Raw genomic sequence first — 65,000 nt, forward strand, 5'->3', positions numbered from 1 at the left:
TGGGTTGAAGGGCATGAAACTGACTTAACAGGGTAACGTACTCATCTATGACAATCTTTATTTTCATAAAATACGGTATACAGTTGATTTAGAAATAACTGACTCTTATGAAAAGCCCCTAGTTTAGCAAAGCATTTCGCGCAGATTCATTATTATTATATATTCATGGGGAAACTAAGCCTGTAGGGGATCATATAGTGCGTGAAGAATGGGCGGTAATCAGATTTAATGCAAGGATGGGGAGGGTAGCTCATGTTCCTTAATACAGGAGCCTTTCATCAGTATCTAGGCACATCTTGAGGGATGCATTCATGTTTATTTGCTGAGTATTCTCCCTGCGTTAGAAGTCTTCATTTCCTCTTTCAACTCAGTTTCCATATTAAAAAAAATCATACCACGGGTGGGGTTTGAACCCGCGGTCAGAGAGTCTCAAAACTCCAGTTCGCGGGTTCAGACCCCACCCGTTATATGGTTTGCAATCGTGTCACTGCGATTTCGTGAGTCATGTTCCATATCATGCCAGTCACTCCTGTCATCTAGACCACTGTGCCTCATCTACTGTCTTCACGAATTACATTACCCATTCAATACTGTTTCATTTGTTTTACTTTAAAACACACAGACTGTAGGAAGACCCAGTCCATGAGATGAAATAGCAACAACCTAGTGAAAGAGAAGGAAGTTGCAAAACAAGCTTTTATTGGGACAACTTTCGCTGTAAAGCTTAAGTCATGTCATGAGCTCATAAAACTCTAGGCAAAGTGAATCGTTGGCCTGATAAATGCTTTTTCCGCTACGTGTCTCCTTCAGTATTGTTAGCAGTACGCCACTTGGATCTAGCATCAGCTTAAGGGTATGGTTACCCAACTGATAAATGATCTTAGGTGTGGTGCTACTCCTGTTTACTGTTGAACCTAACTATTTAAAAAGAATTGATAAAAAATTATGTTAGAAGAATGATCATTATCCATTACGTTAAATCACAATAAAAAAAATATCATTAACGATTTATTAGATAAATTTTGTTATAGATTCATTGCACATTATTCCCATTTACACTGAAGTGGACTATCATGAATCATTTCTAATTTTTATTTACGTGTTAAAGAAACACCTGTATGTAAGCCTAGCTAGTAATACAAGTCTCTAAACCTATTTAGCTAGTAACCCATTCTGACCTAGGTCTGAGTGTGATTCGACGCTTCAGTAAACCAGCTTAGGTAACACTATCAAACCCAGAAGTGGAAGGAGAGACGGAAAGACATTGCATCAATGAGATATAACTCAGACTTGATCATCTAGACCACACTGGCAGGGCCGCCTGTGTGTTTATGGCCCGTAGGAAGATACTGCATACAGTAGCCCCATCCTCAATACCTTTTGTGCAAAGTTTTCTATCTTTCATTTATCTCCTGTAGCTTGAGCCAATATTCTATTATTTTATTTAAGGCCACTGTAAGCGAATTTTGGAGTAAAACAAATGTATCGTTGATGTTTAATTTAGATGACGCTTTCTTATGTACAGAATATGTTTGTAGAAGACTGATGCAGAGATACTGCCTAGCTCTGACGAAGGTGAATTAGCTTGTATAAGAACGGTATTCACCTTGCCATTACTGGGGAGTAATAACTGCTAAGTGGAATCCTCTGTAAATTTACAAATGCTTAATGATTGTGTTTTACCCGATAATGTTCAGGTTTAGTTCCCTGAAACACTAACATGATTATATTCACTATGGCTTAATGTATGTCCGAAAAAATAATACGCAGAGCTCAACAAGACAGAGTAATCAGCATACCTTTCTAAAGAGTACTAAATGATATTTTCTGCGTGTACACTCTTACTTAATCATTTAAAAAAAATTGTAAATATTGCTGTGGCTCCACGATGTAAAATGTGAATGTTGTGAATGTACTTAGATATCTTGTGTGTGGCGTCAGAATGGACGTATTAAAGCGTCAAAAACGCGTATTTCAAAAGTGCTCCCTCAGCGGTTGTCAGGGCAACGAGTCTCGTATTTCCTCGTGTTATCGTCCACGATTCATAAGCATTCTCGTCGTCGCCTTTTGCTAATAATATCTGTCTTTCCTCTTCCCTTGAGCTACGATGTGTCTCTGAACATGTTTCCCCACCGCCTCTCTCACCCCTTGCTGCACACGCCAAGTAATGAAAGTTGAGTATCAAGGCTTTAGATTACAAAGTTACTGCTAATGACTTGTAATAGATTCTAGGAGGATTACATTTAGGTATATATTATAGATTTTCTTATTAAATCAGACAATCATTTTGTACGCGACATCTGTAAAGGCTGGAAGGTCAGATGCATAGTTTTTTGAAGTGATATAAGGTATGAAGAGCATAAACTCTGTTATTCAAAGCCTTACTGAGCCAAGAGCTAGTCATATATTGCCTTGTTCAGCAGATCCTCAGCCTCAGATACCAAGGCTTTTTGTAACCATTCTAAACCTGTGACTCATGCCACTAGCTTTCTCGACATTTTTTAAAACGACTCTGGTTTAAATACTAATTCACACGAGGCTTCTGAGAAAAAAAATGACACTGGTATCTCTTGTATATATCAGAACTATGATAAACACAGGTAACTGATTTCGTACGAAACTGAGGGGAAATATTTCATACCAATGGAACAGTTTCACTTTATTTTTTCCAGAATTTGAAGTAGGTGTTTAATAAACTTTGGGGCACTTGTTAAAAAAATAGCAAATTTTCTTGTATATTGGCATTCATACATATTGCTGTGCATCTGATAATTATAAACGTTACAGATCCACCATCTACTGTACATAAAAATATTTACGAGAAGTCTACTTCATGTACATTAACAAGATCACACTTTGTATATGGCTTTACCTTTGCTCGTGCTGAGCTTAACATGTGTGACTTTTTTGTTATAATAAAAGGCGGTATGGAAATATGTTAGGATATATTTTAAAAAATATACATATATATATACACACTATATTGATGCGATATATTCTATTACAGTAAAAATGATGGTTTTTGTAGTGGTAGAGTAGACGCTGCCTGATTTGCGGTAGTTTGGCTAAGAAATATTTGCCAACCGCACCTGTAAAGTAGCTCTCTGAACATTAGTTAACCATCATCTACCCCACCCATTTTCTACCTCTAGTATATTTCATGTTTGTACCACCCCTGCCACATTTGCATTACTGTATATAAGGGTTTTTTATCGGTAACGACTTATTTCCATACAAAAAGGCAGATAGTGATGAAAGTTCATGACTATAATATTGCTTTTATATAGACGCGTAGGAATACGTCAGAATTAGTGATTAGCATGATACGTGGGAAAACGCACGTTTGCTAACATTAAGACATTTGTTGAGAACACATTTCGCCCACCAGGGACCTCTTGAGTCCACTGGATGGAAGCAGCCCCTCGTGTTTTTCCCACATCAGTTGGAATAAACAAAATACAATTGGAATATTTTATCTAGTTCAAAGCTTGTCGACTACGCAATGATCATTGAGGCTGCTTATCACCCATTCACCAGAAGCCAAGATAACCTATTCTAGAGCTCGCGAGGTTCTGATGTAAATTCTTAGATAGGTTATGTAAATTAAGCTGTTTTGTATTACATAAATTTTTAGCAAGGTTAGGTTAGGTTAGATACAAAATTAAGAAGTGGCGCAAATATGAACAATTTTAGTTTTCAAAAAAAATGTTGAAGCTAAGTTTTGGATTGTCCGTGATTCATGAGCCTTGCTATATTTATTGCAAAGAGCTAAACCCGCAAGGGTCATTCAGTGCCTGGAGAACGGAAGGTAATCAGGTTTGGTCCGAGGAAGGATTGGGAAGCTCCAAGTCCTGGGATCAAAGGCCTTCACCAGAGCATCTAAGCACTCCCCTCTTCTGTTGGGAGTGCAGACCGCAGATGCAATTATTCTGGTACATATTTTGTATCATTTGGAACGCCATTATGAAGGATCTTTCGTATGTTTTACTTCAAGATAAGTTTTAGCCTTAGTGAAGATTAAACCAAGCACATACAGTAAAAGGCCTTTATTATTACGTTACTTAATGAGGTTATCAAGCACCTGATTAAGCTCCATACAAGAGAAATGTTTAATAAATGCCTCATTTTGCTGTATGTCTACGCTATACTTCAACAACAATAATTTCAAATATTACATTATTAGGTAAGTTTATTTAGTTGTTAGAGTTACGAAGCCTGATATTCTGCAGCTTGACCACGTCCTGTGATAGTATTGCTGATCCCGGCGACGCTTGGAGGGGAGAGGTAACTCGGAGGGGAGTAAGGCGCCTGGCGGTGCAAGGAATATAGTAACTAATGTGCCGATTCGTGAGAAAATGCGGTGATGATTCTGGCCGTAATTGATTAAGCATTCGAAGCTAGGTTTAACACCCCATTTAAAAATATAGATTGTCAAAATAATTTTTTTTATAGATACACAAATTATATATATAACTAAATAAGCCAGACTTGCTGAATAGGTCGAACTCCCTTAAAAATTAAACTTTTCCTTCTCTTTGTCAATGCCAATGATATAGAGATTTTTATTTTTGGACCAGAACTAACATTGAAACCTGACGCATTTTTTCTTTAGACTAAATTCCGCTATATACAGCAAGTCCTCACTTAACGTTATTTTTCGCTCAACGTCGTTTCGGTGAGAAAAAGAAAATTCCCGGCCAGCAATGGAAAATATTATAAGAAATACATGGATGGAGGATATGCATCTTCGTAACTCCATGTTCGCTAATGGCCATACAAATGAAAGCTTTAAGTTACTTCACGATCTAAAGAAAAAAACAGGGTTCTATTGATGAAAGTAAAACCTTCGTGGCAAGTCGTGGTTGGCTTGAACGTTTTTAGAAATGTTTAAAACCGCACAACATAGAGATATAAATAAGGTCCTGAGGGCATCCCTCCAAGAGAACCCATAATAATGGATTCAAATTGGATAAGGTCAGATTTAAAAAGGATATAGGTAAGTATTGATTTGGAAATAGGGTAATTGATGAGTGAAATAATCTGTCTAGTAGGGTTATTGAAGATAAAACCTTGGGTAGCTTCAAATTTTGGCTGGATAAATACATGAGTGAGAGGGGTTATATACAAGTTAAAAGGGTTATCAAAGCCTATTGCTTGGGTGGCACTGAAAATTGGTTGGGTAAATATTTTTGCTAGTGGATTGGATTTTACATGGACCTGCCAAGTATTGGCCAATAGGCCTGTCGCAGTGTTCCTCCTTTCTTATGTTCTTAATAACGGGTAAGGCTGCAAGTTACACTTGCAGACTTACCCATCTTTACTATGTCAATTTCCTCCCTTATTGCTGTTTGTATTCGGTTTTTATTATATTTAGCGTGTTTCGTACACGCTAATTATGTCATACCTAAAATAATAGAGTAAATATATGACTCATAGAGCCCTAGAGCGACATACTCCGTAGTCATGGCGTGTGCAGGAGTACTGCCCTCCCTCGCCGTAGGAACTTAACACTTTATTTCAATTAGCCTATGTAAAATTGGTTTCGTTATACGTCGTTTCGCTTAGTCTCAGTTTGCAAGAACCTCTTGATAATGTTAAGTGAGGACTTCCTGTATATCACAAGTTATTTTAAATTTATTTACTATTACTTAAAATCATTGATATATAATTTTTTTCGTAATTCTCAGATTGATTTCCACTGATTTATGACAAAAACAAATTTTAATTCGGCTTATTAGGCCAAACTGGACGATTTAGCTTATTAGGCACGACATTATACACACACACACACACACACACACACACACACACACACACACACACACACACACACACACACACACACACATATTTACGTGTCATTGAGCCTCTAAAAGCACCACTTTGTTTATTTTTACTTTTAACAGTAAACCCTGAAAATGTGCTTCATAGACAGACTTCATACATATAGCAATGAGTTGCCACAAATCTCCAATGTTATACCATTACGAACATATTCACGGGGGAAGGACGAGAGCTGTAGTGACAACACAGTCCCTGGGGAATGTAAGTGATGGATCAAGAGACGTCCATCGGCACTTAGGAACACTCCCCATACTGTTGAAAAGTTGAAGGATCTCATAAAGTTTCTTCCCTGTACGTGTGGCTAGCAACGCCACCCGTCTTCCACTGACCCTCTACACACAAAATAGCTGTATCGTAATTTTCAATTGCATTAGTTTATACCATAGAGTTTGTAAATATAGTTAAATTTAGAAAAAAAGTGGCGCAGTATACATTCATGGCGATATCCGCTGGTCATGGGGAGAGGGATGAGTTAGAGGATACACAAATATATGTTGATATATTGAGGTATTAATGATTTATTAGACTTTTTTTTTTCAGAATATAAATAGTGATATCTGCTGAGTTTTGTAGCACATAGATAACTTGGTACGTTAAATGTACAGACAACCTTAACATATTTTGTAATATTTGGTAAATTTTGAATGGAATAAAATATTTTTCTCTAGTGGTAGTTATTAATACATTGAGAACAAAAAAGAGCGCTGAATCCTAATGGGTCGTAGAGATAGTTAACTTACCTGTAGAGATAATCTAGTGTTGGCGGCTATCAGCAAGACGAATCTACACTAACTAGGCTGAGATAGAACCATACCTTGTATATCTTCTCGGGGTTATCATGACTGATAGTTACGGGGAAGCACTAAACTCTTAAGAGCCATACAGCACCTTGGGAATGGGAGGTAATCAGGCTTGATCCAATGGAGGGAATTTTTTGTTTTAAATTTCTTGCATCAAGAGACTTTCAATAGCATCAAGACCACCACCTTGATGGAATACTGACAGTCACGACCTTCAACATGCAACAGCAACAGATGTGACCGCTACACCTCTAACATCCCTAGAACAATCACATACTCAAACAGGAAGAATATATAGTCGCAGTACAGTGATTGGAACAATTTAGACCTAAGCCACACTTTGGATTGGAAACTTTAGAATGTTTCGGAGTTACACGTGTAACTAAATAAGGATCTAGAATGGACTTAAACGTTGTCTATATATAGGTTCCACTCAGAAATACGAGTTTTGCTACTAACAAACAGAACGACCTGTAATAATTTGTGTACAGTATTGAAAGGTTAATTTAAGAATGTTACAGTTTAAGTTGATTCTCAAGCGATGTGTCTAGTATCACCTCAATTTTCACTGTAAGCTATAACAGTGGTGGTCATGGCAAAATATTACCAATGTAATCTGACGGTAAAAAATAGTGAATCTCCTCACTGTTGTAAATCCTCTGTTATATTCTTCACCTACATCCTTCCTAATCAACGTTGTAAAATACAATTAAATTCATACATGCGAAGCTTTCATTCATGAAGGTATTTTATACACATGTGCTTTTCACTGGGTTATAAGAAAATAATTACATTAAAATGTAATGGATGATAATGGGTGAATCGTTTACAAGTTTCCATCACACTCTTAGCACCAAACATTTCAGTATAATCAAAGTGATGTACTTCAAGCTGAGAGGTGTAACAATTATTATTATGTTCATGGGGATTATGCAGCGCCTTGGGAATGTGAGGCAATTAATATTGATCAAAGGGAAGGTAGCTCCATTGCCCTGGATCAAGAGTCCTTCAGCATTAAGATACCTCTTTTAAAATGCTGATGGGTGTAAGAGCTAAGCTCCAACGGAAGGTTATGTTTGCCTATTTGTGTTACTCTAAGCATTGTTTCCTTGTATAGTAAATTCGTTGCCTACCGATGCCAAGTTTCTCATTATCCTAAATGGTCCTCTGTAAGCCCGAGTGTGTGTGTACTCACCTATTTGTGGTTGCAGGGGTCGAGTCCTAGCTCCTGGCCCCGCCTCTTCACCGGTTGCTGTGTGTGTGTGTGTACGTACTCACCGAGTTTGTGTGTGTGGGGAGGGGGTCGAGTCTCGGCTCCTGACCCCGCCTCAAACTAAAATCGAAGTCATAATTGATTCCGGGTCTCTTAGACCCTACCTATCAAACGATTGAAACTGCAGTGTTGTCTTTCACCACTTTATCTAACTCATTGCGTTCATTTATGTCAGACAAAGCATTGCCCTAAACCTCTGTGGCTCATCTATGTCTTCAATTTCCATTTATGAGCCCACAAAAAAAAAATCTATTATAAATATATATTTTCAACACGTCAGCCGTCTCCCACCGAGGCAGGGTGACTCAGAGAGGAAAAACACTTTCACCATCATTCACACAATCACTGTCTTTGCAGAGACGCTCAGATACGACAATTTAGATGTCGCTTCAAACATCCAATATCCCAACCCCCCTAATTTAAAGTGCAGGCATTGTACTTCCCACTTCCAGGACTCAAGTCCAGCAAGCCAGTTTCCTTGTATCCCTTCACGAAATATTAACCTGTTCACTCTCCAACAGCTCGTCAGTTCCCAAAAACCATTCGTCTCCATACGCTTATACAGGTGCGTCTCCAGACCTTCAATACTTGGGTGATTTATGGGTGCCTAAGAGGGGCGAAGGAGGCTTAGGGGGCTTCATCCACCCTGAACTTTTCATTGACGCCGCCACTGTACTTCTGGGAGTTAGGGGATGGGTTGGTTCATTATTATCCCGAGAAACTATTACCAGACCTGCATCATTTTCATAAACCTCCCAAAATGTTGACCCTGCTGACTACCATACATTTGTTGATGTCCATAATATGTCTGTTGTGGTCTGGACTGTGCTCCCTGGTTGTAACTCATCTGTGGCTGTCTCATAACTTGTCTATACATCTGTGGCTGTCTCATAACTTGTCTGTACATCTGTGGCTGTCTCATAACTTGCCTATACATCTGTGGTTTCTTTGAAACTCTCTGACGACTGTAGCTCCGCGGCTGCTGAACAGAAAACATCTGTTGAAACTTCTTAAATTTCCCACGGCTTCTTTGCTGCATTTGTGGGTAAGACATCATCCTCCGTCCTCCTCGCTTTCGGCTGGATCGACGCTTACCCATAGATCTGGAGTTACTACGTCTCCGACTCTGAAATTTTGATTATATTTTTTAAGTACTTTATATATATATATATATATATATATATATATATATATATATATATATATATATATATATATATGTCGTGCCGAATAGGCAGAACTTGCGATCTTGGCTTAAATAGCAACGTTCATCTTGTCATATAGGACAAGCGAAAATTTGTGTATGCAATAATTTCTCCAAAATCATTCTGAACCTAACGAAAAAAATATATATTTCACTGTGTTTAGCGCTTCCCCCTTGATTATAATAATAATAATTCACTGTGTTTGTTTAGTACTAATTTATTGTAAACAAATCTAAAATATATTTAGTTGGGTTAGGCTAAAATAAATTGTTCTTGTTATAATAAGGTTAGGTAAGTTTTCTAAGATTCTTTTGGTGCAAAATTAAAATTTTTTACATTAACATTAATGAAAAAAAATGTCTTTAAACATATAATAGCCCTTGTGGCTTAGCGCTTCTTTTTGATTATAATAATAATAATAATTTAAACATATAAGAGAAAATTTTAGAAAAGACTTAATTTTAAATGAGTTCTTGCTAATTAACCAGTTTTACATATTCGGCACGACATATATATAATGTCGTGCCGAATATGTAAAACTGGTCAATTAGCAAGAACTCATTTAAAATTAAGTCATTTCTAAAATTTTCTCTTATACGTTTAAAGATATACTTTTTTCATTAATGTTGATGTAAAAATTTATAATTTTGCACCAAAAGGAACTTAGAAAACTTGCCTAACCTTATTATAACAAGCACAATTTATTTTAGCCTAACCCAACTAAATATATTTTTTATTTGTTTACAATAATTTAATACTAAACAAACACAGTGAAATATATTTTTTTTCGTTAGGTTCAGAATGATTTTGGCGAAATTATTGCATACACAAATTTTCGTTTGTCCTATATGGCAAGATGAGCGTTGCTATTTAAGCCAAGATAGCAAGTTCTGCCTGATAGCCTGAGCTTGCTACCATCTGCAGCTCATAAGACTGCCATCCCCACGAGCCCTTTTAGGGCGGGGCAGATGGCAGACCAGAGGCCTAGCTTCTCCCTACGAGCCCCGTGAGGGCGGGGAATGTGGCTAGGCCTGGGGACAGTTGGTCCCAAAGATGAGGGGGTACTTGTACCTCCTCCCATGGGAGACTTAAGTCTCTAGACACTCCCCAGATAGGGAGCCAAGGCCGGGTCACCACTACTTGGAAAAGACCCGGGCCGGGAGAGTACCGGCGAATAAAAAAAATAAAAAAAAAAAAAAAAAAGTTCTGCCTATTCGGCACGAGATATATATATATATATATATATATATATATATATATATATATATATATATATATATATATATATATATATATAAATTATGAGGCGCCCAGGTACATGGGAGTACATAGGAAAGACAGCGGAAAACTTAGCAGTCTGCTTCTAAGATATCTACTGAGAAAAAATATTTCTCCTTTGATTAAGGATTATCATATATCATCTACGTTTAAGAGTCAATGACGTGAAAGCAAAAGGTTCTCTTCTCATCCTTCCTTCCTCCTCTCCCCACCCTCTACTATTTCTGGTGAATGTGAAATGCTCAGGATTCAAGGAATTAATAGTTGCCCTTCCCCCCTCCTTGGACCAAACATTACTTCCCATTCTCCAGAATGACCCATAATTAGTTTAGCTGTTCTCTATGAATACATAATATATAAGTCTATCAACGTCATCTTATCCTTCTCACTATCTTTATAGTACATGTTAGGTAAAAGGACATGTATACTACTGTTACATTTTATTGTGGCAATGTTTAGCTCTCCAATAGAACGACAAGTTGGCACAATAAAATGTCACATTAGTTGTACATATGTCCTTTTTCATAACGGCGTCGATAATTCTACCATTATTATTTATTACATATCTTGAGTCACCTCACCTGTCGTCTCCCACCTGAGGACTTTTTAATTGTTCTCTTTGACCTTCGATGGTGAGGTTCACTGCTGCTGCGAGTTAGTCCATCAGACTCTTCAAGGCTCAGCTCTCTGGAGTTTTTGTCGTTTGGCTCTAAATTGCTTCCGTAACTAAGTTCTGCTGATTGTGTTACTGTGACACCAAGGTGTGGAGAATGCGCCAGTCGGATTTCCTCCTCATTTTCTGTCTTCAGCTTCACGTCAAAGACCTGGGACGTAGTTTCACTTGTCAAGTCTCTACTACAGTCCCACTCTCCCGTGTCAACAATTCCCTCTATGAGCTCAAGGCCCTGAGAGACTGACGATCCTGTAAACGAACGTATGACTAGGATTAACAGCCAGTCTACTGATCCATGCTAGGCAGGATCCGAGTAAGCTACAGGTGCACAATCTGGATGTCTTTTTCTCGAAATGTTTCACCTGCACTCAACTGAAGAAAACTGAGCAGACGAAACATTTCAACAAAGATGACAAACTGTTAAACTTACCTTTCTCATCTACTTCTCGGAATTGTAAACACTACTACAATGACTAGCAGGTTCTACTGACATTTTATCATCCCTATTAATGTGATGCAATCAGTTTTGATCCAAGGAGGATCAAAAGCTATTTGTTCGCTAGCATCAAGACTCGATTGTTTGTTGAATAGGTAAAAACCAGGTTCACGAGGGCAAGAAGTTATAAGACACAAGAGAGTCACAGGGATGTTAGGAATGATCTCTTCAGCCTTAGAGTAGTTAGGAAGTGAATCGACCTGGTCAATGTAAAAATATTTGTTTTGTATACATAAAAAAGGACTAAGCTGGAATGGGATTATAATGTAAAACCCCTTTTACTGTTTTGACTTTACGACATTTCTGTCATTCCAAAACCATTATCAAAACGGGAATAAGATGAAACACAAAAACGTATTGATGACTAATGAATAAATACATTCACGAGGAAGAGCTAAGCCCGTAGGTGTTATAAAGCTCCTGGGAAATGGGAGAGTGCTTTTCTTTTTGAGGAACATGAAGGAAGCTGGGATTCGAAAGGCGTTTTGTATGAGCTCTTGGTGCACTGACTGAGACAAATAAGACATACAATGATTGTTCCAGCATTTTATTGTGAAGACGTCCCGTGTATAAGGGACTTTATCAAGGTGAACTGATAAAAGCCCCTGCTGGACAAAACGTCACCATTAAATGCCATTATCGGCATTGTGTGTCGTATTTACACACCTGTATACTCTACCAGTGTATCACCTGGTGGAGACTGATAAATTGACAGCAGTTGGAAAGAAAAAATATAGCACTGGAGCAGTTAAGTCCTTTATTTATATAACGTTTCGCCAACACTGGGCTTTTCCATAAACTTGATGTTGGGTGAAACGTTGTGTAGATAAAGGATTCCATTGCTTTATTGCAATTTTTTACGACTGATGCATATGAATGATAGTTAACAATGGTTTCTCTGAATAAAAATGCATAGCTTTGGCAGCAGCATCTGGGTAAAAGAAGACTTCACTGCTCCTTGTATTGAAGGCAGAGCTGGACAATACTTCCGACAAAATGGGTAATGCCAAGATAGAGCAGAGCAACCTTTACTCATTTCACTCAAGGATACCTTTATTATATCAGAGCTTAATGAGAGCGATATCAAGATTTGTTATATACTGCTCACCGTTCCTCGAGGAATTAGACAACTCATCGGTTCTGTACACCATTAATGTTATGATACTCACCATCCCTCACAGTCAAAGCGTCAGCGCCGAAGTTAGCAATACTGCCACCTTTCCAGCTCTCCAGGGCAAGGACGCAACACACAGCACACCATCTGAAGAATGTTGTCCCGCTCCTCATTCTAAGAGAACAAAATGATCATTCTTCACTGAAAATAGTGTAAGTAGTAATGAGCTGTGATACTAATTAAGCACTTTAACCGTGTACTTCACTGAAAAAAAACAAGAATTGAACAAATACTATCATATCACCTTATAATAAGCATCAGCGTCAGTTAAAAGTCCCATCAACAATAATATAAAAATAAATCATTAGCCATTACGGGTCATACAGTACTGCTAAATCGCTAACATACAGTGCAGAAAAGAGAGAGCACTAAAACAATTATTATAACCTCAGTTTTCCCTTGTATAGGTATATTGAAAACCATCAACTAGAACACCAGGACTAAACGAGTTACCTCAGCTCAAGAAGAGGGATTAAAAGGCAAAATCCTCTTTCGGTAAATTGTTATAAACAAATGACAGATTTAAGGAGACAGGCAAATAAGGATGGGCATATTGCATATTCCTTGACTATATTAAGGTCTTTGACACGTTACTGCGCAGAAAAATAAAGAAACTAAAATTCGAGGCTAGATAAGAAGGGTAAAATAATAGATTAAGATATACCTAAATAAGCTAACAACCAGTTCTGGTACCTCACATTCTTTACGATAAGTTAACATCCTCATGGGCTTAGAAACGTGCATGTCAGTGTTTGCAGGTTGCTTAACTTAAAACATTAAGAAGCTGGCTCAGAAGAGCCTCAAACGGAAGAAAGTACAACAATTTAGTATATTAAAAACTATCGACTGTATATACGTCATTAAAGCTACGTATCACCCCTACATTGACACCAAGAATATCTAAAGCAGGCATTAATCAGAACTCTCACAGTAAATACAGAGATACCCACTCGTGTAATAAGAGGCATATTCCTCTTATTACACACCGTGAGATACACAGCTCTTGGTGTATATAAAATAACAGATACACACCTCTAGGTGTACATACAACGTAATAAATCTTTTACCTATACCTGAATGTGTGTGTGGAAGGCAAGTGAAGATCCGTTACTGTGAGCAGACTGCTACCCGACACCCAGACTCACGGCTTTTGTAGCGTCGCCGACCATTTAACTCTTGACCTTGTACAAGTTAACCTATGACCTGTCTCAGTACCAACAACGAGTAGCCTTGTACGGAGCACAGGATGTACACACAGTGAGGTTAGTTACCATTTTGCCCTAGGTACATGTCGATTAGACACTAGGCCTGTTGTATGTGCGTGTGTATGTCTCTCAGTGTACATGCGGAGAATTTCACTTTAATCATTACTTTAGGCATTAAAGTATTCTTGAATGGTGATGAATAGGCGACATACAGCCTTAACGATCCGAGTTTAGTAGCTAGGATTCAAACTCCTTTAACAAAAAAAAAAAAAAAAAAAAAACAAAAAAACAAAAAAAAAAAAAAAAAAACAAAAAAAAAAACGAGATGCTCATGCATGTTATTGTCTTTGTTTACGCTTATCAATATATTATTACATGTAATCTGCACATGGTATACCATACAAAGAAATAAACATTTGAATTTAAGTTTGAATCCGCCATGTCTACCCTTCGAAAGGGAAGGGTTTAATGGCGGTGTAGGACAATTCCTCCTTTCTCGGTTTGCTTCATAAATAATTAGTATTAATTAGTAACTAATGATGATACAATAAGTACAGATTTATAAAATAAAATATTAAAGAAATATAACTATCCCCCGGTATGCAACAAAGACCAGTCAACTTTCACCAAGGTATCTATTTATTAGGATATTTGATTCTAATGGTTATAATCATAACTATGATTTTTAAAGAGGTGGACCGGTAAGCCAGCTGAAGTCCTCGATCAAATGACCAAAAGCTCCAGCTGTGGGTCATCATATAACTAAGATTCGCGTTAGGAAACACTTGTCCTGCTTGCTGACAAACATACTTATTTATGAGGTTACTGTTAATGAACCGTTCAAATGCAGACTTGTTGATCAACTTCTAACTGATGGTTTCAAACGCTAGTTTAATATCTGCCATTGTTAGTTATGGGGTTTAAGACCTATCAACTTCACAAGGGTTATTAACGCTGCATATAACATGTTCACCACCGGTCAACAATACTTTAATCCTAAAACAGGAACATGTGTATAAACACAGACACGAACACATCTTGGTGTATTTATTCTGTATCTGCCTTACCTGGAGTTTACCTGGAGAGGGTTTCCCAAAATTTACAGAAAATAAATTTCATGAAATTCTGCAACAGCCGACAGAATGACTTGTTACCACTGTTAGCTGATTCACAAATAATTCACATTTTCGAGAGGAAATTCCAATTGGCGTTTAGGCTAGTCATGGACCATTATCAAAGCCAAGTTATTTGATAATGGTTCAGGATGGACCGAAACATCATTTAAAGTTTTGTATCCAAAGTGTGAGTTAGTTGTGAATTGTTCCAGCAACAGTATTGTAACTTTTATTCTCATTAATTTCAGTTGGCTTCCCACGTTGAGAGTTGAACAATAGTTGAATACGGGGAGAAAACTATTAGAGAAAAAGTTGTTTCCCTTGTTTGTTATTTGTGGGGAAAAAGAACGTGCGTTATAACCTTGTCCTCGACCTGTAGGTACGACCTTCTCACCAGTAGGTACGACCTCCTTATCTTGTCCCACGTCCCTCATACGCCCATAGGATACGCGCTACTTGTCGAAATCTGTGTTCTCACGACAATAAAGGTTTCACTTGGATTGCTATTGTTGGTGCTGGTATTGCTGACTTGGCAGAACAAGGTTCAGTAGATGGATTACAATGACAATTAGATATAGTGGATATCTTTATTAACCTCCATTAATGCCATATGGGACAGAGTCAGATGAATCCATTGTTTGTTAATGGCCCGGTGGCCTGGTGGCTAAAGCTCCCGCTTCACACACGGAGGGCCCGGGTTCGATTCCCGGCGGGTGGAAACATTTCGACACGTTTCCTTACACCTGTTGTCCTGTTCACCTAGCAGCAAATAGGTACCTGGGTGTTAGTCGACTGGTGTGAGTCGCATCCTGGGGGACAAGATTAAGGACCCCAATGGAAATAAGTTAGACAGTCCTCGATGACGCACTGACTTTCTTGGGTTATCCTGGGTGGCTAACCCTCCGGGGTTAAAAATCCGAACGAAATCTTATCTTATCTTATCTTAAGAATAGAAATCATTGATTACAAGGAAAGGCTACAAATGAATTTTGATAAACTGCAAGATTGGTCGGATGAGTTTCGCCCACTGTGGAGGCGAATTGTAGGTAATGTAGGTATTCACTGTATCTGAGCATTATTTACGCCTTCTCCGTATTTACATACCATTATATTGCCATTATCCTGTAAGGGCGAAATGCCTTAGGGCCCAAAAATGTTAGAACACAAACGCAAATTATGAAACAATATTAATCTGGAAATCATTTCCTTACATGTAGAGCGAAACGTTGGCTGAGTTTTTAAATGCGTGTTCCGCAGCTTGCATCTTTATATTCAGGTCCAACTAAGATGACAGTTTAATATGATGGCTTGTGCTCATTACACCAAGAAGTGTATGACTGTCAGTGCATATACGAGAGGCGCATATACACAGCGATATACATTTCAGCTGTTTATATATCTAGAGATAAGATAAGATATAAGATTTCGTTCGGATTTTTAACCCCGGAGGGTTAGCCACCCAGGATAACCCAAGAAAGTCAGTGCGTCATCGAGGACTGTCTAACTTATTTCCATTAGGGTCCTTAATCTTGTCCCCCAGGATGCGACCCACACCAGTCGACTAACACCCAGGTACCTATTTGCTGCTAGGTGAACAGGACAATAGGTGTAAGGAAACGTGTCGGAATTTCCACCCGCCGGGAATCGAACCCGGGCCCTCCGTGTAGAGGTATGCGAATATCGATGAATATACACTCAGTTACATTCCTCTGGATAAATACTGTGAGAGATACCCACATATACCCAGACAAACACACATTTGAGTGTATATTGCCAGTGACATGAGCATCCAACAGTTCAGTGGTTCCCACTACAACAACGGAATAATTCCGTGTTTTTTTAATCGTCTGTTTACGCATTGTAACCACTAACAACGGTGAGACTGAACTTTTAAGTAACTTAAGGGAAAAAAGTTGTAGCCTTGAATAAAACTAATCGTGATGTCTCCTTGATTTTTTAAAACTTCCTTGGAAACCCCGGGTTAGAATCCCATAGTTTCAGGTGCCCTACGAAAAGCATTCTCTCCAAGGAAGGGGAAGAGGGTAACTTGATGCTGCTGAAAGGCTATTAATTATAGAAACTGGACCAATCCTATGCTACTACTTATTAAAACTGATCAACTTCCTTGCTTTTACAGTGGCCCGTGGCCTAGTGGCGAAAGCTCTGGCTTCACACGGTGAGTGTCCGGGTTCGATTCCGGGCGAGGGTTGAAACATTGGGCGTGTTTACTTACACAGGTTGTCTATGTTCCTCATTAGTCAAATTGGTACCTGGGTGTTAGTCGACTGGTGTGGGTCGCATCCTGGGACAAAACTAACAATTTTCCCGACTAACAATTTTCCCGACTAACAATTTTCCCGGCACAGTACTCGCTCCCATCTTGTTTCTCATCCTCATATCTGACATAGACAAGGATGTCAGCCACAGCACCGTGTCTTCCTTTGCAGATGACACCCGAATCTGCATGACAGTGTCTTCCATTGCAGACACTGCAAGGCTCCAGGCGGACATCAACCAAATCTTTCAGTGGGCTGCAGAAAACAATATGAAGTTCAACGATAAGAAATTTAAATTACTCAGATATGGTAAACATGAGGAAATTAAAACTTCATCAGAGTACAAAACAAATTCCTTCCACAAAATAGAGCTAAAAACCAACGTCAAAGACCTGGGAGTGATCATGTCGGAGGATCTCACCTTCAAGGACCATAACATTGTATCAATCGCATCTGCTAGAAAAATGACAGGATGGATAATGAGAACCTTCAAAACTAGGGACACCAAGCCCATGATGACACTCTTCAGGTCGCTTGTTCTATCTAGGCTGGAATATTGCTGCACACTAACAGCACCTTTCAAGGCAGGTGAAATTGCTGACCTAGAAAATGTACAGAGAACCTTCACGGCGCGCATAACGGAGATAAAACACCTCAATTGCTGGGAGCGCTTGAAGTTCCTGAACCTGTACTCCCTGGAACGCAGGCGGGAGAGATACATGATTATATACACCTGGAAAATCCTAGAGGGACTAGTACCGAACTTGCACACGAAAATCACTCACAACGAAAGCAAAAGACTCGGCAGACGATGCAACATCCCCCCAATGAAAAGCACGGGTATCACTAGCACGTTAAGAGACAATACAATAAGTGTCAGGGGCCCGAGACTGTTCAACTGCCTCCCAGCATACGTAAGGGGGATTACCAATAGACCCCTGGCTGTCTTCAAGCAGGCACTGGACAAGCACCTAAAGTCGGTACCTGACCAGCCGGGCTGTGGCTCGTACGTTGGATTGCGTGCAGCCAGCAGTAACAGCCTGGTTGATCAGGCTCTGATCCACCAGGAGGCCTGGTCACAAATCGGGCCGAGGGGCGTTGACCCCCGGAACTCTCTCCAGGTAAACTCCAGGTATGCTCCGCATAACAAGCGGCTTTGTGTATAGTAGTATGTCATTAATATCAGGTAGGCCTTTACACCTTGTACATGTACTTGTACAAATAATTATAATATCAATTATTGTAAGGTCGTCCCAGCAACGGCGGGGTTATGTTTCGAGGTGGTCAGTCTCACGTCCCGGAGAGGAGTTCTCCAAGTCTGGAACAATGTGAAGCTGAGGTATCAGAACGGAGACATATTCTGTCGAAGGTGAGATGTAGAAAATCTTGAGAAAAGAGGCGGGGTCCACTCGTGAAGCAAAACAACTTGGTAAGTCCCTCTCAAATCCAACCTTTCTTACTTGAAACTAGTGGTCAGGCAGTAAAGTTGTCGAAGATGTCCTCTGTACCAAGATAATACTGTGTTGTAGTGTCTGACCAAGATAACACTGTGTTGCAATGTCTGATAGTGGGTAAACGATAATCGAAGATCATAACGGAAGCCAGATTTATTAGTTTTCCTGGGTTATCCTGTTTTACAACACATCTGGTTAAAATCAAGTCAATGATATCTCCATTTTAATGCTAAGGATCTGCATAAGGAAAAGGAGTTTCACGTTTGTAGGAGGTAATTGTTGCCGAAAATCCCGAAAACAAAAATTTAGATGAGTGTCTGATGAAAAAGATTATATGTTAGTGAGAGAAAACGAATACCACTGATAGTTTGAAGGGTAACTAAGCTACGTTTTTAGTAACACACGAGATAAGATAAGATTTCGTTCGGATTTTTAACCCCGGAGGGTTAGCCACCCAGGATAACCCAAGAAAGTCAGTGCGTCATCGAGGACTGTCTAACTTATTTCCATTGGGGTCCTTAATCTTGTCCCCCAGGATGCGACCCACACCAGTCGACTAACACCCAGGTACCTATTTGCTGCTAGGTGAACAGGACAACAGGTGTAAGGAAACGTGTCGAAATGTTTCCACCCGCCGGGAATCGAACCCTGGCCCTCCGTGTGTGAAGCGGGAGCTTTAGCCACCAGGCCACCGGGCCGCTAAGTCTTATTTCTTAATTTGCTGTTTATTTCGCATTGAATACCTTATAGGTGGGTGCCTTTATACTTGAAAAGAGTTCTTGATGTGAGAAATTTTGACTAACCTCCATTTCGTCAAATTATCATTACTCTCCCACTAAACCTATCTCCCATGCATTGCACGATTCATAAAGAGATAACGTTTCCCTGTTATAATATGAAACGAGCATCATACCATCATTGTCCTACTTTTTTGTCTGTTATCTGTCAGTGATTCCTGGGATCGCCACATCTGCCGTCCGGTTTTAATCAAGGCCTCCTTAATTAACAGAGAAGGAAATATTGCATGATTAAGGTTTATTTCTAAGAAATACCGGAAAATGAAGTGAATACCGAATTTAAGGATTTTTAACAAACCAATTTTGCAAACTAAGAGCTATTATTCTGCCTCAGGTATTTTCAAAGCCCAGCCCTGTCTGAGGTATATAACCCCTGGACCAATTATGTACCTCTGTAATCTTCTGACTACCGCCCACAGGATGGGTATGGGGTGCATAATAAACATATTAAACTAACTAACTAAAACACCACCATAGGGTGGGTATATATACTTACGTTTGTCGTGTCTAATAAGTCGAATCGACCAGTTTGGCTGAAATTAGACGAATGAAAATTTGTTTTTTCCATAAATCAGCGGAAATCGATCTGAGCATGAAGACAGAATTGTATATCATTGATTTAATGAAATATTAAATATATTTAAATTGACCAATGATATATATCGCAGAATTTAGCTTAAAAAAACTATTAATTTTACGGAGGTTAGGAGAGGTTTTGGTATAAAAATAAAAGTCCTTTTTTTTTGTAAAAAAAAAATTTTTTGAAAAGTTTAAATTTTAAGAGAGTCTGGCCTACACAATGAAATATATATTTCTTCGTTAGGTTCAGAATGATTTTTGCAAAATTATTACATACAAAATTTTTCGCTAGCTTTATTCGGCAATAAGAGCGTTGCTATTTAAGCCAGAATCGCAAGTTTTACCTATTCGGCACAACATATATATATATATATATATATATATATATATATATATATATATATATATATATATATATATATATATATATATATATATATATATATATATATATATAGCATATGAGAAGTTTTTACAAAGTAGAAGTGATGCAAGGAGGGAAGAGTATATGGAGAAAAAGAGAGAAGTTAAGAGAGTGGTGAAGCAATGTAAAAAGAGAGCAAATGAGAGAGTGGGTGAGATGTTATCAACAAATTTTGTTGAAAATAAGAAAAAGTTTTGGAGTGAGATTAACAAGTTAAGAAAGCCTAGAGAACAAATGGATTTGTCAGTTAAAAATAGGAGAGGAGAGTTATTAAATGGAGAGTTAGAGGTATTGGGAAGATGGAAGGAATATTTTGAGGAATTGTTAAATGTTGATGAAGATAGGGAAGCTGTGATTTCGTGTATAGGGCAAGGAGGAATAACATCTTGTAGGAGTGAGGAAGAGCCAGTTGTGAGTGTGGGGGAAGTTCGTGAGGCAGTAGGTAAAATGAAAGGGGGTAAGGCAGCCGGGATTGATGGGATAAAGATAGAAATGTTAAAAGCAGGTGGGGATATAGTTTTGGAGTGGTTGGTGCAATTATTTAATAAATGTATGGAAGAGGGTAAGGTACCTAGGGATTGGCAGAGAGCATGCATAGTTCCTTTGTATAAAGGCAAAGGGGATAAAAGAGAGTGCAAAAATTATAGGGGGATAAGTCTGTTGAGTGTACCTGGTAAAGTGTATGGTAGAGTTATAATTGAAAGAATTAAGAGTAAGACGGAGAATAGGATAGCAGATGAACAAGGAGGCTTTAGGAAAGGTAGGGGGTGTGTGGACCAGGTGTTTACAGTGAAACATATAAGTGAACAGTATTTAGATAAGGCTAAAGAGGTCTTTGTGGCATTTATGGAGTTGGAAAAGGCGTATGACAGGGTGGATAGGGGGGCAATGTGGCAGATGTTGCAAGTGTATGGTGTAGGAGGTAGGTTACTGAAAGCAGTGAAGAGTTTTTACGAGGATAGTGAGGCTCAAATTAGAGTATGTAGGAAAGAGGGAAATTTTTTCCCAGTAAAAGTAGGCCTTAGACAAGGATGTGTGATGTCACCGTGGTTGTTTAATATATTTATAGATGGGGTTGTAAGAGAAGTAAATGCGAGGGTCTTGGCAAGAGGCGTGGAGTTAAAAGATAAAGAATCACACACAAAGTGGGAGTTGTCACAGCTGCTCTTTGCTGATGACACTGTGCTCTTGGGAGATTCTGAAGAGAAGTTGCAGAGATTGGTGGATGAATTTGGTAGGGTGTGCAAAAGAAGAAAATTAAAGGTGAATACAGGAAAGAGTAAGGTTATGAGGATAACAAAAAGATTAGGTGATGAAAGATTGAATATCAGATTGGAGGGAGAGAGTATGGAGGAGGTGAACATATTCAGATATTTGGGAGTGGACGTGTCAGCGGATGGGTCTATGAAAGATGAGGTGAATCATAGAATTGATGAGGGAAAAAGAGTGAGTGGTGCACTTAGGAGTCTGTGGAGACAAAGAACTTTGTCCTTGGAGGCAAAGAGGGGAATGTATGAGAGTATAGTTTTACCAACGCTCTTATATGGGTGTGAAGCGTGGGTGATGAATGTTGCAGCGAGGAGGAGGCTGGAGGCAGTGGAGATGTCATGTCTGAGGGCAATGTGTGGTGTGAATATAATGCAGAGAATTCGTAGTTTGGAAGTTAGGAGGAGGTGTGGGATTACCAAAACTGTTGTTCAGAGGGCTGAGGAAGGGTTGTTGAGGTGGTTCGGACATGTAGAGAGAATGGAGCGAAACAGAATGACTTCAAGAGTGTATCAGTCTGTAGTGGAAGGAAGGCGGGGTAGGGGTCGGCCTAGGAAGGGTTGGAGGGAGGGGGTAAAGGAGGTTTTGTGTGCGAGGGGCTTGGACTTCCAGCAGGCATGCGTGAGCGTGTTTGATAGGAGTGAATGGAGACAAATGGTTTTTGATACTTGACGTGCTGTTGGAGTGTGAGCAAAGTAACATTTATGAAGGGATTCAGGGAAACCGGCAGGCCGGACTTGAGTCCTGGAGATGGGAAGTACAGTGCCTGCACTCTGAAGGAGGGGTGTTAATGTTGCAGTTTAAAAACTGTAGTGTAAAGCACCCTTCTGGCAAGACAGTGATGGAGTGAATGATGGTGAAAGTTTTTCTTTTTCGGGCCACCCTGCCTTGGTGGGAATCGGCCGCTGTGATAATAAAAAAAAAAAATATATATATATAGATATATATATACATATATATATAGATTATATATATATATATATATATATATATATATGTTTGAACAAGAGTCCTTCACTAGCATCAAGACATCAATCTCCAAGAGAGCACATTTTATTTTTTTTAAAGAAGGTACCTGGAGTTTACCTAGAGAGGATTTTCGGGGGTCAACGCCCCCTCGACTCAGTCTGAGACCAGGCCTCGTGATGGATCAAGGTCTGATCAACCAGGCTGTTACTGCTGGCCGCATGCAAACTGACGTAGGAACGACAGCCCGGTTGGTCAGGTACGGTAATCACTAGTGCTGAAAGAACTGTGGAATTTGTGTCGAGGAAGTGATATTGATGAATAAAACTGCATGGTTTTCCTGTGTCCTTGTCCTGCGGAGGTTGATGAGTGTTGTTTTACCATCCTGGAGTCGTGATTTTCTTCGTGGTGAATAAGCGACTTGCTGCCTCAATAAGAGTTGTGTATCTCAAGGCTTTAAGCTCGGTTAGCCAACCAGTCCAACTGGTCGACAAGAGTTACAACACATGGGGGAATGTATATGTATAATATTAAATTGTAAAAATTATTGAGGGAGTCAAACATTTTTTTCAGTTCATACGACGTATGATTCAGAACGTTTATTTCAGCATCTTATGAACGCTGAATGCTGACCAGTAGCTCATCCAGTGTATGAGGGTGATTTGAATAACTTCTTTAATATGAACACCATTCTTGTAATTGGTGATCACTGAAGCAAAAAGACAATGGAGAAGAAAACCGCAAATATTTTCCACAGGTAGCTCGATGGCTAACTCACTCGGCTAACACATTGAGGTCCAGGGATCGATTCCCCCGGTACGGCTGGAAAACATCAGGACGTGTTTCCATAAGACACCTTCTGTCCCTGTTTACCGATTGCTAAAATGGGTACCTGGGTATTAGTCGACTGGTGTGGGTCACATCCTGGGACAATTGACCTAATTTGCCCGAAATGCTCTGCATAACAAGGGGCTTTCTATATAGTAGTATGTCACTGATGTCAGCTAGGCCTATATACCTTCTACATGTACTTGTAGAAGTAAGGATATATTTATATAGATATAATAATCAATCTAGTTTTAGGATTGACTCGCCATGCGCTCGTATCTTATTTATCCGCTTCTCTATAATGTGGGGGAGGGGGTTCCCTTAGCGTGCGATGGGGCTATTGCTCGAAGGAATTAGAGGGTTTGTCCCCTTCCTTGAATCGAATGTAATACACCAACCTCCCCAACCCCTTGCATTTGTCCTTCTTATTGGGGAAATTTCCCCCCTTAGTAAATTTCAGTTCTTAGGTACAGAAAGTAAAGGGAATCGTTATTCACCCTTGTTCCAGTGTGGACCTTGGTGGTAGTGCTGTCATCTGGGGACGTGGTGGGCGGCCCTCTGGTAACCAAGGACGGCCGCGCGTGTTCCTGGTTGACGGAAGCACTGAGGAATTGAACACACATGCAGTTTCTGGGTATCTCTCGTTTGTAGACATTTCGTGATACATGATTACTAAAACATATAGATCAACATGAATTTCGAGCATTTTAAAAAACGTTATTGCTAACAGCACATTTATGAAGGTAAAGAAAGTCGCTTGTCATACCTCCATGCCGATAGAGATGCTGGTATAATGATACCATATAAATTGGATATTCAATATGAATGATATCTTTGCTGTATAGAAGCGGTTACAGTCATTGAGACACCTCTTCCCAGCATCTCATCTGGTATCCTATCTTAGCTCACTGGATAAGAGAAGTTATTAAGTGTCAAATTCAAATTCAAATTCAAAGTTTATTCTCCATAAGGATTACAATGCTGAGTTTACAGAATTTGGTTATTGTGTGGTTTACATGTAGTAAAATAATGATTACAGAGTGTACCACTAGAACACCTAGCATGGCTAGGCATTTCGGGCAGACTTAGTTTAATTCGTAATTTTAAAATATTACAAATTATGAGGTAAGTTGGTATTATGGCTAAGTGACTAAATACTAGTTTGTGAGTTTAGCAATGTGAATGCTTTTGTTTTGGCACAGTACATAGTTTCAGTATTGGAGTATCACAGGATTCATTATTTTAAGATTGAGATTAATATTTCTGTTTATGGTCAAATGGGTGAGTGAGTGTAGTTAGTTGACGGGGTGTATCAGGGAGATAAGATGTTTTCTAATGGTAGTTTTGAAGGTGATGAATGTGTCTGCAGTTCTAGAGTTCTCAGGTAGGGTGTTCCAGATTTTAGGGCCTTTGACATACATTGAATTTTTGTAAAGGTTTAGTCGGACACGGGGAATGTCATAGAGATGTTTGTGTCTGGTGTTATGCCTGTGGGTTCTGTCACAACTATCAAGAAAGCGTTTTAGATCAAGGTTGATATTGGAGTTTAAGGTCCTGTAGATGTAGATTGCACAGTAGTAGGTGTGGATGTACTGAATAGGGAGTAAGTTTAGATCTGTGAAGAGTGGGGGGGTGTGTTGCCAGGGATGGGATTTAGAGATTATTCTTACTGCAGCTTTTTGTTGGGTTATTATTGGCTTTAGGTGTGTTGCTGCAGTTGATCCCCAAGCACAAATAGCATAGGTGAGGTATGGATAAATAAGTGAGTGATATAGTGTGAGAAGGGCATTTTGCGGCACGTAGTATCGTATCTTGGAGAGGATCCCAACTGTTTTGGATACTTTTTTGGTTATGTGTTGGATATGGGTGCTGAAATTCAAGTTGTTGTCAAGGTATAGGCCTAGGAATTTGCCCTCATTATGTCTGGTAATTAGAGTGTTGTCGATCTTTATGTTAATTTGTGCATCTCCTGCTCTGCTACCAAACATAATATAGTAGGTTTTGTCAGTGTTAAGCGTAAGTTTATTGGCTGTCATCCAAGTCGATATTTTGATCAGCTCCTCGTTAACAATGGTGTTGAGGGTGCTGTAGCTCGGTTGACAGCGCACTCAGCTTATGCATTGAGGCCCGTGGTTCGATCCTCAGTATTGGTGGAAACATCCGGGCGTGTTTCCAAAATACTTGTTGTCCCTGTTCACCTAGCAGTAAATAGGTACCTTGGTGTTAGCTGACTGGTGTGAGTCGCATCCTGGGCACAAAAATAATTAATTTTCCCGAAATGCTCTACATAACAATGGACTTTCTATATATAAGTAGTATGTATAAGGTATGTATAGGCCTATACAAGTTGTATTATGTAGATTATTATCAGTTCATTTACATCCTTAAGAGCTGTTATTTTACCTTATCCAGTGTGTTGTAACATTCCGCAAGATGCCAACCACAACAGTCGACTAATAACCAGGTACCTAATTGCTACTAAATGAACAGAGGACGCAAGTATAGAGAAACTTGCCTATACATCAGGGATCGACAATTATCTAGACTGGCAGACATCACTAGCACAGCAGGCTAAGATAAGCTTCGTGGCCCTCACACTCTCGTCAATGAAAAAATATAAATTGTTTAATACTAGCTGATGTTCATGTCTTCAATCATTTTGACAATTTGTAATCAACAATTACATCCGGTATTTAAATCTAGTATTAATAAATTACTCTCAAATTGCTCTTAAAATGCTGCAATCTTCAGAATACCGGTGACTTAACCTGATTCTATTTTCCTCTTCTCCTCTCTTCCCCTTTCCTCTTTACTCTTTCTCCTTTCGGTTTTCTTTCTTCTGCCTTGGATATTTGTTCTTCATTATTTTTCCCCCTTCTGTGTTCTTGCTCCTACCCTCTGCGGGCCCCTAGCTCCCTTGTGGGCCCCTAGCTCCCTTGCAGTGCTCCTCTTTCTTAGTATTTGACTGATTCCACTACTACCTCTCTTGTCCCGTCCATGTCTACTGGTCTATATATACTCCTGTGACTTTGTAAATGGTTCAAGTTGGACCGAAACGTCGTCGTAAGCTCCTCGCTTCTATGTACCGGTTATTTGTGTATATTCTTAAGAGGGTTTTCGTTACGAACAGTAATCTGTAGCAAACTTAAAAAGTGACTTAACCGATTGTTTTCCTCCTGACGAGACAAAATATATTTTGTCATAAATGTCATGGTACTGAGATCCAGGGGTTGATCCCTGGTATGGGTAGAAACATTAGGGCGCATTTCCGTAAGACACCTGCTGTCCATGTTCACCCATCAGTAAAATAGGTACTTGGGTGTGGGCCGCATCCTGGGGACAAAACTGACCAAATTTGCCCTAAATCCTTTGTATAATAAGGGGTTTTCTATATAGTAGTATGTCACTGATGTCTGCTAGGGGCCACCAGGCGGATATATGAAAATACAAACTCTGGAACACAGATGGCGCTGACATGCCCTGAAATTCTATAAGTAATTCAATCGTTGGCAAGTCTTACTGCTCATTACTCGCTCCTGATTATCCTGATTATTAAATAATAAAATCAAAATGAATTATCTCTTTACATTGGAAACAGTCTATTTTTTTTTAATTCTAGACACACTTCCTGAAATTCTATAAGTAATTCAATCGTTGGCAAGTCTTACTGCTCATTACTCGCTCCTGATTATCCTGATTATTAAATAATAAAATCAAAATGAATTATCTCTTTACATTGGAAACAGTCTATTTTTTTTTTAATTCTAGACACACTTCCTGGCTAGATACGTCTTAAAAGTCAAATTTTGTCCCTTTGATTTTTCAGTCGAATTCACCACCAGTAAACTAATAACTAAGAGCTAAATTAACAAGGGTCGTACAAGATGGTAACTATAAATGTTATTTTCCAATAATCTTCTCCTTGTTAATAATAACAATAATAATAATAATATTTTATTATTATTATTATTATTATTATTAATGCTGATAATTATTATAATCAAGGGGAAAGCACTAAACCCATAGGATTATACAGTGCTTGGGGGAGGGATGGAAGGTATTCAGGTTTAACTCAGGGAACTGGAGCACAGATCCAGTTCCCTAGATCAAGAGCCTCTCACCAGCATCAAGGAACCTTCCTTGAGGGGATTAATGCTGATAAATTAAAACTGTACATTTTTTTTCCCACGAAGTGTAGTATTCTGATTATTTCTTTGGAGTTAATTTGAATCGAACCCAGGAGCTGTATGACCCTTACGGGTTTGGAGATTCCCAATGTTAATTCCTGAATTTCATTCAGGACTAGCATTATTGCTGTTATATTTACCGGGAAGCGCTAAAGCCGTAGAGGTCACAGTGCGCTCGTAGAATGGAAAGGCAGTGATGTTCCATCCAAGGAGAGGACAGCTCCGATTCCTTGGATCATGAGCCTTTCATGGGAATCAAGGGTTTGGATAATAAAGCGAAACACTTTTATATTTTATTGCTAATTTTCATAACATTACAAAGACAATAAAAATATTGAAAATAACGATAAAACATATTTACATTTTATTAACGGTTTTATTACCCCAAAAAATAATAAATAAAACCATGAGAAAATTAATAATATTACTAATATAAAAATAATTATAACAATATTGATACTAATGTGTTTACTATCGTTTATAATAATATTTTCACTAATAATAATAAAAATAATAATAATAATGATTCATTAAGAAGAGAATATCGATATTATTATATTCATGGGGAAACGCTTAACCCGCAGGGGTCACATAGCACCTTGGGGACAGGAAGTGATAAGATTCGGTATAAAAAATGGAAAAGGCAGATCCAAATCCCAGAACCAAAAGCCTCTCATAAGAGTCCAATATATTGACCTATCTGAAGTAGTCGTAGAAGTAGACAGGTCCCGGGTTGGATCTTCTGTGGTAGTCAGCTGTAAGTTGCTGGTGTGTCGGGTAGTGTCCGGCTCCCAGAGACTCCAGTAAATATACACCCCTTGGACCGTGGGCCTTGGCGAACTCCAATTGATTCCTGCAGGTATATACAATTATACATATATATTGTGCAGGACAAGCCACGGGGGGGGGGGGGGAAGCTTTAGCTCAAGTACTTTCACACTTCTCAGTGCGTCATCAGGAGCTGTGCAATGTTGCAAGGGAGCAACCAAAGCAGGGAGAGAGGTCTCAGAGTAGCGTAGGTGTCACTGTCTACTGTTACCCTTAGACTGGGCTTCTGAGATGTCAAGTATGAAAATTGACATCTCAGAAACCCTCCTACCCCACATGGGGAGTAGGGGATGATGGTAGGGTGGTGTTGGCACCGACCACTAACCCAGTCAAAGGGTAACCGTGGCCGGTCACACCTACGCTACTCTGAGACCTTTCTCCCTGCCTTGGGTGCTCCCTTGCAACATTGCACAGCTCCTGATGGCGCACTGAGAAGTATGAAAGTACTTGAGCTAAAGATTCCCCCCCCCCAGTGGCTTGCTCTGCATAGTTAAGATCGCCCGTCTGCGATTTATATATATATATATATATATAGATATATATATATATATATATATAGATATATATATATATATGCAATAAGATCACTGTAAACAGGTGATATCTCAAAAAGCAGAATAAACAATGTGGAAAAATAGTGAAATTCAGCGAGCTTTCGTGATTTCTCACATTATCAGGGAACTGATAGTGAAAAATCACGAGAGCGTTTGTTATTTCACAATTGTTTCATAGGGGTTGCTCTGCATATATATATATATATATATATATATATATATATATATATATATATATATATATATATATATATATATATATATATATATATAAAACATTATAAAGGTGACGTGTCCACACCTGTAAGGTGCAACAGGGTCCACCTCGAAGCGTTGAGGCACGATGAGATAAACACTGCCTAGCTGACTGATTGTAGCTTCCAACACCTTCACCAACGCCAACGCTAGTAACACCAACGCCACCTGTTGGAGGGAACACAAATAATAACTTGCTCGACATCGATAGCAAAATTATTATAGCCAGGCACTCCTGGCGTACCCAGTATTCTTAAATATATATATATATATATATATATATATATATATATATATATATATATATATATATATATATATATATATATATATATGTATATATATTCTCACACGAGAAGTTCAGACGTCGCAGCTTTACAGGTTTCACGATATCTTCAGAGTTCAGTCGGCGCTACAGGAATATATTAAGCTACTGTTGTCTATATATATATATATATATATATATATATATATATATATATATATATATATATATATATATATATTGTGTGTGTGTGTAAGATAAAATGTGAACGTGTTAGATTGGAGTGAGTGCAGATAAGTGTTTTTAGGATTTGACGTGCTGTTAGAGTGTGAGCAAGGCAACTCAGCGGAAACCAGTTTTCTATGCATGAGTCCTGGAATTAGAAAATACAGGACGGGTGAGGATGTTGCAGTTCAGAGGGCCATTTATACTCTTATATGAGCGCACTTCTGGCAATACAGTTATTGAATGAATGATGGTAAATGTATTCTTTGCTGTCACTTTACCTTGGTGACTGCGGGTGTGGTGAAAAATAAAAATTCCATTCTCCCTCTTCATCAGTACACACAAGGGAATTTCCGCAGCAGGATCAAGGAGTCTTGGGATTTCCAGACCCTGAAGACAACAGACTCGCTCCAGACCTCTTACGACTCTCTTCCCTAATTCATGGATCCTGAACCAGCTACCACCACAAACATATATACACCTAGCGATGTGTATTTCTCAGTGCATATATACTGAGAGGTGAGTATCTTTCAGTGTACATACAGCGAGAAGTGTGTATATCATATGTTTACAAGAGATTACCTTAAACATAATTAGTGAGAAAACTATTCTTGACTGGTATCATATGATATATACCCTTAATGACCCTCGTGTAGTTGATAGGTTTGAAACCCAATGAACAGTCCAATCAACTATTATACCTATTACTTAAATTCTTCACAAAACTTTCACTGAGAGTTTTCTAACTGTTGAATTGTCTCCTCTTGCCTTGCTACATCATGTCCTCGTTTATTTATAAATCTCTAAATAAAAATGAGGTTCTGAATGTGTATAATGAACGCACATTTAGTCACTGTGGACATTATCAGTCACATTGATTAATGAACTCCCGTGTGGTAAGAGCGTCTTCTAACAAAATGAGTTAAAAGTTTCCACACTTGTCTATATTTACCACACTCTGCTAAGTAAAGATAGTGAGGCAATTTTTAGAGGTTAGAAAAAATATGAATGGGTATAACTGGGCGCAAACTGGAGGATGGTAAATTAAGACATCCAAAGAAGAGCAAACCTTTACTAATGCAACTTATCGCTTGAGAGCTATACCATGAGCGAAACGTTTTATCAAGAGAAACTGACTCTGCTCCATCCATACTGCTGAGAACATTCAAAGGGACCTAAATAATAAAATATACACTCAATATCGACTACGTTTCGCCCAGTGTACCACATTATAGCATGAGCGTGTGGACACAACGTTCTCAAAAAAAAGGCATTTAATATAAATTCATTTGCCTAACATCACGTCGTTATCTAATATAATAATTTATCTACCTCAAGTATAGGTCAGTTCTCCTTTGCATTTTTAAAATGGGACTGAAGAAAAAAATATACTAAGACTAGGAAGCCATTGTCTACATAGGCTTGCTAGCTTCAGAACTCGTTTACACTGGGTAAAAAAAAAAACCACCCACTATCTGACTTGAACAACGGAGAAAGCAGGCAAATATTGACTGGACACCACTTTAGGTAACGAAAATCCTATATTTAACGAATTTTCGGGCTCACTGGGGCCATCAGTTACCTAGTTAAGCCCCACTCTAGGTAATAAAGCCCCACTGCAGAAAATAAAGCCCCACTGTAGACAACAAAGTCCCATTATGGGTTAAACTGTGCAAAATGTATTGTTTGGTGCGTAAGGTGAATCAGAATTCCTTGCCAAACAGACTTCCGCTGGGAGAGTTACTTATCCCAAGGTTAACTTATGCTCCGGGAACTCCAAATGTTGCCATCACTTGTTTCACTTTCATCCTGTTATAGAGCATCTGTATCTACATTCTGTGCATGCATATGCAATTAGGTCACGGTAAACAATAAATCACTATTTGTCCATTTATATATAACACTGCGACTAGCCGAGAATTCGAACCCATGTCGTTTTGGCCCACCTCATGGTGAGCGAAAATCACACATGATGCTCTAACCCATGGGAGCTGCTTTGTAGGATTGCGTGGTTCCGTGGGTTAGAGCGCCATGTATGATTTTCGCTCACATTGAGCTGGGCCAAAACGATATGGGTTCAAATCCTCGGCTAGTCGCAGTGTTATTGATTAATGCCAAATTTAGTCATCTCCTCCTCCGAATCGATCGTGAAATAAATTCATAACCCATTGATGACTGAATACAAAAAATTATAAACCTGTAAAAGAAAACTGAAAATATTGTATTTAACCTCCCACAGCAGGGATGAAAATACAGTGGAAAACTTAGACTTATAATTATCTTGGCAGAAAATTAGAAAACTTACAGGAATCTTACTAAGAGTCTAAGAAATAGAGGGACAACTTTCTTGCTGTCTTGAAGAATGAAAAGAAAAAACTTACTGGAAATTTACTCAAGCTGCCTTGAAGTTTTTAGTTAGTTTAATATGTTTATTATGCACCCCATACCCATCCTGTGGGCGGTAGTCAAAAGATTACAGAGGTACATAATTGGTCCAGGGACTGGACTCCAAAGTTTTGATAGCTGAGCAAGTTACAGAGGTAATGAACTCACAATTTACAAATGTAATGAACTCACAATTTACAAAGGTAATGAACTCACAATTTACAAAGGTAATGAACTCCAGGTAAGTCTGGTCACAATCATGACAAGTTACAAAGGTATTTACAGATTACAGAGGTACGTAATACTGGGCCCCCAAAGTCTGAACTAGGTACGATATTTATTAGTACCATCATTCTTTTGAAGAAATACATCATCGATGTGATTTTTGTTCTTCGTAGTAGATTCAGATTCTTTATAATCTGTACGACGCAGATTCTTACTTATTTTTAGACGATTTAGCTTCTCTTTTAAATTACACGGATTTCTTTCTATTATGGGAGTTATATTTTGGGGGGTTCTAGATGATAGATTATTTTCCAACGGAAATTATTAATATTCTTGATTTTAAATTATTCAGGCCTTTTGCTATTTTAAATAGATTCTGAACTGGTTGATCGTACGGGCTAATACACAACTATTACTCATGTGTGTCAAGTTCAACACATGATGATCTGAGTAATATTTCTCGTCACGCACTTCTGGAATCACTCATTTAAAACACCGTCCTCACACGAGAAGTTCAGACGTCGCAGCTTTACAGGTTTCACGATATCTTCAGAGTTCAGTCGGCGCTACAGGAATATATTAAGCTACTGTTGTCTACTAACAATTTGCATCCAAATGGAATACTGTCAACAATGGAGTAAATAAAAAGAGACATGTTAGACACGTTAATTGGGAACACGTTTCACTCTGTGTAGAGCTTCAAAGACTTGATAAAGCTCTACACAGAAAGATATTTTGTCCCATTGAAAGATTGCTCTAAAACTTGCTTTTTTAATACATATTATTAGCATTACTTTGTATTCCAGCGCATAATGCTCATATATATATATATATATATATATATATATATATATATATATATATATATATATATATATATATATATATATATATATATATATATATATATATATTGTATGTTTATACTGAGAAAATATGGGAAAAGACGCTTAATAACAGTTCAGGACATTTATTAAAGGAAACACTTTTCTTCTAGTGGCATTTTCTTTCTCAATTACAACTAAAGAAGACACGCTCGTGGAAAAACGGTCCCTTTAATAAATGCATTGAACTGTACATAAGTTTCTTTTTCTCCACAAATGCTTAAGGAATGAGTGCACACACTCTTGCTAGGTCCTATCGGAGAAACAACAAGGTACTCTCTCTCCACGCGTCCAGCGCACACTTCGACCACACCAACACTGAGTTGCAGGCGAGTAGAACATCAGCCAAGCACCGGGTGGGAGTGGCTCATCTCTGGGAAGGTGAAGGGGGATGCTGGGACTGCGGGGGGAATGAAAGCTTGGTAGAGGTATGAAGACAATCTTGGGGAGTGTGTGTGTATGTGTGTGGGTAGGAAGAGTGGGTCGTGCAGGATGGGAGGGGTTCTACGAGCCATGAATGCAAATGATTGCAAATGAATATCTTGTGATCTATTTTTGCCACTGTTAGGTATTTTATATGCTCTGTAGATGTACGCATGAAATCGGACGTCATTATTGCAATCTAGGAAAATAGGTAATAAAACAGGAACACACACACACACAGAGAGAGAGAGAGAGAGAGAGAGAGAGAGAGAGAGAGAGAGAGAGAAACAGAGAGAAACAGAAAGAAACTGATAAATATAGTTCAACTAGTAACAAGGGCAGCTCTATTATCTGCACGTGCAACTTTCGGTGTAGGTGCTCACGAAATGTGACCGCTGAAGATGTCTCGCAAGTGTTCTTGTGACATCAAAAGCAGCAACTTCCAAGTCATGACCCAAACATGGTTTCTGCTCCGTAATTTTCGCTCACTGCAGAGCCCTGTTCTATGTCACCCCAATTTGGCCTAAAACAAACGTTACTTTCATTATTTAAATAATAATGTTAATGATAATAATGATAATTATAATAATTATAATACAATAATTATAATAATACCGGACCATGGTTAGCGGACGGAAAATAGAGCCTTCACCTCTACTTGCACCAATGGATCGACACAGATGCAATGCGATATGTAGCTCAATAGAAGATTGTTCAGCTGACAAGTCGCATGTCCAGGTTCGATTCCTGGTTATTCGAGATGTATAGACAAGTCTCTTTACACCCGTTACCCGTTTTCTCCTGACAGTAAATATGTACCTACCTGTCTGTTGGCTCCTGTTGTCACATTATGGGGAAAAAGTCTTGGCCATCCATAGTTATTAACTCTCTGGGGTAAATAACCCGAAGAAAATACGACTACTACTACTGCGACCATGACTACCACTACTACTGCTGCTGCTACTACGACTGTGACTACTACTACTACTGCTGCTGCTACGACTATCACTACTACTACTGCTACTCCTGCTTGTTGCTATTGTTATTGTTGTTCGTCTTCTTCCTCTTCTTCAAGGAACATCGGCCACTCGCTGACAGACACACAGTATTACATCTTAGGAAGAAGGTCATCTCAGTAATGTATGCCGTCTTTCCACGAGACCTCATTGTTACGTTAGTCTCATAATTGTCTTGTCATCCCAGATTTCAGTCTAGCTAATTTTCTGTGTCTCACCGCCATTATCACTCTGTTGTGAGTGGGACTTTTCTGTCACTGACAAAAGTCATTATTAACAAGGAAAGAGAATGAACGACATTTGCTCTATACGTCATTCCTGTAAGAAGTAAGGAAAGAGGCTGTCATGTGCTGTCTATATAATACTCGTTAGGTGAGGAAAGAGATTCTCTTCGTTGTGCTTAACTATTGGAATAATCAAATGGTTATTATTTTTTTTTTTTTTTTTATTATCACACCGGCCGATTCCCACCAAGGCAGGGTGGCCCGAAAAAGAAAAACTTTCACCATCATTCACTCCATCACTGTCTTGCCAGAAGGGTGCTTTACACTACAGTTTTTAAACTGCAACATTAACACCCATCCTTCAGAGTGCAGGCACTGTACTTCCCATCTCCAGGACTCAAGTCCGGCCTGCCGGTTTCCCTGAATCCCTTCATAAATGTTACTTTGCTCACACTCCAACAGCACGTCAAGTATTAAAAACCATTTGTCTCCATTCACTCCTATCAAACACGCTCACGCATGCCTGCTGGAAGTCCAAGCCCCTCGCACACAAAACCTCCTTTACCCCCTCCCTCCAACCCTTCCTAGGCCGACCCCTACCCCGCCTTCCTTCCACTACAGACTGATACACTCTTGAAGTCATTCTGTTTCGCTCCATTCTCTCTACATGTCCGAACCACCTCAACAACCCTTCCTCAGCCCTCTGGACAACAGTTTTGGTAATCCCGCACCTCCTCCTAACTTCCAAACTACGAATTCTCTGCATTATATTCACACCACACATTGCCCTCAGACATGACATCTCCACTGCCTCCAGCCTTCTCCTCGCTGCAACATTCATCACCCACGCTTCACACCCATATAAGAGCGTTGGTAAAACTATACTCTCATACATTCCCCTCTTTGCCTCCAAGGACAAAGTTCTTTGTCTCCACAGACTCCTAAGTGCACCACTCACTCTTTTTCCCTCATCAATTCTATGATTCACCTCATCTTTCATAGACCCATCCGCTGACACGTCCACTCCCAAATATCTGAATACGTTCACCTCCTCCATACTCTCTCCCTCCAATCTGATATTCAATCTTTCATCACCTAATCTTTTTGTTATCCTCATAACCTTACTCTTTCCTGTATTCACCTTTAATTTTCTTCTTTTGCACACCCTACCAAATTCATCCACCAATCTCTGCAACTTCTCTTCAGAATCTCCCAAGAGCACAGTGTCATCAGCAAAGAGCAGCTGTGACAACTCCCACTTTGTGTGTGATTCTTTATCTTTTAACTCCACGCCTCTTGCCAAGACCCTCGCATTTACTTCTCTTACAACCCCATCTATAAATATATTAAACAACCACGGTGACATCACACATCCTTGTCTAAGGCCTACTTTTACTGGGAAAAAAATTTCCCTCTTTCCTACATACTCTAACTTGAGCCTCACTATCCTCGTAAAAACTCTTCACTGCTTTCAGTAACCTACCTCCTACACCATACACTTGCAACATCTGCCACATTGCCCCCCTATCCACCCTGTCATACGCCTTTTCCAAATCCATAAATGCCACAAAGACCTCTTTAGCCTTATCTAAATACTGTTCACTTATATGTTTCACTGTAAACACCTGGTCCACACACCCCCTACCTTTCCTAAAGCCTCCTTGTTCATCTGCTATCCTATTCTCCGTCTTACTCTTAATTCTTTCAATTATAACTCTACCATACACTTTACCAGGTACACTCAACAGACTTATCCCCCTATAATTTTTGCACTCTCTTTTATCCCCTTTGCCTTTATACAAAGGAACTATGCATGCTCTCTGCCAATCCCTAGGTACCTTACCCTCTTCCATACATTTATTAAATAATTGCACCAACCACTCCAAAACTATATCCCCACCTGCTTTTAACATTTCTATCTTTATCCCATCAATCCCGGCTGCCTTACCCCCTTTCATTTTACCTACTGCCTCACGAACTTCCCCCACACTCACAACTGGCTCTTCCTCACTCCTACAAGATGTTATTCCTCCTTGCCCTATACACGAAATCACAGCTTCCCTATCTTCATCAACATTTAACAATTCCTCAAAATATTCCTTCCATCTTCCCAATACCTCTAACTCTCCATTTAATAACTCTCCTCTCCTATTTTTAACTGACAAATCCATTTGTTCTCTAGGCTTTCTTAACTTGTTAATCTCACTCCAAAACTTTTTCTTATTTTCAACAAAATTTGTTGATAACATCTCACCCACTCTCTCATTTGCTCTCTTTTTACATTGCTTCACCACTCTCTTAACTTCTCTCTTTTTCTCCATATACTCTTCCCTCCTTGCATCACTTCTACTTTGTAAAAACTTCTCATATGCTAACTTTTTCTCCCTTACTACTCTCTTTACATCATCATTCCACCAATCGCTCCTCTTCCCTCCTGCACCCACTTTCCTGTAACCACAAACTTCTGCTGAACACTCTAACACTACATTTTTAAACCTACCCCATACCTCTTCGACCCCATTGCCTATGCTCTCATTAGCCCATCTATCCTCCAATAGCTGTTTATATCTTACCCTAACTGCCTCCTCTTTTAGTTTATAAACCTTTACCTCTCTCTTCCCTGATGCTTCTATTCTCCTTGTATCCCATCTACCTTTTACTCTCAGTGTAGCTACAACTAGAAAGTGATCTGATATATCTGTGGCCCCTCTATAAACATGTACATCCTGAAGTCTACTCAACAGTCTTTTATCTACCAATACATAATCCAACAAACTACTGTCATTTCGCCCTACATCATATCGTGTATACTTATTTATCTTCTTTTTCTTAAAATATGTATTACCTATAACTAAACCCCTTTCTATACAAAGTTCAATCAAAGAGCTCCCATTATCATTTACACCTGGCACCCCAAACTTACCTACCACACCCTCTCTAAAAGTTTCTCCTACTTTAGCATTCAAGTCCCCTACCACAATTACTCTCTCACTTGGTTCAAAGGCTCCTATACATTCACTTAACATCTCCCAAAATCTCTCTCTCTCCTCTGCATTCCTCTCTTCTCCAGGTGCATACACGCTTATTATGACCCACTTCTCGCATCCAACCTTTACTTTAATCCACATAATTCTTGAATTTACACATTCATATTCTCTTTTCTCCTTCCATAACTGATCATTTAACATTACTGCTACCCCTTCCTTTGCTCTAACTCTCTCAGATACTCCAGATTTAATCCCATTTATTTCCCCCCACTGAAACTCTCCTACCCCCTTCAGCTTTGTTTCGCTTAGGGCCAGGACATCCAACTTCTTTTCATTCATAACATCAGCAATCATCTGTTTCTTGTCAAATGGTATAAAAGCAAAACTAGGAATTAGAGTGGAGAACAAAAATCTAGATATTTTTCTTGTATAAAAACCACCATCAGCAAGATGTATAACTGCCTTCAAATACCTGAAAATCCAGCACTAAATATATATTCGTATAATCTATATATCACTCCTCCAAGGTTAAGAAAAAAAAAGGCTGACTTGCTATGCATATAACACTCAGGTTAGAAACGAAATTAACATTAACATAATTCTCAGACAATAGTGGTCTCTGTACCCTGGATATGATACCTTCCAATAAATAATTTCTTCAGAAGTGAATGCAAGTCTTATGAAGTTATCTACATGCCAGCATACATTAAACTATGCTGGCACGTATCACTGAAATAAGGAAACATATGCTATCTAAAACTAGATGTAGCATAAAAAATGAAACAAACATACTTTTTGCATATCACTCGTCAGAAGCTGGAAACCACTCTGACAAATTCTATGTAAACCAATGTCTCTTCAGTGTAAGCTGATGTTCACACCACAGGGATGAGTGGCGACTGCTGCAGGGTTGCACTGGTCTTACTGTTAAGTAATACCTGGTGTCAACAGTGTAATGCGTGAAGTAACGCTACTTCGCTCGTGGTGTTGACCTCCCGATATAAACATTGCTTTAACACTCGTGTTATTTAGAAGTTCACAGAGTGAAAACTGTACACAGGAACGTTACGACACATCAAGTTTTAATTGCACACTCATACACAGCACATGCACACACACTGCTACATATGTCTTTCCCTTCACAGCCTAGAATGAGGTTACTTTACGTAGTGTTGCGTGTTTAGGTTAGTTTAGGTTAGGATGATTTAGCTTAGGATTGGTTAGGTTATGCTATATTAGGTAAGGTTAGCTTGAATTACGTTGAGTTATATAACGTTAGATTAATGAAAGCCAAAATTTGGAAATAATAACCAATAATAACAACATACAACACCAGAGAGAATATTAATTTGACATAACATCGACCGGGTGAACCTAAACGCTGGAGTGATCAACGTCGGGAAAATCAACGATTTCTTCACTGGCACTGATGAACATAGCTTTAATGCACGGTATATACCTCTTCTAGATCTTTGAAGGATGGGCTGCCTAGGCCCACATGCGAGCCACCATAAGCTTGAGAGCATTTCTATGTTATTAAGAGGCGCTAGCCTGTAAGGGTTATACAGCGCCTTGGGAATGGAAGGTAAACAAATTTGATCCGATAAAAAAGGATGGAATCTCAGTTTCCTCTAGAATAAGAGCCCTTCACCAGCAACAATGTAAGTTTGAGGTCAGCATGTAAGAAATACTGCAACTCAGCACCATCACCCTTGCACCACAATGGTTGTTACAAGCCTTCTGTACGTTCTATATTTATTCGAAGTGCATAAAACCAACCACAAGTCCTGCAGTCATCTTTACTAGCTGTAAGCACAGCTAATCAGCACTATTAGTGGTTGTATACATCCTTAGATGATCTGGTGATTGTTAGGGTGCCCTGGCACGTCTGACTTGTCAGAGTGGGTTGGATAACTGGCTCGATTACATCGATTATTGTAATTATTTAAGCCAGACTCATTCTTGCTCGTAGCTGGATCATATCTCAGTGCTACTGTTAATCATTATTCTGTAATATGTCTACATTCTTGTACATTTGTAAATACTGTCTATAGTAAGTTGGTGAAACGTAAATATATGTAAATCGCACAATCCAGTTTTGAGTCTTCCTTGCTGGGCAATTTTTATGGTGGCCTGTAAGTAACGATCAATAAGATCGTTACTTACAGGCCACCACAATACCGCAGATCAGCAACAGAAGTGCTGGAGATGGTGAAATTTATCCTCTTCACCACAGATAGTTTCCTGAGGACACTGTGGGTGCCTTTATGCTGTTGAAGATCACTTCACAAATAATAATATCTTTATTTACAAGTATATGAATAAGGTATACAGTCCTAGCTGACATCAGTGACAGTACTATGTAGAAAGCTGCTTGTTATGCAGAGCATTTCGGGCAAATTAGGTCAGTTACGTCCCAGGATGCGACCCACACCAGTCGACTAACACCCAGGTACCCATTTTAATGATGATGAGCATAGACAACCGATGTAAGGAAACACGCCCAATGTTTTCACCCTCGCCGGCAATCGAACCCAGACGCTCGCCGTGTGAAGCGAGAGCTTTAGCCACCAGGCCACGGTGGTCGATTTTCCCTCATTGCCCCTTTACAGATATCAAGGCGCCTCGCTCTCGAAGGAAACAGAACAAGAACTATTAAATTAAAATAAATATTTAGACCAAGCAGAGTTGAGATGCAGCAGAATATAGGTCCTGGAATGATACTGCGTCAGACCATAACTTTCGTGGCTTATACATGTGCTGTTACGTGATTACACACTCCGTATTTCACACTGTTACGTATGGCGATATGACATATTTATGCGACGTGCTAAACCCATGTGAGTTATTCGGCACAAGGAGTAATGTGGCTCGATCCTCCGTTCGCTCCACGAAACTGCAAAGACCTTGAAGGCATTTTCAAGTCGACAGACTGTATTTCGTCATAAGGTATTGTTACTGCGTGGGCGTGTGATGCAAGATGGCGCAACGCTGACACCTGGCAACCCCGTGTGGTAGTAATAGTGGTGGGGATTCTGTTGGCGGTAGTAGTGGGGATAGTGGTTTTTGTAGTAGTAGTAGAGATGGTTGTGGTAGCGGTGGGGATGGTGGTGGATAGTGGTGGTGGTAGTGGCAGGGATTGTGGTAGATAGTTATGGTGGTACTGGTACTGGCGTTGGTGGTGATAATGCCGACTTTATTTCCAAAGCTTCCATCTTCTTTTGAGTTCACCTTGACTTAGTTTCTACTATATTTTCTTAGCCTGAGCTTGCTACCATCTGCAGCTCATAAGACTGCCATCCCCACGAGCCCCTTTGAGGCGGGGTAGATGGCAGACCAGAGGCCTAGCTTCTCCCTACGAGCCCCGTGAGGGCGGGGAATGTGGCTAGGCCTGGGGACACTTGGTCCCAAAGATGAGGAGGTACTTGTACCTCCTCCCATGGGAGACTTAAGTCTCGAGACACTCCCCAGATAGGGAGCCAAGGCCGGGTCACCACTACTTGGAAAAGATCCGGGCCGGGAGAATACCGGCGAATAAAAAAAAAAAAAACTATATTTTCTGGTATTCTACTCGTTACCTTGACTATCTGTCCCTTCTACTTCCTTGGCCTTGATTTATCTCTCGCGGTCAATAAAAAAAAAATCAATCTTCTATATTATACTTCCTCCAGCGCATTTTCTTTTACTTATATAAATATATTCTCTTATTTTTATACTTCTTCCTATGCGTTTCTTCCCTCGATTTCCCCGAAGTCCAGATATTAATTTGAATGGTCTTTGTCACCAAAGTGGCTAGATTGTGTACCCAGTGCCTACCCTGTGGACAGTAGTAGCTAGCGTATTGTGTACTTCATGTCCATCCTGTTGACGGTAGTGGCTAGCGAATTGTGTATTTCATGTCCATTCTGTGAAAGGTTATGGCTAGCGTATTGTGTATCTCACGTCCATCCTGAGGATGGCAGTGGCTAGTGAATTGTGTACCTCATGTCCATTCTGTGAATAGTAGAGGCTAATGTATATTGTTTTTCATGTCCGTCCTGTAGACGGTAGTGGCTAGTGTTCTGTGTACCTCATGTCCATCTTGTCAGATGATGTCTTACTCAATGATAAAACAACTTCCGATGTACCAGTACTGGATATCAGTATTAAACAACCACTGGTGAACAAGTGCTGAACAATCATAAATTTAAAATCCACTGACTTAGCAGTACCAGATTTTCCACTTTAAAAAAATAGTTTTTTTTTATTATTACCCTTGACATAGTAGCTGTTAAGTCATAAGGATTACTGGAGGTAATATCTGCACTACACATTTATATATATATATATATATATATATATATATATATATATATATATATATATATATATATATATATATATATATATATATATATATATATATATATATATATATATATATATATATATAACTTGTAAAGGATTTGTATTAACTCTCTCTCTCTCCCTCACATACACACACACACACACACACACACACACACACACACACACACACACACACACACACACACACAGAGAGCCTTCACATTATATGCTTTCACTCGAGTCCTTCATCTCCGCCTAAACACTAAGTTGATCCATAAAATCCTCTATTTCCTTTCACTTAAGTTTTTTTTTTTTATATTATTCACTTGACAATAAAGCAATTACTGTGAATATGAACCGAAATTTTACGTTCTAGTGAACGCAGCAATATGACGAAGAAAGAGTCATAGGGGATCGAACCTTGAACCCTCTGACCAGCTTGAATACATTCGAATGCACTCGTTCAGGGAAGTGCCTTGATGCTGGTAAAAGGCTCTTGATGCAAGGAGTTGGAGCTTCCCTTCCTGGGGTCAAACACGATTACTTCCTGTTCCCAACGTGTTGTTTGATCTCCACAGGTTTAACGCTTCTCCATGAATATAATAATAACAATACTAATTTAATAATAACAGTACCAATAAAAATAATAATAATAATAATAAAATTATGAGTCACCTGAGAATCTGAAATGATCCACTAATCACTGAGAGATCATTCCTCGCCCAGCTGCCGGTGAGGGTGGACGTTTTGCTACTCCTCTCTGACAGGCGCAAGTGCTAGCCAGGCTGTCACAATGGTGGTTGGGGTGAGACGCAGAATTAACACTGTCGGCATAGAATTACTGAGAGGTACAATCAATCAAGATTCGGCGTTGACGTTGTTGCCTCTGATTATTCGAGAGACATATGGGATTGAGGATTGCGACCTTTACGGTGTAGCCTTAAATGGAAACTACCGAATGTTCGTGAAACTGCTGTCATCACACGTGTATGAGGATCTACTTGCTCAATATCAGGATGTTGCTATCGAGGTTAACGAGGGCATCCTGGTAAAGATGGTCGATGTTTCGAGTCAATTTACGTATGTAAAGTTACGTAATGTGCCTTTCGAGGCAAATGAAGCTGACCTACGTAGTGTGTTCGGGAAGTTTGGAACTGTACACGTAGCTCAACAAGGCAAGTGGACGGCAGGGGCTTATGTGGGTTATCCGGAAGGTAGTTTTAACCTAAAGATGACTCTGAGGCAACCTATACCTTCGTATGTGTTCTTAGATGAATTTAGGACACAAATACTCGTAACTTACGCTGGCCAACGTAGAACTTGTAGACTGTGTGATGGTTATGATCACATAGCGGCTGAATGTGTGCGGCGGAGGACTGGCCAGGGAATACCAAGAAGTGACATTCCGAGGCGAGGACCTACAGTGACAGATCAGAACCGCCAGGATGGACGTAGGCGTGGTCGGTTGTGGAGTGAGGAAGTGGAGGAAATGCAACGTGAGGTGGAGCATGAGGGTGCAGTGCAGCAATTGAGTGCGTCTGCTGAGGATGTGATCCACGAGGCGGAAAAGGACGTACCAAATGACGTAGAAATTGACGTCGTGCTTGAGACAGTTTTGCAGGAGATGTTCCCTAAATCGGAGGAAGCCTTGACAGAGGTAACGACGGGAGACCAGGTACAGGGACAAGGGGAAGCATGCGGGTCTGAAGAAAGGAATGTAATGTCGGCTTGGCCAAGTAGTGAGAAGGGGAATGAGGTGATAGAGGTGGAGGTGCACAATGAGGAAGGTCAGGAGACTAGCATGGCGGAAGAGGAAGTGTCGAGGAAGCGGGCAGCTGTCACGTCTGACTCGGATGACGTCCTCACTCCAGCACAAAGACCAGGGAAAAAGGCGGGGATTGAAGGTGTGTGTAGAGGCACAGAGAAAAAGAAACGCCAGCAAGGGGTTAGGAGTGGAGGGGATGGGGTGAGTGTCAAGGACGGTGTGTATGAGGTTACTGGACAGCGGAAAAATGTGGTGGGGAAAGGTGGGTGGAAAACGTAAGCAGGCCTAAGGTGTATGACAATTAATGTTAATGGTTTATGTAAAAGTGGTAAGTGTGTATGGTTGCGAGGACTGCTGTATCGTTACAAGGTAGATGTTGCCTTTATACAAGAGCATAACTTGAAAATAGGAAAATTGCTGGAGGTGGATGGATATAGGGCTTTTGTAACTCCAACGACACGTTTAAAAGGTGGAGCAGGTGTTTTAATTCGTGAGGCAAGCCCGTTTGTTTTGCAAAGGTTTGAGGGGGGGGGGGTGAGGGAAGAATAATGAGAGTGGACGGGTGGTGGATGCGTGAACGCGTGTCCTTTGTTGGAGTGTATGCTCCGGCGGAGAACGATGCGAGGGTAAAATCGGCATTTGTAAGGGATGATCTGGTGTATTTCTTGAGAGCACTGCCCAGGGTTGCATTGATTGGGGGAGATTGGAATTGTATAATACGGAGATTTGATGTGATGCCAGCGGGGGCGGGATATTTTTCAAACGTGTTGCGAGACCTGTGTAGAGATATTGGGGTACGAGATGCATTTTGGGGTGGAATAGGTGAAGTGCAACATACGTATGTAAGGAGGGAATACGCAGCTAGACTGGATAGGATCTATATAACGCAAGGGGTTTCGGTGGAGTCTTTTAACACTATAGAAGCAATTTATTCAGATCACAGGGCAGTGGTGGTGGGGGGTAGCATGGGACTCGTTAGTGAAACGGTTTGAAAGCTACTGGAAATTAAACACGCGACTCCTTGAGGATGAGGAAGTGGAGGAGGGGTTTGCTTCGCTGTGGAGGAAGCTAAGTGAGGAGGCAAAAAGGGTTGATAATGTTGTACGTTGGTGGGACAGTGTGGCCAAGGAGAGGATTCGTAGGTTTTACGTGGGTGAGGGGAAGCGGATAAATCGACTGAAGTATGGATTAACAAATTATTTGGAAAGTAGAATAGGATACTATCATGAACAAGGAGTAGTGGGAGGGGTATTCCAAACAGAGGCAATAGATGATCTGAAGAGCAGGATAAGAGAAGTGCAGGAGGAGAGATTTCATGCGGTGCGGGTGCAGGCGGGTGTGGAGGAAGTGCTTTGGGGGGACAAGCCATCGGCATGTGTGTTGAGGAGACAACAGCAGAGGAGAACAGCGACCACAATAGCAGATTTGGAAGTGCACACTGAGGTGCAAGGGTTTAGGGAGGGGCAGGTGTTAAAAACAACGGAGGTGATGAGTATGTTCGCGGATGCGTGGTATGGGCATTATTGGAAAAGTAAAGGAGTTAATAGGGAGGATCTTGATGGGGTGTGTGCTGTTGAGCCCGTAGCTCTGGGGAGTAAGGACAGGGAAGCTTTGGGTGGTGAGATTGAAGAGGGGGAGATATGGAGAGCGCTTGTAGACATGTGCAGAGGCAAAGCACCAGGTATTGATGGACTACCAAGTGAATTTTACTTAAAACATTGGGATCTGTTAAGGGGTTTTTTAGTAACGCTGTTCAATAGAATGAAAGATGGGGGAGAATTGGGCGAGAAGCAAAGTACAGGGGTCGTAGTGCTTGTGCCCAAGGGTAAGGGGCAGAGTACAATTAAGGATTACAGGGCGATTACTCTCATGTGTGCGGACTATAAATTGTTCGCGAAGATTTTGGGGAATAGGTTAAAATGTGTAGTGGGACGTGTAGTTTCAAAAGGTCAACTAGGGTTGCCAGGACGGTCGATGGTCATGGGGCACGGAATTCTAAAGGGGTTTGTTGAGAGTTTTGAGGGGACGCAGGAAGGAGGGGGTATGGTGGCGATTGATTGGCAGGGTGCTTATGATCAGGTGGAAAGGGAGGGTTTAAGACAGATCCTTAACAAACAAGGTTTTGGGGATGAGATTGTGGGGTGGGTTGAAACGTTGTATAAAGGGGCAAAAGCGAGAATTCAGATCAATGGACGTGTGGGAGGTGTGGTGAACATGGATAGGGGCTTGAGGCAGGGTTGCCCGCTATCGCAGTTATTATTTGCATGTGTGCAAGATCCATTTTATAGGTTGGTTGAGACCAGAGTGTGTGGTGGGGAGGGGTCGAGGGAGGGCTTGATTAGGCATCATGTGGTAGGTTACGTGGATGACACGACACTCCTAGTCCGGAAGGGAACAAGATTGGGAGAGTTGGGAGGGGTGGTTGGCATGTTTGGAGGGGCGACAGGCATGACGGTAAACGTTGAGAAAACAAAGATCATGGGGCTAGGGGAGTGGAGAGACAGAGTTGATTGGGACTGTGATGTGGTGAGAAGGCAGGAAGGGCAGTTATTAATATGTGGCATTTTGTATGGAGCGACCATACGGGAGGCTAGGGGGGCGAATTCGTTGAGAATGGTGGAACGCGTGGAACATCGGTTGGGGATGTTGCGGCCTTATCACTTGACATTGTTGCAACGGGCGATTGTTATTAACGTATTGCTGTACAGTAAGGTATGGTATGTAGCAGCAGTTTTTCCATTGCTGAGGGCTGAGATTACTCGTATCCTTAGAAGTGTTTTTAGGTTCTTATGGGGCTCAGGATGTGAATGGATGAAGAGGGAGGTGGTGACTTTGCCGGTGAGGAAGGGAGGTTTAGGTCTGTTGGACCTGGGAAGGAGGGCGAAATGCATTTTTGTCAGGTGGGAGTGGAAAAGATTAGGGGGACAGAGGGGGGCTTGCATGCAAAGGTTACATGATATTTTGAGGGGAATGTATGTGGGTGGGGAATGGAGGGAGTGTGAGATTTTGTTGAGGGCACTTTTGTGGGCGCGCGAGCCAGACAAATTAAAGGTGAGGGATTTATATCGAATATTGAGGGTAGAGGAGACGGCCCCAGTTGAGGGGCTGTTCCCGATGTATGCATGGGGAGCTATATGGAGTCTGTTCGGTAAACTAAAGTTAGGGCCCAGGGTGCGAGAGATCATGTTCAAATTTTTACATGGGATTCTGCCTACTGGATCAGTCCTCAGAAACAGACGTGTGGTAGAGGAGGGTTGGTGTGGGTTATGTGGGGAGTTGGAAACAGCCTATCACGTGGTATACTTTTGCGATTATTTGGGGAGTGTGAGGGAATGGCTGGGGAAAGTGGTCAGGAGGATAGGAGGAACTGGGGTGTCAGTGTTGAGAGCGCTGAGTCTTGATATAGGGGGGGTGGGGGAGAATGTGGCACGGGGAGTAGCTTATATCGTGGTGGATTTCGTGTACATATCGTGGGGAATGAGAGGGGTGGATAATGGGGAGACGAGGAAACGAGTTTTAGCGAGGATTTTTTGTATGACAATGAATAGGAATCGGGGAATTTATGGGAGGAGATGGGAGGGAGCTTTCACTGAGGGTTACAGGTCCATAACTGTTGGGGAGTTGCTAGAGTTGTGAGGGGGGGGGGGAAGTGGGTTTAGATTGTTGTGTAAAGCATTAGATAAAAAAACGGGGGGGTACCAAACGGGCTTGCCAAACGAAAGATGTTGGTTTGGTGTGCATGTGCGTGGGTGAGTGACAAGTGCAAGAGAGAACGATTGTGTGTAATTGGGGTGTGCATGGGAGTGCTGAGTTCATGCATTCTTAATAGTTATTTAATATTGTTAATTAATGCCTTCTGCTGAAGGCTATCGTAGTAGCGTATAAAAGTAGAAGTCTGAGAATGCTGCATGGGACAGCAATAAAGTTAGGATTTGACTCCCATTGTAAACTAAGTCAGTTTCTAATGTATATATATACATATGTATATATAAATAATATTAGGACAGCAGCTGGCGTTTTCACTACTGTAGAGTTGTTATTGTTTTCAATTTAATATGTTCTTAAGTTTAATTTAGTATGGTTAGTTTATAAGTTACATAAACAACGGTGAAATGCTGTACATTTTGGTGAGCTGGGGTAAATAGGGGGGGGGGTTATACTGCTTGCATTTTTGCGGTATGTAATTATTGTGTGTGGATATTGAAATTAGCAGTTGGGAAGGAGTCAGAGGATTCTTTATTTTGTATTACTTGAATAGTTATATTTTGTAGTTATGAATTATGTATATGGCAGTATTCACCTATCAGCTGCATGACATATTACTGCATATTGCAGTGTATAGAAATTGATGAATTTTATATTGTCTGTCGATGCTCTCATATTGTATGCTTTTGTTAATGTATTGTATGTTATAAATAAAATATAAAAAAAAAAAATCACTGAGAGAAGGCCGCGATTAGAGGACGGAGGATCGATCCTCCGCCAGACATTGCACTGTATGACCACTCAGTGCAATAATTGCAAGAAATGGTGTACAATATGAAGATTTTAGACAACTATGACCTACAACTTTCTTCGGGCTTTTCGAGCAATTGTTTATCGTTGGAACATGGTCGAAATGTGAGGTAATGAGCAAACACTTATTAGAATAACGTTTCGCTCAGTGTAGAGGATTATCATGACTCGATGAAACTCTATAGTGATTCTCAGCCAGGGGTAAATTTACCCCTTGGGGAGTAAAAAATTACCTGGCAAGGGGTAAATATTTGATGTACCTGATAACTGAATATTTCAATTAAATTTCATTAAGGCCGCCTGGGGTTGAAAGATCCCCCCCACTACCAGTGTATGACCCCTACCAGTGTATGACTCCCTACTGTGTATGACCCCTACCAGTGTATGACCCCTACCAGTGTATGACCCCTACCAGTGTATGACTCCCTACTAGTGTATGACCCCTACCAGTGTATGACTCCCTACTAGTGCATGACCCCTACCAGTGTATGACTCCCTACTAGTGTATGACCCGCTACCAGTGTATGACCCCTACCAGTGTATGACTCCCTACTAGTGTATGACCCCTACCAGTGTATGACTCCCTACTAGTGTATGACCCGCTACCAGTGTATGACCCCTACCAGTGTATGACCCCCTAACAGTGTATGACCCCCTAACAGTGTATTACCCCTACCAGTGTATGACTCCCTACTAGTGTATGACCCCTACCAGTGTATGACTCCCTACTAGTGTATGACCCGCTACCAGTGTATGACCCCCCTAACAGTGTATTACCCCATACTAGTGTATGACCCCGTACTAGTGTATGACCCCTACCAGTGTACGACACCCCTAACAGTGTATTACCCCATACTAGTGTATGACCCCGTACTAGTGTATGACCCCCTACCAGTGTATGACTCCGTACTAGTGTATGACTCCTACCAGTGTATGACCCCGTACTAGTGTATGACCCCTACCAGTGTATGACCACTTACTAGTGTATGACCCCTACCAGTGTATGACCCCCTACCAGTGTATGACCCCTACCAGTGTATGACCCCGTACTAGTATATGACACCCTACCAGTGTATGACCCCGTACTAGTGTATGACCCCTACCAGTGTATTACCCCCTACCAGTGTATGACTCCGTTCTAGTGTATGACCCACTACCAGTGTATGACCCGCTACCAGTGTATGACCCCTACCAGTGTATGACCCACTACCGGTGTATAACCCCGTACTAGTGTATGACCCCCTACCAGTGTATGACCCCCTACCAGTGTATGACCCCTACCAGTGTATGACCTCGTATTAGTGTATGACCCCCTACCAGTGTATGACCTCGTACTAGTGTATGACCCCCTACCAGTGTATGACCCCTACCAGTGTATGACTCCCTAACAGTGTATGATCCTCTACCAGTGTATGACCCCTACCAGTGTATGACTCCCTAACAGTGTATGATCCTCTACCAGTGTATGACCCCTACCAGTGTATGACCCCTACCAGTGTATGACCCCCTATCAGTGTATAACTCCCTAACAGTGTATGATCTTCTACCAGTGTATGACCCCTACCAGTGTATGACTCCCTAACAGTGTATGATCCTCTACCAGTGTATGACCCCTACCAGTGTATGACCCCCTATCAGTGTATAACTCCCTACCAGTGTATGATCCTCTGCCAGTGTATGACCCCTACCAGTGTATGACTCCCTAACAGTGTATGATCCTCTACCAGTGTATGACTCCCTAACAGTGTATGATCCTCTACCAGTGTATGAGCGCTCCACCATGAGTAGTACTGATAGTGATGGTGTAGTAGTGCCATCTAGTGGTGATAGCGATAGTGTAGTAGTGCCATCTAGTGGTGGTAGTCAGAATTAGTCAGGTTATCGGTGATGGTGTTATAGTGAAGGATAGGACAGTGACCAACCACACGGTCACTAGAGGTCAGTTGAACTTCAGTGGTCGTTCAGGAGAGACGTAGTGCTCCTCCTCCTGCCACCCTTCCGCCGGCTTTACCGCTTCCTCATCCTTTTAATACACCTAAATAGCGTAAGTACTGTCTGGTGACGTATTTGTCAGTACAACAGCAGAGTTGAACTGCAGCTCCTGGTCCCCACACAAGTTTGGTCACCAAATTATTAATATTTAAATGTTATTAATTTAATTTTGTTTGGGGTCTAATGTCTTGGAGAGGGGCGGGGGGGGGTGACCTTAGTGGAGGGGTTTTGATGCGAGGAACTGGAGCTACTCCCCTTTCTCTAATCAAACAATAACTCTCACACTAGGCGTTACATAACCCATAATGGTGTATCCAGTTCTGGGCAATTTCCATTATTGAAAAATAACTTCGTGAAGGTCTCTTGATCCAGGGAACTTGCGCCTTGTGATCCAGATATCCACGTAAACAAATTGTTATTCATCAGTTTTATGTGAAAGAAATATTAAAGAGAAAGATAGCTTTAATTACTATATTTAACATTAATGGGTATATCAGGCAGGCAGTAATGTTATTAGTTTATATTACATGGTAATGTTTGCCTATAAATGTGTAGTGTTCATGGTTATAATGCAAATGTGTTTGGTTTCAGGTGTGGTAATTGAGGAGTGCTGTGCCTGGCTGTGTCTGCTGCCACATTGATCAACACAGCAACTCTGACCAGTCTGAACGGTGGAGACAACCATATTAGTAAATGGTCTGACCCATAGCATTTAGTGTTGTGGAGGTGTAGCAGTTGGAGACATCGTCAAAGGTGGGCAGGGCCCACTTGTAAGGTATTCCAGGTTATAAGTCCACTAAAGTTTGGTAACTGAAACAGATAGTAATTGTATTAGGTGGGAAGGTGGTGGGGAGAGTATAAAAAAGACTAAGCAACTGATGTCAAAAGTAGCTTAGTGAAAAGTATTAGGTTACCTCCCGACCAGAGATGAAATCTCTGGCTAGGAAATGAGGAATGTATTCTATAGGTTATCTTGACGTTTAACTAACCACAATTTCATATTTTCAGTAGGGTTGTAGAAGACCTGGCCAAGTAATTTTATGCTTTGAAGCCCCAAAAATATTTTCAGTAGCATAACCTTGTGGGTTTAGCGCTTACGTCTCGAGTCAGTATTGGAGCGTCTTGGGAGGGGTAGCATTTGTTCTGAAATTGAGTTATTCAGTATATATTTACAGAGACTTTGTAGACTGATCTTACCTAGACCCCCGTTGATCTTACCTAGACCCCGTTGATCTTGCCTAGACCCCCGTTGATCTTACCTAGACCCCCGTTGATCTTACCTAGACCCCCGTTGATCTTACCTAGACCCCCGTTGATCTTATCTAGATTGATCTTAGACCCCGTTGATCTTACCTAGACCCCCGTTGATCTTACCTAGACCCCCCGTTGATCTTACCTAGACCCCCCGTTGATCTTACCTAGACCCCCGTTGATCTTACCTAGACCCCCGTTGATCTTACCTAGACCCCCGTTGATCTTACCTAGACCCCCGTTGATCTTATCTAGACCCCGTTGATCTTGCCTAGACCCCCGTTGATCTTACCTAGACCCCCATTGATCTTACCTAGACCCCCGTTGATCTTGCCTAGACCCCCGTTGATCTTGCCTAGACCCCCGTTGATCTTGCCTAGACCCCCGTTGATCTTGCCTAGACCCCCGTTGATCTTGCCTACGACTCCCGTTGATCTTGCCTACGACCCCCGTTGATCTTGCCTACGACCCCCGTTGATCTTGCCTTCGCCTCCCTTCATCCCACTCCGTGTGCCGCCACTGCTCTGCAAATTAGCAAGGCCTATACCTGGAGTATGATGCATACTCCAGTTTCTATCAAAATATAAGATTTAGGTGTTATGTAGGGTAGGTAAGGTAAAGAACTGGAGAATCTGCTATATGCATTATGAATGCATATAGCAGGGGAGAGTAATCTCCCCTGAAGGCATAGATTACGTAGAACTGTTGGCCTGGGAACCCACCAACGACCTTCAGTAGCTGTCTGCAATCTGTTATTGCACGTGGTTTCCGTAGGGATGTTGGTGGGTTTCGGGCTTTGGGTAGTGGTTGTGGTGGGTGTTCTACGTTTTTTATGCCTTTGGCCAAACTGTGCAAAGTTAAATATTGATTAGTTGAATTTACACAATTTCGTCATTTTGGAAAATTTAAGCGGCGTTAAGGTTCCTATGAATATAAAGTATTCGTGTTCAGAATTTCAGTTGGTTTGATAGTTTGTAAGTAGTGAAGTGTAACGCTTCTGGCAGCAGACGTGTTAGTAGGCAGAAAGGATTCACTAACATCTGATGCTGATGAGTATAGTTAGGGGGTGAGACTAGGATTATTAACCCTGCTGGGTTAGAAGCTCAGGAAAATAGAGCGGCAGAAAGTGGGGGTGGGGGGGTTGCTTGAGTGTAGTGATCCTAGAGCGGTAGAGTAGGGGTGGGGGGGGGGGTTGCTTGAATGTAGTGATCCTCAGGTTGTGCCTAGGATGCCAGCCATAGCTGGCAGGTAGGGTACCTGGAGTGAGTTTCGAGAGTCAACGCCCCCGCTGCTCTGTCTGGGCCCAGGCCTCTCGGTTGAATTCAGGCTAGCATAGTGGTTGTTAGTGTGTTAGCACACTAGTCTAACACTGAGGGACATGGAAGTGTAGGGGAAATACATTGTCTTAATGATCCTAACTACCTTCATGTTAAATTTGGATGCCCTTCAAGGGTTTTTTTGTGCTAGTGAAGGTATATTGATGCAAGCAGTTACAGGTACCCGACCCCTTCCTTGGATCAAACCTGATTGCCTAACATTTCCCAAGCTGTGTATAACCCCTGTGTAATATATAGTTATGGCAAGTTTTGTTTGGGTAAATGTGCACGTAAAAATTTGTTTTGAATGGGGGGGAGTTAGCGGTAATCTCTCAGGGGGCAGGTCGACGAAAGTCAACCAAGTTTTACTCCGAGGAGAGTAGTGCAAGTTGACTTAGTGTTTCCAGCGAGATTTATATGCAAGGGATATTAGGTTTGGCTAGGTTGTAATGTCTGTTACGGACTTCGAGGGTAATTTGCAGCTGAATCCTCCTGACAAGCAAGACATGATCGCCTTGTCTCCAGTGTTCTAATAAATTTGTGCATGCGGAAGTGTTTGCAGTGAAGACAGTGTTGTACACGACTCCACTGCCCAGCGTCGCAACACTGTTAGTTTCCTGACACTACAAGGTCATTGAATTTGAAAATGTATCATACCTCAAACTACTAATAATGGCAGTATTAAGGCGGACAGCCTCAATACTATTAATAGTAGGGTTGGGGTAGGTATATTTTTTTTTTTTCCCCGAGCTTAAAGCTCCCGAGTTGTGTGAATGTTGTCCTGCTGACAAATGCAGCAGTTGAGGCTTGTCTGTTTCATTTTTCTATTTCTTTCGTGTTCCTTGAACATTCCTTTTTGATAAAGAAAGGCGCTTTATTTATTACACTTTAATTAGGAGCATTAAGTTTATCAGATCATGTAGGTTGAAGATATTCTCCATGTTGTGGGCAGCTGCAGTGTGGTGAAGGCCGTGGTGTGGGCAGCTGCAAGTCTTCAAAGATATTGTCACCAGCAGCAACACTCCAGAACAATGTCTGCAAAGATAAAAGTATGGACATCACTAGATTATTCACGAACTGCAGTAAGCAATAGTTTGAAATCTTGCTATGTATTTAGAATGCTTCCTTCAACATTTTGTGGAAAGAAAAATTGCTAAAATGTTTTCAAAGCTGATCTATCAAAAATAACCAAGAAATTGGAGTAATCAAAATTTTTTTAAATTACTATAGGTTGGTGGAACTGGAGGTGTCGATGGTGTGGTGGATGGCAGAGGAGTGACTAGTGGCGCCACTATTCTTGACCTCCATGGCGCCATTGACCTGGGGGGAGGGGGGGGTGATGACGGCAGTTGTTTGTGGGGAGGGGAAGGTCGTTGAAGGAAGGGTCCTTGATTGGCTGCTGGTGGAGGGGTGCGTCGGGGTGAGTAGTTAGTTGTTACTAGTGGGAAGGCGATGGAGAGGGGGTAGAGGGGATGGTTGTCACTTGATAATTACTAATACGTGGCTTGAACCTTGATACTTGAAACGCCCTGGACACTAGCCCAAAGACACTCGATTGCCACATATTCGTAATTCTAATGAACAATGTCCATGGACTCGTGTTGATAGCCGCCTCCTTGATTTTGGGCTTACGTATTTGACATCTCTTGTGGGTTTAGTGCTTAATTTTGATAGTAGTGGTAGTAATATGGTTTGACCTGGTAGACGGCATAAGCTGCCTTTAGTGCCTCATGCAGGATGATAGTTTAATAATAGAAATAAGTCACTTTGACTTCGTATATTTAGGTACAGGTACACATAAGTACAAATTATCATAGTGTAAATTACCTGGTGTCGATCTCCCTCAGTATTAAGTCAGTAAAGTTCAGTTGAAGTTTTCTTCATATTAATGTTCACAAACTAACAAGCCAAGATTGTAATCTACACTTTGAAAGCATATAACTTAGCCAGTTCATCATTGGACCACTATGACCTTGTCATAGTGGTCCAATAGTTGGGACAGACAGGAGTGACTTGCTCTAAACCCATGTTGCCCTGGGTTGTGTAGTTGTTGGATATCTAGATGGGTGGCGATCTTGCTTCTTAGAACTCTTTCAAAGATTTTTATCATATGGGACGTTAACGATATCGGTCTGTAGTTCTTTGCTATTGCTTTACTGCCGTTTGTGGAGTGGGGCTACGTCTGTTAATTTTTAGCAGCAGCAGTGGGATGACCCCTGTGTCCATGCTCCCTCTCCATAGGATGTTAAAACCACATGATAGGGGCTTTCAGTTCTTGATAAACTCGAGTTCCATGAGTCAAGGCCTGGGGCAGAGTGCATGGGTATGTCATTTATCGCATTTTCGAAGTCATTTGGCATCATGGTAATATCAGAAAGGTTCGAGTCTGCCAAGTTCTCTCGTAAAAAATTCATTTAGGTCTACGACTCTGGTTAGCGACTGGTTAAAAACTGAGACATACTGGGATTTGAGTAGCTCACTCATTTCATTGCTGTTATCTGTGTAGGACCCATCTCGTTTAGGTAGGGGCTCAATACTGAACGTTTTCGATTTTGATTTGGCATAAAAGAAGAAATATTTTGAGCTTTAAATTTCATTGATGGCTTTTAGTTCTTCATGCGTTTCTTGACTCCTGTAAGATTCTTTTAGCTGTAGTTCGATGTTTGCTATTTCTCTGACGAGTGTTTCCCTACGTATTAGATATATTGGCCCCTCTTTAACCGCTCTGTTATTCTTTGCCTTGGTTTAGAAAGACACGTAAGCAAACACTATAACATATTCGGTCCCAGGACCGAAACGTTTTCTAATAAATATGTTAGTGTTTGCTTACGTGTCTTTCTAAACCAACTTGTCGGTATTTATTACCAAGGTTTATACCATTCTTTGCCTTCACCTGTATAGGAAGCGCCTTTCTCTTTCTAGTTAACATCATCTCCGTTTCCTTAAAGGAATATACCTTGAACATACCACGAGTGCCACATAGTTAGGTTGTTCTAGACATAGGTTTGGATCCGTGTTACTTAGGCTATCTTCCCAGTTTATATCATTTAGGACCTGGTTTACTTGGTCCCACCTTAAGTTTTTATGATTGAAGTTGAATTTGGTGAAGGCTCCCTCGTGACTGATTACATTTTGTTGGTCTGGGGCTCCCCGCATACATGTCTGAATCACTATTATGTTGTGATGAGAGTATATTGTTTTTGATATGGTAATATATCGTATCAGATCATCATTGTTAGTGAAGATGAGGTCCAGCGTATTCTCCAGTCTTGTAGACTAATATTGGCTGTTTTAAGGTGAATTTGCTGTAGAGATTTAAGTGTTTGTGTGTACTCGCCTAGTTGTACTCACCTAGTGTTTGTGTGTGTACTCACCTAGTTCTCACCTAGTTGAAGTTGCGGGGGTCGAGTCCGAGCTCCTGGCCCCGCCTCTTCACTGATCGCTACTAGGTCACTCTCCCTGAGCCGTGAGCTTTATCATACCTCTGCTTAAAGCTATGTATGGATCCTGCCTCCACTACATCGCTTCCCAAACTATTCCACTTACTGACTACTCTGTGGCTGAAGAAATACTTCCTAACATCCCTGTGATTCATCTGTGTCTTCAGCTTCCAACTGTGTCCCCTTGTTATTGTGTCCAATCTCTGGAACATCCTGTCTTTGTCCACCTTGTCAATTCCTCTCAGTATTTTGTATGTCGTTATCATGTCCCCCCCTATCTCTCCTGTCCTCCAGTGTCGTCAGGTTGATTTCCCTTAACCTCTCCTCGTAGGACATACCTCTTAGCTCTGGGACTAGTCTTGTTGCAAACCTTTGCACTTTCTCTAGTTTCTTCACGTGCTTGGCTAGGTGTGGGTTCCAAACTGGTGCCGCATACTCCAATATGGGCCTAACGTACACGGTGTACAGGGTCCTGAATGATTCCTTATTAAGATGTCGGATTGCTGTTCTGAGGTTTGCTAGGCGCCCATATGCTGCAGCAGTTATTTGGTTGATGTGCGCTTCAGGAGATGTGCCTGGTGTTATACTCACCCCAAGATCTTTTTCCTTGAGTGAGGTTTGTAGTCTCTGACCCCCTAGGGCCTAGACTGTACTCCGTCTGCGGCCTTCTTTGCCCTTCCCCAATCTTCATGACTTTGCACTTGGTGGGATTGAACTCCAGGAGCCAATTGCTGGACCAGGTCTGCAGCCTGTCCAGATCCCTTTGTAGTTCTGCCTGGTCTTCGATCGAGTGAATTCTTCTCATCAACTTCGTCATCTGCAAACAGGGACACCTCAGAGTCTATTCCTTCCGTCATGTCGTTCACAAATACCAGAAACAGCACTGGTCCTAGGACTGACCCCTGCGGGACCCCGCTGGTCACAGGTGCCCACTCTGACACCTCGCCACGTACCATGACTCGCTGCTGTCTTCCTGACAAGTATTCCCTGATCCATTGTAGTGCCTTCCCTGTTATCCCTGCTTGGTCCTCCAGTTTTTGCACCAATCTCTTGTGTGGAACTGTGTCAAACGCCTTCTTGCAGTCCAAGAAAATGCAATCCACCCACCCCTCTCTCTCTTGTCTTACTGCTGTCACCTCAATTACTGGGAGCGCTTGAGGTTTCTAAACCTGTATTCCCTGGAACGCAGGAGGGAGAGATACATGATTATATACACCTGGAAAATCCTAGAGGGACTAGTACCGAACTTGCACACGAAAATCACTCACTACGAAAGCAAAAGACTTGGCAGACGATGCACCATCCCCCCAATGAAAAGCAGGGGTGTCACTAGCACGTTAAGAGACCATACAATAAGTGTCAGGGGCCCGAGACTGTTCAACTGCCTCCCAGCACACATAAGGGGGATTACCAACAGACCCCTGGCAGTCTTCAAGCTGGCACTGGACAAGCACCTAAAGTCAGTTCCTGATCAGCCGGGCTGTGGCTCGTACGTTGGTTTGCGTGCAGCCAGCAGCAACAGCCTGGTTGATCAGGCGCTGATCCACCAGGAGGCCTGGTCACAGACCGGGCCGCGGGGGCATTGACCCCCGAAACTCTCTCCAGGTAAACTCTCCAGGTATGTCATAGAACTCCAGTAGGTTTGTGACACAGGATTTCCCGTCCCTGAAACCATGTTGGCTGCTGTTGATGAGATCGTTCCTTTCTAGGTGTTCCACCACTCTTCTCCTGATAATCTTCTCCGTGATTTTGCATACTATACATGTCAGTGACACTGGTCTGTAGTTTAATGCTTCATGTCTGTCTCCTTTTTTAAAGATTGGGACTACATTTGCTGTCTTCCATGCCGCAGGCAATCTCCCTGTTTCGATAGATGTATTGAATATTGTTGTTAGGGGTACACATAGCTCCTCTGCTCCCTCTCTCAATACCCATGGGGAGATGTTATCTGGCCCCATTGCCTTTGAGATATCTAGCTCACTCGGAAGCCTCTTCACTTCTTCCTCGGTTGTGTGCACTGTGTCCAGCACTTGGTGGTGTGCCCCACCTCTCCGTCTTTCTGGAGTCCCTTCTGTCTCCTCTGTGAACACTTCTTTGAATCTCTTGTTGAGTTCTTCACATACTTCACGGTCATTTCTTGTTGTCTCTCCTCCTTCCTTCCTTAGCCTGATTACCTGGTCCTTGACTGTTGTTTTCCTCCTGATGTGGCTGTACAACAGTTTCGGGTCAGATTTGGCTTTCGCTGCTATGTCATTTTCATATTGTCTTTGGGCCTCCCTTCTTATCTGTGCATATTCGTTTCTGGCTCTACGACTGTTCTCCTTATTCTCCTGGGTCCTTTGCCTTCTATATTTCTTCCATTCCCTAGCACACTTGGTTTTTGCCTCCCTGCACCTTTGGGTAAACCATGGGCTCATCCTGGCTTTTTCATTATTCCTGTTACCCTTGGGTACAAACCTCTCCTCAGCCTCCTTGCATTTTGTTGCTACATATTCCATCATCTCATTAACTGGCTTCCCTGCCAGTTCTCTGTCCCACTGAACCCCGTTCAGGTAGTTCCTCATTCCTGTGTAGTCCCCTTTCTTGTAGTTTGGCTTCATTCGTCCTGGCCTTCCTGCTTCTCCCTCCACTTGTAGCTCTACTGTGTATTCGAAGCTTAAAACCACATGGTCACTGGCCCCAAGGGGTCTTTCATATGTGATATCCTCGATATCTGCACTACTCAAGGTGAATATTAAGTCCAGCCTTGCTGGTTCATCCTCTCCTCTCTCTCTCTCTTGTAGTGTCCCTTACGTGTTGGCACATGAAGTTTTCCAGTACCACCTCCATCATCTTAGCCCTCCATGTATCTTGGCCCCCATGTGGGTCCAAGTTCTCCCAATCGATCTCCTTGTGGTTAAAGTCACCCATGATCAGGAGCTTTGCCCTGCATGCATGAGCTCTTCTGGCCACTCTAGCCAGTGTGTCAACCATCGCTCTATTTCTCTCGTTGTACTCTTGCCTTGGCCTCCTCCTGTTCTGTGGTGGGTTATACATCACTGCTATTACCACCTTGGGACCTCCAGAGTGAAGTGTTCCCGCTATGTAATCACTTTCTTCTCCGCTGTCTCCTCTCTCCAGCTCATCAAAATTCCAGCGATTTTTGATCAGCAACGCCACTCCTCCACCCCCCCTGTTCCCTCTGTCTTTCCTCAGGATTTGGTATCCCGTTGGAAAGATAGCATCTGTTATCATACCTGTAAGCTTGGTTTCTGTGAGAGCTATGATGTCCGGTGATGCTTCTTTGACTCTTTCATGCCACTCCTCCCACTTATTTGTTATTCCATCAGCGTTTGTGTACCATACCTTCAGTTTCCTTTCCAACACTGTGGTTTGGGGGGCCTGTGAGGGTGGGAGACCTGGTGGCATACTGTGGGATTCTATAGCTCGGTGTTGGGTGGAGGCTGTGGGTATGAATTGTAGTGTGTGTTGGGATGGTGTGATAGGTTGTATGGTTCTGAGAATAGTTGTGTGTGTGCTTGCCCTTGCTGTTCTGTTCTGCTCTGACTGACCTTTGCTGGTTCCATCCTTGTCTCTCTTCCTAGCTCCTTTCGCTTTTTTGTCCTCTCCCTCAGCTGCTGTCGTTCTGATTTTGTTCTGTCTCTGTCTAGGAACACCCTCTTGTACTCTTCCGAGTATTTCAATCGTGGTTTCTCTTGGAGGATCCTGTTCTGCACTGTTTCCGTCCTGAGAATCAGCTTGATTGGTCGGTTTCTCCCCTTCGAGTACCCCCCTATTCTCTGAAAATTTACAATCTCGTCCATCTCTTCACCTATTTCCGTGATGTTTTTCTCAATCTCCTTTCTTTCTTCCTGCTGCCTTTCAGTGTGTGTCCTTTCCTCTCTCTCCTGAAGCCCATGGATAAACACTGATTTTACTCTTTCTTCCTCCCATTGCCTCACCCTCTGTGACTCTGGATCCTGCCTGTACGTGGTCAGTTTCTCCCTTGATTTTTCCAGTGGCTCTTGATAGCCTGGTTGTGCCTCAGCATTCGACCTATCACCCTCTCCATCTGCAACCAGCTGTTCTTCCCTTTCACTCCTTGGTCCTCCTTGGCAGGCTGATATGACCTTAGCATAATTCATAATTCCTTCCTTCCTGTTCGGCCTCGCAGCTTCATATGCTGTGTCTTCTCTGGTCACTGCCCCTGTAACTCGCTTCAGCCTGTGTTTGTGTGTGTTTGTGTGTGTGTTTGTGTGTGTGTTTGTGTGTGTGTTTGTGTGTGTTTGTGTGTGTGTTTGTGTGTGTGTTTGTGTGTGTGTTTGTGTGTGTGTTTGTGTGTGTGTTTGTGTGTGTGTTTGTGTGTGTGTTTGTGTGTGTGTTTGTGTGTGTGTTTGTGTGTGTGTTTGTGTGTGTGTTTGTGTGTGTGTTTGTGTGTGTGTTTGTGTGTGTGTTTGTGTGTGTGTTTGTGTGTGTGTTTGTGTGTGTGTTTGTGTGTGTGTTTGTGTGTGTGTTTGTGTGTGTGTTTGTGTGTGTTTGTGTGTGTGTTTGTGTGTGTGTGTGTGTGTGTTTGTGTGTGTGTTTGTGTGTGTGTTTGTGTGTGTGTTTGTGTGTGTGTTTGTGTGTGTGTTTGTGTGTGTGTTTGTGTGTGTGTTTGTGTGTGTGTTTGTGTGTGTGTTTGTGTGTGTGTTTGTGTGTGTGTTTGTGTGTGTGTTTGTGTGTGTGTTTGTGTGTGTGTTTGTGTGTGTGTTTGTGTGTGTGTTTGTGTGTGTGTTTGTGTGTGTGTTTGTGTGTGTGTTTGTGTGTGTGTTTGTGTGTGTGTTTGTGTGTGTGTTTGTGTGTGTGTTTGTGTGTTTGTGTTTGTGTGTTTGTGTTTGTGTGTGTGTGTTTGTGTGTGTGTGTTTGTGTGTGTGTTTGTGTGTTTGTGTGTGTGTTTGTGTGTGTGTTTGTGTGTGTGTTTGTGTGTGTGTTTGTGTGTGTGTTTGTGTGTGTTTGTGTGTGTGTTTGAATGGAGTTAAGAGGCTGGGAAAGCATGGGACCAGAAAATTGGCATTCACGGTGGCCTAAGGATTAATATAGGCCTCACTTCATAATAGGAAGTGTCGTAACTATTCCTGGTGAAGAGTGAGGGAACATGATTTACGGGACCACCGTAATAAAGTGGTAAAATTAGTGAATAATGGTGGGACCGGTGGTGACTGGTAAGCTGCCATGGAGTGTGTCCAGGGGAAAATACCCGTGATTTAATCATCACTCATCGGTCTCAGATCTTAATGGAGTGACCTCTAATGTGCATAATAATTATGAGACATTAAATCGTCGTGTGAACTGTAATGTACTCGCTGATTATAACACTAAGTTAAGAGAATGTGTGAAGTGAAATAAGTCGCCTTACTCCGAATGAACACGTGGAGTCCTCGTGGCTCCTGTCCCGAGGACAGTGAAGTTTTTATGGAGTCCCGACATCTAAACCGGGACAAACCAACGGAATAAGAACTGTGTCGGTGTAGCAGGACATCAAAATGAGATAGTGAATGGAGGAAATATGGAGCATCAATCACCCACAGTTAAGTAACCCTTCTAGTTATAGCAGACTGATACTGGCCAGTTAGGTATGTTGTAATTGGATAGGTTGGGGGTGATCCAGCTACATCAAGTGACCACCAGAGAATATCTGGTAAGTGTTGGTATTATATACAGGTGTTTTTCCTTGATGGATATATCCATGTGTAACCTACCCCCCCCCCCTCCCCTTCATTCAGTTAAACTAATAAAAATTGACCACTGTCTGGAAAACCTTCCAGCTCCTGCACCCAACATCTTGCTCCTGGGGGATTTCAACTTAAGGCACCTAAAATGGAGGAATATAGCAAATAATATTGTTGCAGTAATAACACCAGGAGGCAGCTCTGATGAAAACTCTCACTCACGCGAGCTTTTAAATCTCTGCACAAAATTCAATTTAAACCAGCAAATAATAGAGCCTACTAGACTGGAGAATACACTAGACCTCATCTTCACTAACAATGATGATCTGATAAGAAATATCACCATATCAAAAACAATATACTCAGATCACAACATAATTGAGGTTCAGTCATGTATGCGCGGAGCCCCAGACCGACATAATGAGATTAGTCACGAGGGAGCATTCACCAAATTCAACTTCAATAACAAAAACATAAAGTGGGACCAAGTAAACCAAGTCCTAACCGATATAAGCTGGGAAGATATACTAAGCAACACAGACCCCAACTTATGCCTAGAACAGATTAACTCGGTGGCACTCAATGTATGCACAAGGCTTATTCCTCTAAGAAAAAGGAAGAGTAGATGTAAAACAGAAAGAGACAGGCGCTCCCTTTACAGGCGACGGAAAAGAATAACAGAGCGGCTAAAAGAGGTCAATATATCTGAAATGCGTAGGGAGACACTGGTCAGAGAAATAGCAAGCATCGAACTTAAGCTAAAAGAATCCTTTAGGAGTCAGGAATCGCGGGAAGAACTAAAAGCCATAAATGAAATCGAAAGAAACCCAAAGTATTTCTTCTCCTATGCCAAATCAAAATCGAGAACAACGTCCAGTATTGGGCCCCTACTTAAACAAGATGGGTCCTACACAGATGACAGCAAGGAAATGAGTGAGCTACTCAAGTCCCAATATGACTCAGTTTTTAGCAAGCCGCTAACCAGACTGAGAGTCGAAGATCAAAATGAATTTTTTATGAGAGAGCCACAAAATTTGATTAACACAAGCCTATCCGATGTTATCCTGACGCCAAATGACTTCGAACAGGCGATAAATGACATGCCCATGCACTCTGCCCCAGGGCCAGACTCATGGAACTCTGTGTTCATCAAGAACTGCAAGAAGCCCCTATCACGAGCCTTTTCCATCCTATGGAGAGGGAGCATGGACACGGGGGTCGTCCCACAGTTACTAAAAACAACAGACATAGCCCCACTCCACAAAGGGGGCAGTAAAGCAACAGCAAAGAAGTACAGACCAATAGCACTAACATCCCATATCATAAAAATCTTTGAAAGGGTCCTAAGAAGCAAGATCACCACCCATCTAGAAACCCATCAGTTACACAACTCAGGGCAACATGGGTTTAGAACCGGTCGCTCCTGTCTGTCTCAACTATTGGACCACTACGACAAGGTCCTAAATGCACTAGAAGACAAAAAGAATGCAGATGTAATATATACAGACTTTGCAAAAGCCTTCAACAAGTGTGACCATGGCGTAATAGCGCACAAAATGCGTGCTAAAGGAATAACAGGAAAAGTCGGTCGATGGATCTATAATTTCCTCACTAACAGAACACAGAGAGTAGTCGTCAACAGAGTAAAGTCCGAGGCAGCTACGGTGAAAAGCTCTGTTCCACAAGGCACAGTACTCGCTCCCATCTTGTTCCTCATCCTTATATCCGACATAGACAAGGATGTCAGCCACAGCATCGTGTCTTCCTTTGCAGATGACACCCGAATCTGCATGACAGTGTCTTCCATTGCAGACACTGCAAAGCTCCAGGCAGACATCAACCAAATCTTTCAGTGGGCTGCAGAAAACAATATGAAGTTCAACGATGAGAAATTTCAATTACTCAGATATGGTAAACATGACGAAATTAAATCTTCATCAGAGTACAAAACAAATTCTGGCCACAAAATAGAGCGAAACACCAACGTCAAAGACCTGGGAGTGATCATGTCGGAGGATCTCACCTTCAAGGACCATAACATTGTATCAATCGCATCTGCTACAAAAATGACAGGATGGATAATGAGAACCTTCAAAACTAGGGAGGCCAAGCCCATGATGACACTCTTCAGGTCACTTGTTCTATCTAGGCTGGAATATTGCTGCACACTAACAGCACCTTTCAAGGCAGGTGAAATTGCCGACCTAGAAAATGTACAGAGAACTTTCACGGCGCGCATAACGGAGATAAAACACCTCAATTATTGGGAGCGCTTGAGGTTCCTAAACCTGTATTCCCTGGAACGCAGGAGGGAGAGATACATGATTATATACACCTGGAAAATCCTAGAGGGACTAGTACCGAACTTGCACACGAAAATCACTCACTACGAAAGCAAAAGACTTGGCAGACGATGCACCATCCCCCCAATGAAAAGCAGGGGTGTCACTAGCACGTTAAGAGACCATACAATAAGTGTCAGGGGCCCGAGACTGTTCAACTGCCTCCCAGCACACATAAGGGGGATTACCAACAGACCCCTGGCAGTCTTCAAGCTGGCACTGGACAAGCACCTAAAGTCAGTTCCGGATCAG

The 65,000-nt window shown here is 41.3% G+C and overlaps 1 protein-coding gene and 2 long non-coding RNA genes across 6 annotated transcripts in view; 1 reads left to right on the forward strand and 2 right to left on the reverse strand.

Annotated features, from left to right (window-relative positions):
- Nucleotides 1-6,797: 6,797 nt before the first annotated feature.
- On the reverse strand, nt 6,798-13,906 carry LOC128701899 (regulator of nonsense transcripts 1-like). The gene is made up of 4 exons (XM_070099818.1): nt 13,817-13,906; nt 12,739-12,857; nt 10,982-11,322; nt 6,798-9,043 (listed from the first exon to the last, which is right to left on the reverse strand). Exons 2-4 carry the CDS (start codon nt 12,854-12,856, stop codon nt 8,642-8,644), a joined length of 861 nt encoding a protein of 286 aa, XP_069955919.1. The 5' UTR covers nt 12,857; nt 13,817-13,906; the 3' UTR covers nt 6,798-8,641.
- A 14,292-nt stretch (nt 13,907-28,198) lies between these two features.
- On the reverse strand, nt 28,199-33,830 carry LOC128701908 (uncharacterized). The gene is made up of 4 exons (XR_011393948.1): nt 33,703-33,830; nt 32,700-33,200; nt 29,524-29,645; nt 28,199-28,693 (listed from the first exon to the last, which is right to left on the reverse strand). It is a non-coding gene; the product is annotated as an uncharacterized lncRNA (long non-coding RNA).
- A 16,821-nt stretch (nt 33,831-50,651) lies between these two features.
- The window catches only part of LOC138854777 (uncharacterized), a 36,665-nt gene continuing 22,316 nt past the window's right edge, over nt 50,652-65,000 (forward strand). Inside the window, exons 1-4 of one of the 4 annotated variants that reach the window (XR_011393952.1) lie at nt 50,652-50,764; nt 51,304-51,496; nt 54,232-54,361; nt 54,510-54,699. This is a non-coding gene — a long non-coding RNA (uncharacterized lncRNA). The remainder of the gene's footprint in view (nt 50,765-51,303; nt 51,497-54,231; nt 54,362-54,509; nt 54,700-65,000) is intronic. The other 3 variants (XR_011393950.1, XR_011393953.1, XR_011393951.1) reach the window with 3 other exon arrangements.

The sequence above is a fragment of the Cherax quadricarinatus genome, chromosome 69 (assembly GCF_038502225.1).
Source record: "Cherax quadricarinatus isolate ZL_2023a chromosome 69, ASM3850222v1, whole genome shotgun sequence".
NCBI classification, from domain to species: domain Eukaryota; kingdom Metazoa; phylum Arthropoda; class Malacostraca; order Decapoda; family Parastacidae; genus Cherax; species Cherax quadricarinatus.

What these genes read in the sequence shown, in the direction of transcription:
- LOC128701899 (XM_070099818.1), bottom strand. Translation starts at nt 12,856, where the DNA reads ATGAGGAGCGGGACAACATTCTTCAGATGGTGTGCTGTGTGTTGCGTC. An exon ending in CGCTTTGACTGTGAGGGATG is followed by an intron (nt 11,323 to 12,738) that starts GTGAGTATCATA and finishes GTTCGTTTACAG; the next exon opens with GATCGTCAGTCTCTCAGGGC. An exon ending in CCTCAGGTGGGAGACGACAG is followed by an intron (nt 9,044 to 10,981) that starts GTGAGGTGACTC and finishes TCAAAATTTCAG; the next exon opens with AGTCGGAGACGTAGTAACTC.